General features: G+C 44.6%; 3 protein-coding genes and 1 long non-coding RNA gene across 5 annotated transcripts; 2 read left to right on the top strand and 2 right to left on the bottom strand.

Annotated features, from left to right (window-relative positions):
• Window positions 1-37,231: 37,231 nt before the first annotated feature.
• On the top strand, window positions 37,232-44,299 carry LOC123145382 (uncharacterized). 2 transcript variants are annotated; one of them, XM_044564783.1, is made up of 2 exons: window positions 37,232-37,975; window positions 43,955-44,299. In XM_044564783.1, exons 1-2 carry the CDS (start codon window positions 37,267-37,269, stop codon window positions 44,173-44,175), a joined length of 930 nt encoding a protein of 309 aa, XP_044420718.1. In that variant the 5' UTR covers window positions 37,232-37,266; the 3' UTR covers window positions 44,176-44,299. The 2 variants fall into 2 exon arrangements, with proteins under 2 accessions (XP_044420718.1, XP_044420719.1); XM_044564784.1 differs by having other exon boundaries at window positions 37,232-37,998.
• A 140-nt stretch (window positions 44,300-44,439) lies between these two features.
• LOC123145381 (FBD-associated F-box protein At5g60610) lies at window positions 44,440-46,584 on the bottom strand. Its single transcript, XM_044564782.1, has 3 exons — window positions 45,555-46,584; window positions 45,137-45,280; window positions 44,440-45,004 (listed from the first exon to the last, which is right to left on the bottom strand). The coding sequence occupies exons 1-3, from the start codon at window positions 46,464-46,466 to the stop codon at window positions 44,639-44,641; spliced, it is 1,422 nt and encodes a 473-aa protein (XP_044420717.1). The 5' UTR covers window positions 46,467-46,584; the 3' UTR covers window positions 44,440-44,638.
• Window positions 46,585-49,725: 3,141 nt separating this feature from the next.
• On the top strand, window positions 49,726-53,702 carry LOC123145379 (uncharacterized). The gene is made up of 11 exons (XM_044564781.1): window positions 49,726-49,991; window positions 50,071-50,886; window positions 50,980-51,135; window positions 51,220-51,411; window positions 51,501-51,807; window positions 51,904-52,345; window positions 52,424-52,619; window positions 52,712-52,810; window positions 52,891-53,147; window positions 53,230-53,305; window positions 53,389-53,702. Exons 2-10 carry the CDS (start codon window positions 50,074-50,076, stop codon window positions 53,288-53,290), a joined length of 2,523 nt encoding a protein of 840 aa, XP_044420716.1. The 5' UTR covers window positions 49,726-49,991; window positions 50,071-50,073; the 3' UTR covers window positions 53,291-53,305; window positions 53,389-53,702.
• Window positions 53,703-53,969: 267 nt separating this feature from the next.
• LOC123145380 (uncharacterized) lies at window positions 53,970-54,677 on the bottom strand. Its single transcript, XR_006472259.1, has 2 exons — window positions 54,484-54,677; window positions 53,970-54,347 (listed from the first exon to the last, which is right to left on the bottom strand). It is a non-coding gene; the product is annotated as an uncharacterized lncRNA (long non-coding RNA).
• Between the last annotated feature and the right edge of the window lie 17,412 nt (window positions 54,678-72,089).

Here is a 72,089-nt window from a genome sequence, read left to right as displayed (position 1 = left end):
AACTGTGCACCGTTGCGAAGGTTCGTTGTTTCGAAGCACCACGTGATGATCGGGTGTGATAGATTCTAACGTTCGAATACAACGGGTGTTGACGAGCCTAGCATGTACAGACATGGCCTCGGAACACATGCGAAACACTTAGGTTGACTTGACGAGCCTAGCATGTACAGACATGGCCTCGGAACACAAGAGACCGAAAGGTCGAGCATGAGTCGTATAGAAGATACGATCAACATGGAGATGTTCACCGATGATGACTAGTCCGTCTCACGTGATGATCGGACACGGCCTAGTTTGACTCGGATCATGTATCACTTAGATGACTAGAGGGATGTCTATCTGAGTGGGAGTTCATTAATCAGATGAACTTCATTATCATGAACATAGTCAAAAGGTCTTTGCAAATTATGTCATAGCTTGCTTTAGTTCTACTGTTTAAGATATGTTCCTAGAGAAAATTTAGTTGAAAGTTGGTAGTAGCAATTATGCGGACTGGGTCCGTAAACTGAGGATTGTCCTCATTGCTGCACAGAAGGCTTATGTCCTTAATGCACCGCTCGGTGTGCTGAACCTCAGCGTCGTCTGTAGATGTTGCGAAACATCTGACATACACGTTTTGATGACTACGTGATAGTTCAGTGCGTAATGCTAACGGTTTAGAATTGTGGCACCAAAGACGGTTTTTGAAACGTCGCAGAACATATGAGATGTTCCGAAGACTGAAATTGGGATTTCGGACTAGTGCCCACGTCAAGAGGTATGAGACCTCTGACAAGTTTCTTAAGCCTGCAAACTAAGGGAGAAAAGCTCAATCGTTGAGCATGTGCTCAGATTGTCTGAGTACTACAATCACTTGAATCGAGTGGGAGTTAGTCTTCCAGATGAGATAGTGATGGTTCTCCATAATCACTGCCACCAAGCTATTAGAGCTTCGTGATGAACTATAAATATCAAGGATAGATGATGATCCTTGAGCAACTCGCGATGTTTGACACCGCGAAAGTAGAAATCAAGAAGGAGCATCAATTGTTGATGGTTAGTAAAACCACTAGTTTCTAGAAGGGCAAGGGCAAAAAGGGATACTTCATGAAACAGCAAATCGTTTGCTGCTCTAGTGTAGAATACCAAGGTTGAACCCAAACCCGAGACTAAGTGCTTCTGTAATGAGGGGAACGGTCACTGAAGCAGTACTACCCTAGATACTTGGTAGATGAGAAGGCAGGCAAGGTCGACAGAAGTATATTGGATATACATTATGAATGTGTACTTTACTAGTACTCCTAGCAGCACCAGGGTATTAGATACCGGTTCGGTTGCTAAGTGTTAGTAACTCGAAATAAAAGCTGCGGAATAAACGGAGACTAGCTAAAGGTGAGATGACGATATGTGTTGGAAGTGTTTCCAAGGTTGATGTGATCAAGCATCGCATGCTCCCTCTACCATCGAGATTTGGTGTTTGCGTTGAGCATGATTGGATTATGTTTATCGCAATACGGTTATTCATTTAAGGAGAATAATGGTTACTCTGTTTATTTGAATAATACCTTCAATGGTCTTGCACCTAAAATGAATCTCGATCGTAGTGATACACATGTTCGTGCCAAAAGATATAAAATAGTAATGATAGTTCCACATACTTGTGGCACTGCCATTTGAGTCATATTGGTATAGAACGCATGAAGAAGCTCCATGTAGATGGATCTTTGGACTCACTCGTTTTTGAAAAGATTGAGACATGCGAACCATGTCTATTGGTATATATGCATGAAGAAACTCCATGCAGATGGATCGTTTGGACTCACTTGATTTTGAATCACTTGAGACATGCAAATCATACCACATGGGCAAGATGACTGAAAGGCCTCGTTTTCAGTAAGATGGAACAAGAGAGCAACTTATTGGAAGTAATACATTTTGATGTATGCAGTCCAATGAGTGCTGAGGCATGCAGTGGATATCGTTATGTTCTTACTTCACAGATGATTTGAGTAGATGCTGAGTGTATTTACTTGATGAAACACAAGTCTGAATTATTGAAAGGTTCAAGTAATTTCAGAGTGAAGTTGAAGATCGTCGTGACAAGAGGATAAAATGTCTGTGATATGATCATAGAGATGAGTATCTGAGTTACGAGTTTGGCACACAATTAAGACATTGTGGAAAGTGTTTCACAATTAATACCGCCTGGAACACCATAGTGTGATGGTGTGTCCGAACATCATAACTGCACCCTATTGGATATGGTGCATACCATGATGTCTCTTATCGAATTACCACTATCGTTTATGGGTTAGGCATTAGAGACAACCGCATTCACTTTAAAAGGGGCACCACGCAATTCCGTTGAGACGACACCGTTTAGAGAAACCTAAGTTGTCGTTTCTTAAAAGTTTGGGGCTGCGATGCTTATGTGAAAAAGTTTCAGGCTGATAAGCTCGAACCCAAAGCGGATAAATGCATCTTCATAGAATACCCAAAACAGTTGGGTATACCTCCTATTTCAGATCTGGAAGCAAAAGTAATTGCTTCTAGAAACGAGTCCTTTCTCGAGGAAAAGTTTCTCTCGAAAGAATTGAGTGGGAGGATGGTGGAGACTTGATAAGGTTATTGAACCGTCACTTCAACTAGTGTGTAGCAGGGCACAGGAAGTTGTTCCTGTGGCACCTACACCAATTGAAGTGGAAGCTTATGATAGTGATCATGAAACTTCGGATCAAGTCACCACCAAACCTCGTAGGACGACGAGGATGCGTGCTACTTCAGAGTGGTACGTGATCCTGTCTGAGATATCATGTTGTTGGACAATACTGAACCTACGAGCTATGGAGAAGCGATGGTGGGCCCATATTCCGACAAATGGTTAGAAGCCATGAAATCCGAGATAAATGGATCTTTAAGAAGAAGACGGACGTGGACGGTAATGTTACCGTCTATGAAGCTCGACTTGTGGCAAAGAGTATTTCCACAAGTTCAAGGAGTTGACTACGATGAGATTTTCTCATCCGTAGCGATGCTTAAGTCCGTCGGAATCATGTTAGCATTAGCTGCATTTATGAAATCTGGCAGATGGATGTCAAAACAAGTTTCCTTACCAGTTTTCGTAAGGAAAGGTTGTATGTGATACAATCAGAAAGGTTTTGTCGATCCTAAGGATGCTAAAAGGTATGCTAGCTCCAGCGATCCTTCCATGGACTAGAGCAAGCATCTCGGAGTCAGAATATACGCTTTGATGGAGTGATCAAAGTTTTTGGGTTTATACAAAGTTTGTTAGAAACTTGTATTTACAATAAAGTGAGTGGGAGCGCTACAACATTTCTGATAAGTATATGTGAATGACATATTGTTGATCCGAAATGATGTAAAATTTCTGGAAAGCATAAAGGGTTGTTTGAAAGGAGTTTTTCAAAGGAAGACCTGGATAAAGCTGCTTACATATTGGGCATCAAGATCTATAGAGATAGATCAAGACGCCCGATGATACTTTCAAAGAACGCACACCTTGACATGATTTTGAAAGAGTTCAAAATAGATCAGCAAAGAAGGAGTTCTTGGCTGTGTTACAAGGTGTGAGTATTGAGTAAGACTCAAGACCTGACCACAGCAGAAGAGAGAGAAAGGACGAAGGTCGTCCCCTATGCTTTAGACGTAGGCTCTACAGTATGCTATGCTGTGTACCGCACATGAAGTGTGCCTTGCCATGAGTTGGTCAAGGGGTACAATAGTGATCCGGGAATGGATCACATGACAGCGGTCGAACTTATCCTTAGTATCTAGTGGACTAAGGAATTTTCTCGATTATGGAGGTGAAAAGGAGTTCGTCGTAAAGGGTTACGTCGATGCGAACTTTGACACTAATCCGGATGACTCTGAGTAGTAAACCGGATTCGTATAGTAGAGCAATTATTTGAAATGGCTCCAAGTAGCGCGTGGTAGCATCCACAAGATGACATAGATATTCGTAAAGCACACACGGATCTGAAAGGTTCAGACCCGTTGACTAATAACCTCTCTCACAAGCATAACATGATCAAACCAGAACTCATTGAGTGTTAATCACATAGTGATGTGAACTAGATTGTTGACTCTAGTAAACTCTTTGGATGTTGGTCACATGGTGATGTGACCTATGAGTGTTAATCACATGGTGATGTGGACTAGATTATTGACTCTAGTGCAAGTGGGAGACTGTTGGAAATATGCCCTAGAGGCAATAATAAATAGGTTATTATTATATTTCCTTGTTCATGATAATCGTTTATTATCCATGCTAGAATTGTATTGATAGGAAACTCAGATACATGTGTGGATACATAGACAACACCATGTCCCTAGTAAGCCTCTAGTTGACTAGCTCGTTGATCAATAGATGGTTACGGTTTCCTGACCATGGACATTGGATGTCGTTGATAACGGGATCACATCATTAGGAGAATGATGTGATGGACAAGACCCAATCCTAAGCCTAGCACAAGATCGTGTAGTTCGTTTGCTCAGAGCTTTTCTAATGTCAAGTATCATTTCCTTAGACCATGAGATTGTGCAACTCCCGGATACCGTAGGAATGCTTTGGGTGTACCAAACGTCACAACGTAACTGGGTGGCTATAAAGGTGCACTACAGGTATCTCCGAAAGTGTCTGTTGGGTTGGCACGAATCGAGACTGGGATTTGTCACTCCGTGTAAACGGAGAGGTATCTCTGGGCCCACTCGGTAGGACATCATCATAATGTGCACAATGTGACCAAGGAGTTGATCACGGGATGATGTGAGTTACGGAACGAGTAAAGAGACTTGCCGGTAACGAGATTGAACAAGGTATAGGGATACCGACGATCGAATCTCGGGCAAGTAACATACCGATAGACAAAGGGAATTGAATACGGGATTGATTGAATCCCCGACATCGTGGTTCATCCGATGAGATCATCGTGGAACATGTGGGAGCCAACATGGGTATCCAGATCCCGCTGTTGGTTATTGACCGGAGAACGTCTCGGTCATGTCTGCATGGTTCCCGAACCCGTAGGGTCTACACACTTAAGGTTCGATGACGCTAGGGTTATAGGGAAAGTATGTACGTGGTTACCGAATGTTGTTCGGAGTCCCGGATGAGATCCCGGACGTCACGAGGAGTTCCGGAATGGTCCGGAGGTAAAGATTTATATATGGGAAGTCCTGTTTTGGTCACCGGAAAAGTTTCGGGTGATATCGGTAATGTACCGGGACCACCGGGAGGGTCCCGGGGGTCCACCAAGTGGGGCCACCAGCCCCAGAAGGCTGCGTGGGCCAAGTGTGGGAGGGGACCAGCCCCAGGTGGGCTGGTGCGCCCCCACCAAGGCCCAAGGCGCATGGGAGAGTGGGAGGGGGCAAACCCTAGTCCAGATGGGCCTTAAGGCCCACCCTAGTGGCGCCCCCCCTCTCCTCCCCTTGGCCGCCCCCTTGGATGGGATCTAGGGCTGGCCGCCTCCTCTTGGGGTGGGAACCCTAGAGGGGGCGCAGCCCCCTCCCCCCTATATATAGTTGAGGTTTGGGCTGCCCAAGACACATGAGAACGTCTCTCTTTCGGCGCAGCCCTACCCCTCTCCCTCCTCCTCTCCCGCGGTGCTTGGCGAAGCCCTGCAGGATTGCCACGCTCCTCCATGACCACCACGCCGTCGTGCTGCTGCAGGATGGAGTCTTCCCCAACCTCTCCCTCTCAGCTTGCTAGATCAAGGCGTGGGAGACGTCACCGGGCTGCACGTGTGTTGAACGCGGAGGCACCGTTCTTCGGTGCTTAGATCGGAATCAACCGCGATCTGAATCGCTACGAGTACGACTCCTTCATCCGCGTTCTTGCAATGCTTCCGCATCACGATCTACAATGGTATGTAGATGCACTCCCCTTCCCCTCGTTGCTAGATTACTCCATAGATTGATCTTGGTGATGCGTAGAAAATTTTGAATTTCTGCTACGTTCTCCAACAGTACCCGCAAGTGATGTGGAGACGGGTTGACCTGGAGGGTGCCCGCGAGATAATTATGAGGCGTGGCCGGGCATTCCTAGCCCTTGCCTCAAGTCCTCGAGACGGGGCAACGGGGTCACATCTTTCATGAGTCTCTGCTTCTTACCACGCGTTCCTAATCCACTAAGATTTGGATATTTGATCCAAGGGGCCTCTGGCTGATAGCACTAACCATCATGTGGGCATAGTATGGGCGTTCTGCGTCGTATGCATCAGCCGAAGCTTATTAGACGTCAGCGACTGAGCGGCGCGCGCCAGGTTGGACTGCGTAAGCACCTGCCTTTTTGAAGGAGGTAGCTAGGTCTGCTCACCGGTCGCGTACGCAACGTTCAGGAGTTCCCGAGGCGATGGCCCATGACCCCTGGGGGCATAGGTTTAGTCCGGCGTGCTGACCTCTCTATTAAGCCTAGGTCGGGTTGCGGCGTATTGTTTGGCCGAGGCCGGGCATGACCCAGGAAAGTGTGTCCGGCCGGAGTCAATCGAGCGTGGTGGGTAAGTTGGTGCACCCCTGCAGGGAAGAAAACATCTATCGATAGCCTGTCCTATGGTAACGGACACTTGGAGTTGTATCCCGATCCATACAACTAGAACTGGATACTTGAGATGAGACTTGGATATGAGGTGATAAATGGATAGTATGGCTCTGGGATTGCTTTCTCGCAGGGAGTCGAGAAAGGATCTCTGGCCGAGGTTGATAACACTTCTACTACTTTACTTTATGCTACTCTACTCCCTCCTATTGCTGCAAGATGGTGGTTTCCAGAAGATGCTAGTCTTCGATAGGCTAGGCCTTCCCCTTCTCTTCTGGCATTCTGCAGTTCAGTCCACATATACTACCCGTTTCATTGATACCGAGGCATATGTAGTGTAGATCCTTGCTTGCGAGTACTTTGTATGAGTACTAACGGTTGCTTTGCTCCCCCCTTTTCCCCCTTTTCTATTCTTCTCGGATGTCACAACCAGATGGTGGAGCCCAGGATCCAGACGCCACCTTCGACGACAACTGCTACTACACTGAGGGTGCCCGCCGACGACCAGGAGTAGTTAGGAGGCTCCCAGGCAGGATGTCTTGCCTTTTCGATCGTTGTTGCTTTTGTGCTAGCCTTCTTAAGGCAAACTTGTCTAACTCATGTCTGTACTCAGATATTGTTGCTTCCACTGACTCTTGTGTTTTCGAGCTTATGTATTCGAGCCCTCGAGGTCCATGTCTTGTAATATAAAGCTTGTATTATTTTATTTTGTGTCTAGAGTTGTGTTGTGATATCTTCCGTGAGTCCTTGATCTTGATCGTACACATTTGCGTGTATGATTTGTGTACGATTGAATCGAGGGCGTCACATCCGAAGTCCCGGATATGATCATGGACATGACGAGGAGTCTCGAAATGGCCGAGACGTAAAGATCGATATATTGGACGACTATGTTCGGACACCGGAAGTGTTTCGGGAGGTGTCGGACATATACCGGAGTACCGGGGGGTTACCGGAACCCCCCGGGGAGTTTATTGGGCCTATTGGGCCCTAGTGGGAGAAGAGGAGGGGCGGCCAGGGCAGCCGCGTGCCCCCTCCCCGCTAGTCCGAATTGGACAAGGAGGGGGGCGTGATAACCCACAAGTATAGGGGATCAATTGTAGCCTATTTCGATAAGTAAGAGTGTCGAACCCAACGAGGAGCTAAAGGTAGAACAAATATTCCCTCAAGTTCTATCGACCACCGATACAACTCTACGCATGCTTGACGTTCGCTTTACCTAAAACAAGTATGAAACTAGAAGTACTTTGTAGGTGTTGTTGGATAGGTTTGCAAGAATATAAAGAGTACGTAACTAAAAACTAGGGGCTGTTTAGATAAAGAAGCAATAAAGTTAGTATAGCGAGTGTGGAAAAGTGGTGGTAGGAGTTGCAAAATTGTCCCTAAGCAATTGACTACTTTACTAGACCGATAACAAGTTTTATGTGGGAGAGGCCACTGCTAGCATGTCATCCCTGACTTGGAATTCTATGCACTTATGATTGGAACTATTAGCAAGCATCCGCAACTACTAACGTTCATTAAGGTAAAACCCAACCATAGCATTAAGTTATATTGGTCCCCCTTCAATCCCGTATGCATCAATTTCTATGCTAGGTAGAAGCTTCTGTCACTCTTGCCCTCCAATACATAGTCCTATCAACATACAACTAACCCTATGGTGTGATCCACGCGCACGCTCATATGATGGGCACCAAAGGACAGCAACATAACCACAAGCAAATTAAATCAATCATAGCAATTCATCAACCACCGATAGGACAACAAAAATCTACTCAGACATCATAGGATGGCAACACATCATTGGATAATAATATGAAGCATAAAGCACCATGTTCAAGTAGAGGGTACAGCGGGTTGCGGGAGAGTGGACCGCTGTTGATAGATGGGGGGAAGGTGATGGAGATGTTGGTGAAGATGGTGTAGGTGTTGGTGTAGATCGCGGTTATGATGATGGCCCCCGACGGCGTTCTGGCGCCACCGGAAGCGAGGGGGAGAGAGCCCCACTCCTTCTTCTTCTTCTTCCTTGACCTTCTCCCTAGATGGGAGAAGGGTTTCCCCTCTAATCCATGGTCTCCATGGCGTGGGAGGGGCGAGAGCCCCTCCGAGATTGGATCTGTCTCTCTGTCTCTCTCTGTTTCTGCGTTCTGGTCTTCTGCCCTTTCACCGTTTCGTATATATATGGAGATCCGTAACTCCGATTGGATTGAAACCTTCGCCGAGATTTTTTTTCGAAAATTAGCTTTCTTGCGGCCAAAGAAGAGCAGCAACCGCCTTATGGGGGCCCACGAGGGGGGCAGGGGCGCCCCCTGCCTCGTGCCCCCCTCAGGCACCGTCTCGCGTTGATTCTTCTTCCCATATTCTCTAAATATTCGAAAAATACTCTCCGTCCGTTTTTATCCCGTTTGGATTCCATTTGATATGGGGTTTCTGCGAAACATAAAACATGCAACAAACAGGAACTGGCACTGGGCACTGGATCAATATGTTAGTCCCAAAAATAGTATAAAAAGTTGCCAAAAAGTATATGAAAGTTGTATAATATTGGCATGGAACAATCAAAAATTATAGATACGACGGAGACGTATCAGCATCCCCAAGCTTAATTCCTGCTCGTCCTCGAGTAGGTAAATGATAAAAAAGATAATTTTTGATGTGGAATGCTACCTAGCATAATCTTGGTCACATATCTAATCATGGTATGAATATTAAGACACGAGTGATTCAAAGCAATAGTCTATCATTTGACATAAAACAATAATACTTGAAGCATACCAACCAAGCAATTATGTCTTATTGAAATAACATAGCCAAAGAAAGCTTATCCCTACAAAATCATATAGTCTGGCTATGCTCCATCTTCACCACACAAAGCATTCAAATCATGCACAACCCCGATGACAAGCCGAGCAATTGGTTCATACTTTTTAACGCGCTTCAGCCTTTTCAACCCTCACGCAATACATGAGCGCAAGCCATGGATATAGCACTATAGGTGGAATAGCATATGATGATGGAGGTTTGTGTGGAGAAGACAAAAAGGAGAAAGTCTCACATCGACGCGGCTAATCAACGGGCTATGGAGATGCCCATCAATTGATGTCAATGTGAGGAGTAGGGATTGCCATGCAACGGATGCACTAGAGCTATAGGTGTATGAAAGCTCAAACTGAAACTAAGTGGGTGTGCATCCAACTTGCTTGCTCATGAAGACCTAGGGCATTTGAGGAAGCCCATCATTGGAATATACAAGCCAAGTTCTATAATGAAAATTCCCACTAGTATATGAAAGTGATAACTCAAGAGACTCTCTATATGAAGAACATGGTGCTACTCTGAAGCACAAGTGTGGTAAAAGGATAGTAACATTGCCCCTTCTCTCTTTTTCTCTCATTTTTTTTTGTTTTTTTTGGTGGGCTTCTTTGGCCTCTTTTTTTTATTTGGGCTTCTTTGGCCTCTTTTATTTATTTTAAAGTCCGAGTCTCATCCCGACTTGTGGGGGAATCATAGTCTCCATCATCCTTTCCTCACTGGGGCAATGCTCTAATAATGATGATCATCACACTTTTATTTACTTACAACTCAATATTACAACTCGATACTAGAACAAAGATATGACTCTATATGAATGCCTCCGGCGGTGTACCGGGATGTGCAATGATCTAGCGTAGCAATGACATCAAAAAACGGACAAGCCATGAAAACATCATGCTAGCTATCTTACGATCATGCAAAGCAATATGACAATAAATGCTCAAGTCATGTATATGATGATGATGGAAGTTACATGGCAATATATCTCGGAATGGCTATGGAAATGCCATGATAGGTAGGTATGGTGGCTGTTTTGAGGAAGATATAATGAGGCTTATGTGTGATAGAGCGTATCGTATCACGGGGTTTGGATGCACCGGCGAAGTTTGCACCAACTCTCGAGGTGAGAAAGGGCAATGCACGGTACCGAAGAGGCTAGCAATGATGGAAGGGTGAGAGTGCGTATAATCCATGGACTCACATTAGTCATAAAGAACTCATATACTTATTGCAAAAGTTTATTAGCCCTCGAAGCAAAGTACTACTACGCATGCCCCTAGGGGGATAGATTGGTAGGAAAAGACCATCGCTCGTCCCCGACCGCCACTCATAAGGAAAGCAATGAAAGAACACCTCATGCTCCGACTTCGTTACATAACGGTTCACCATACGTGCATGCTACGGGACTTGCAAACCTCAACACAAGTATTCCTCAATTTCACAATTACTCAACTAGCACGACTCTAATATCACCACCTTTATATCGCAAAACTATTGCAAGGAATCAAACATATCATATTCAGTGATCTACAAGTTTTATGTAGGATTTTATGACTAACCATGTGAATGACCAGTTCCTGTCATCTCTCTAAATAGATATAAGTGAAGCAAGAGAGTTTAATTCTTTCTACAAAAGATATGCCCACGCTCTAACAAATATAAGTGAAGCAAAAGAGCATTCTACAAATGGCGGTTTTCTATGTGAAGAGAAACAGGCAATCCAAACTTCAAATGATATAAGTGAAGCACATGAAGCATTCTATAAAGCCATACTCAAAATATATAAGTGAAGTGCAATGAGCATTCTATAAATCAACCAAGGACTATCTCATACCAGCATGGTGCATAAAAGAAAAGTGAAAACTAAATGCAAAAGACGCTCCAAGATTTGCACATATCGTATGAACGAAACGAATCCGAAAACATACCGATACTTGTTGAAGAAAGAGGGGATGCCTTCCGGGGCATCCCCAAGCTTAGACGCTTGAGTCTCCTTGAATATTTACTTGGGGTGCCTTGGGCATCCCCAAGCTTGAGCTCTTGCCTCTCCTCCTTTTCCTCATATCAAGACCTTCTCGATCATCGAACACTTCATCCATACAAAACTTCAACAGAAAACTCGGTAAGATCCGTTAGTATAATAAAGCAAATCACTACTCTAAGTACTGTTGCAAACCAATTCATATTTTGTTTTTGCATTATGTCTACTGTAGTATAACTTTTTTCATGGCTTAATCCACTGATATAAATCGATAGTTTCATCAAAACAAGCAAACTATGCATCAAAAACAGAATCTGTCTAAAATAGAACAGTCTGTAACAATATGAACATTAACCATACTTATGGTACTTGAACAATTCTTCCAAAATTAGGAAAAATAAAAAAATTGTATATAAAGACAGTGCAAAAAGAATCAGAACCATTTGACATTCCAGTAAAATATTAAAAATCGTGCACTACAGCCAAAGTTTCTGTCCTGCACCGTACAAACCAACAAGCATTGTAAACATCCTAAAGGCAAACCTTGGCAATTATCTTTATAATACAATGGAATTGTACAAGGGGATAATTATTTTTGTTTAAAAGTTTCTGTAATCAAGATTCACAAAGTTTCCGTGAGCATGAACAAAGTTCAAGACTAGCTCCCACTTCAACAATGCTCGTCTTTCTCACTTTCGCTTTTCTTTTTGAAAAGTTTCGGGTTCCCCTCTTTATTTTTTGTTTTTAAACTATATGAAAGCACTCAACAGAAATAAATGACTCTCTAAAACTTCCGGGTTGTCTCCCTGGCAGCGCTTTCTTTAAAGCCATTAAGCTAGGCATATAGTGCTCAAGTAGTGGATCCACCCGGATCCCAAGGTATATCAAAGCCAATTTTAATTAACAATGATTTGTAATTTAGTAGTGAGCACAAAGTAACATATATCATGCAATGACGAAGTCTAACTCTCTTCCTATGCATCGGCATGTCATAAAAGAACAATTCATGCACACAAGTAAAGGCCAATGCATAGTATAAACAGTTTCTTGCAATTTTATCATGTTGGAAACATAGAGAGGTGGAGATATAGTTCCTCTCTCATAATAATTGCAAGTAGGAGCAGCAAGCACATGCATATTATATCTATCAAAATCATCATGTGCAACGGTAAAAGGCAACCCATCAATATAATCCTTAATAAGGGCAAACTTCTCCGATATAGTGTAGTTGGGAGAATTCAAAAAGATAATAGGACTATCATGCGTGGGTGCAATAGCAACAATTTCATGTTTAACATAAGGAACTATAGCAAGTTCATCTCCATAAGCATAATTCATATTGGCATCTTGGCCACAAGCATAGCAAGCATCATCAAAAAGGGATATTTCAAGAGAATCAACGGGATCATAACAATCATCATAGCAATCATCCTTCGGTAAGCACGAAGGGAAATTAAACAATGTATGAGTTGAAGAGTTACTCTCATTAGAAGGTGGGCACGGGTAGCTAATCCGCTCTTCCTCCTTTTGTTCTTCGCTCTCCTCATCATCTTTTTCATCCAATGAGCTCACAGTTTCATCAATTTCTTCTTCCATAGACTCCTGCAAAATATTAGTCTCTTCTTGGACAGCGGAGGAGTTCTCAATATATGGTTTAACATAGGCATTAGAAGCATAATTATCATAACAATATTCAAGTATGGCAAAATTTTCAGATTTGTAAAGAGTAGCATCATACTTTTCAATCAAAGAAGCAATTTCATAAGCACCCTTAAAAGCAACAAATTCTTCAGTTTGTTGAACATCATAGTAATTATAAACACCCTTAGCATACGAAGATACGATTCCATTATCACTAAACTCACATTGGTAGGGAAGGTGTTTCTTAGGGTCTTCAGAACAACAAGTAAAATCATATATTTCACATAAATTCCAAGCATAGCATTGCAAACGATGAATTTGATCCAGTAAAAATTTCCCTTTTTGAGATATGCGGTGTCGCACATAACAAGCATGCTCATCTAAAGATTTGCCCTCAACTAAGCTAGTTGGGGTTTCAGCCCGAGCACAAAGGGATCGAAGATGATCCAAGTAAAAAGCTTCGGGAGTGTGATAGATTTTGAGTGGTTCTTCAACCATTGGTTAGTAGGTACAACTAATTTTTTTGGTATTTTGCGTTTCCTACCCATAACTAAAGATAGAAAACAACTAGAACAGCAAATAAAAATTACTTAGTGATAAAGCAAACAAGCACACACGAGAATATTCACCCCACGCTATGACTCCCCGGCAACGGCGCCAGAAAAAGGTCTTGATAACCCACAAGTATAGGGGATCAATTGTAGCCTCTTTCGATAAGTAAGAGTGTCGAACCCAACGAGGAGCTAAAGGTAGAACAAATATTCCCTCAAGTTCTATCGACCACCGATACAACTCTACGCACGCTTAACGTTCGCTTTACCTAGAACAAGTATGAAACTAGAAGTACTTTGTAGGTGTTGTTGGATAGGTTTGCAAGAATATAAAGAGCACGTAAATAAAAACTAGGGGCTGTTTAGATAAAGAACAATAAAGTTAGTATAGCGAGTGTGGAAAAGTGGTGGTAGGAGTTGCGAAATTGTCCCTAAGCAATTGACTACTTTACTAGACCGATAGCAAGTTTTATGTGGGAGAGGCCACTGCTAGCATGTCATCCCTGACTTGGAATTCTATGCACTTATGATTGGAACTATTAGCAAGCATCCGCAACTACTAACGTTCATTAAGGTAAAACCCAACCATAGCATTAAGATATATTGGTCCCCCTTCAATCCCGTATGCATCAATTTCTATGCTAGGTTGAAGCTTCTGTCACTCTTGCCCTCCAATACATAGTCCTATCAACATACAACTAACCCTATGGTGTGATCCACGCGCGCTCATATGATGGGCACCAAAGGACAGCAACATAACCACAAGCAAATTAAATCAATCATAGCAATTCATCAACCACCGATAGGACAACGAAAATCTACTCAGACATCATAGGATGGCAACACATCATTGGATAATAATATGAAGCATAAAGCACCATGTTCAAGTAGAGGGTACATCGGGTTGCGGGAGAGTGGACCGTTGTAGATAGATGGGGGAAGGTGATGGAGATGTTGGTGAAGATGGTGTAGGTGTTGGTGTAGATCGCGGTGATGATGATGGCCCCGGCGGCGTTCTGGGGCCACCGGAAGCGAGGGGGAGAGAGCCCCCCTCCTTCTTCTTCTTCCTTGACCTTCTCCCTAGATGGGAGAAGGGTTTCCCCTCTGGTCCATGGTCTCCACGGCGTGGGAGGGGCAAGAGCCCCTCCGAGATTGGATCTGTCTCTCTGTCTCTCTCTGTTTCTGCGTTCCGGTCTTCTGCCCTTTCACCATTTCGTATATATATGGAGATCCGTAACTCCGATTGGATTGAAACCTTCGCCGGGATTTTTCCCCTGAAAAATAGCTTTCTTGCGGCCAAAGAAGAGCAGCAACCGCCTTACGAGGGGCCCACAAGGGGGGCAGGCGCGCCCAGGGGGCAGGCGTGCCCCCCTGCCTCGTGCCCCCCTCGGGCACCGTCTCGCGTTGATTCTTCTTCCCATATTCTCCAAATATTCCAAAAATATTCTCCATCCGTTTTATCCCGTTTGGATTCCGTTTGATATGGGGTTTCTGCGAAACATAAAACATGCAACAAACAGGAACTGGCACTGGGCACTGGATCAATATGTTAGTCCCAAAAATAGTATAAAAAGTTGCCAAAAAGTATATGAAAGTTGTATAATATTGGCATGGAACAATCAAAAATTATAGATACGACGGAGACGTATCAGGGCGGCGCCCCCCTTTCCTTCTCTTCCTCTCTCCCTTCCCTCTCCTCTCCTACTCCTACTTGGAAGGGGGGAGTCCTACTCCCGGTGGGAGTAGGACTCCTCATGGGGCGCGCCATAGGGGGCCGGCCCCTCCCCCTCCTCCACTCCTTTATATACGGGGAGGGAGGCACCCCTTGGAGACGCAACAATTGATCATTGATCTTTTAGCCGTGTGCAGTGCCCCCCTCCACCATAATCCACCTCGGTCATATTGTAGCGGTGCTTAGGCGAAGCCCTGCATCTGTAGCTTCATCGACACCGTCACCACGCCGTCATGCTGACGAAGCTCTTCCCGGAAGCTCTACTGGATCATGAGTTCGTGGGACGTCACCGAGCTGAACGTGTGCTGAACGCGGAGGTGCCGTACGTTCGGTGCCGAGGATCGGTCGATCGTGAAGACATACGACTACATCAACCGTGTTGTTATAACTCTTCCACTTATGATCTACGATGGTACGTAGAAGACACTCTCCCCTCTCGTTGCTATGCATCACCATGATCTTGCGTGTGCGTAGGAAATTTTTTGAAATTACTACGTTCCCCAACAGTGGCATCCGAGCCAGGTTTATCCGCAGATGTTATATGCACGAGTATAACACAAGTGAGTTGTGGCCGATACAAGTCATACTGCTTACCAGCATGTCATACTTTGGTTCGGCAGTATTGTTGGATGAAGCGGCCCGGACCGACATTACACGTACGCTACGCTTACGCGAGACTGGTTCTACCGACATGCTTCGCACACAGGTGGCTGGCGGGTGTCAGTTTCTCCAACTTTAGTTGAACCGAGTGTGACTACGCCCGGTCCTTGAGAAGGTTAAAACATCACTAACTTGACGATCTATCGTTGTGGTTTTGATGCGTAGGTAAGAACGGTTCTTGCTCAGCCCGTAGCAGCCACGTAAAACTTGCAACAACAAAGTAGAGGACGTCTAACTTGTTTTTGCAGGGCATGTTGTGATGTGATATGGTCAAGGCATGATGCTATATTTATTATATGCGATGATCATGTTTTGTAACAGAGTTATCGGCAACTGGCAGAAGCCATATGGTTGTCGCTTTATTGTATGCAATGCAATCGCCCTGTAATTGCTTTACTTTATCACTAAGCGGTAGCGATAGTCGTAGAATCAATAGTTGGCGAGACGAAAACGATGCTATGATGGAGATCAAGGTGTCGCGCCGGTGACGGTGGTGACCATGACGGTGCTTTGGAGATGGAGATCAAAGGCACAAGATGATGATGGCCATATCATATCACTTATATTGATTGCATGTGATGTTTATCCTTTATGCATCTTATTCTGCTTTATTTGACGGTAACATTATAAGATGATCTCTCACTAAATTTCAAGGTAAAAGTGTTCTCCCTGAGTATGCACCGTTGCCAAAGTTCGTCGTGCCGAGACACCACGTGATGATCGGGTGTGATAAGCTCAACGTTCATCTACAACGGGTGTAAGACAGTTTTGCACACGCAGAATACTCGGGTTAAACTTGACGAGCCTAGCATATGCATATATGGCCTCGGAACACTGAGACCGAAAGGTCGAGCGTGAATCATATAGTAGATATGATCAACATAGTGATGTTCACCATTGAAAACTACTCCATCTCACGTGATGATCGGTTATGGTTTAGTTGATATGGATCACGTGATCACTTAGATGATTAGAGGGATGTCTATCTAAGTGGGAGTTCTTAAGTAATATGATTAATTGAACTTAAATTTATCATGAACTTAGTACCTGATAGTATTTTGCTTGTCTATGTTGTTGTAGATAGATGGCCCGTGCTGTTGTTCCGTTGAATTTTAATGCGTTCCTTGAGAAAGCAAAGTTGAAAGATGATGGTAGCAATTACACAAACTAGGTCCGTAACTTGAGGATTATCCTCATTGCTGCACAGAAGAATTACGTCCTGGAAGCACCGCTGGGTGCCAGGCCTGCTGCAGATGCAACTGGCGATGTTAAGAACGTCTGGCAGAGCAAAGCTAATGACTACTCGATAGTTCAGTGTGCCATGCTTTACGGCTAAGAACCAGGACTTCAACGATGGTTTGAACGTCATTGAGCATATGAGATGTTCCAGGAGTTGAAGTTAATATTTCAAGCAAATGCCCGGATTGAGAGACATGAAGTCTCCAATAAGTTCTATAGCTGCAAGATGGAGGAGAATAGTTCTGTCAGTGAACATATACTCAAGTTTCTGGGTATAACAATCACTTGATTCAACTGGGAGTTAATCTTCTGGATGATAGTGTCATTGACAGAATTCTTCAATCACTGCCACCAAGCTACAAGAGCTTCGTGATGAACTATAATATGCAAGGGATGGATAAGACAATTCCCGAGCTCTTCGCAATTCTAAAGGCTGCGGAGGTAGAAATCAAAAAGGAGCATCAAGTGTTGATGGTCAACAAGACCACTAGTTTCAAGAAAAAGGGTAAAGGCAAAAAGAAGGGGAACTTCAAGAAGAACAGCAAACAAGTTGCTACTCAAGAGAAGAAACCCAAGTCTGGACCTAAGCCTGAAACTGAGTGCTTCTACTGCAAAGGGACTGATCCTGGAAGCGGAACTGCCCCAAGTACTTGGCGGATAAGAAGGATGGCAAGGTGAACAAAGGTATATGTGATATACATGTTATTGATGTGTACCTTACCAGAGCTCGCAGTAGCACCTGGGTATTTGATACTGGTTCTGTTGCTAATATTTGCAACTCGAAACAGGGACTACGAATTAAGCGAAGACTGGCTAAGGATGAGGTGACGATGCGCGTGGGAAATGGTTCCAAAGTCGATGTGATCGCCGTCGGCACACTACCTCTACATCTACCTTCGGGATTAGTTTTAGACCTGAATAATTGTTATTTGGTGCCAGCGTTAAGCATGAACATTATATCTGGATCTTGTTTGATGTGAGACGGTTATTCATTTAAATCTGAGAATAATGGTTGTTCTATTTATATGAGTAATATCTTTTATGGTCATGCACCCATGAAGAGTGGTCTATTTGTATTGAATCTCGATAGTAGTGATACACATATTCGTAATGTTGAAGCCAAAAGATGCAGAGTTGATAATGATAGTGCAACTTATTTGTGGCACTGCCATTTAGGTCATATTGGTGTAAAGCGCATGAAGAAACTCCATACTGATGGACTTCTGGAATCACTTGATTATGAATCACTTGGTACTTGCGAACCATGCCTCATGGGCAAGATGACTAAAACGCCGTTCTCCGGAACAATGGAGCGGGCAACAAATTTATTGGAAATCATACATACTGATGTATGTGGTCCGATGAATATTGAAGCTCGCAGCGGGTATCGTTATTTTCTCACCTTCACAGACGATTTGAGCAGATATGGGTATATCTACTTAATGAAACATAAGTCTGAAACATTTGAAAAGTTCAAAGAATTTCAGAATGAAGTGGTAAATCATCGTAACAAGAAAATAAAGTTTCTACGATCTGATCGTGGAGGAGAATATTTGAGTTACGAGTTTGGTCTACATTTGAAACAATGCGGAATAGTTTCGCAACTCACGCCACCCGGAACAACACAGCGTAATGGTGTGTCCGAACGTCGTAATCGTACTTTACTAGATATGGTGCGATCTATGATGTCTCTTACTGATTTACTGCTATCGTTTTGGGGTTAAGCTTTAGAGATGGCTGCATTCACGTTAAATAGGGCACCATCGAAATCCGTTGAGACGACGCCTTATGAACTATGGTTTGGCAAGAAACCAAAGTTGTCGTTTCTCAAAGTTTGGGGCTGCGATGCTTATGTGAAAAAAGCTTCAACCTGATAAGCTCGAACCCAAATCGAAGAAATGTATCTTCATAGGATACCCAAAGGAAACTGTTGGGTACACCTTCTATCACAGATCCGAAGGCAAGACATTTGTTGCTAAAAATGGATCCTTTCTAGAGAAGGAGTTTCTCTCGAAAGAAGTGAGTGGAGGAAAGTAGAACTTGATGAGGTAACTGTACCTGCTCCCTTATTGGAAAGTAGTTCATCACAGAAACCGGTTTCTGTGACACCTACACTAATTAGTGAGGAAGCTAATGATGTTGATCATGAAACTTCAGATCAAGTTACTACCGAACCTCGTAGGTCAACCAGAGTAAGATCTGCACCAGAGTGGTACGGTAATCCTATTCTGGAGGTCATGTTACTTGACCAAGGCGAACCTACGAACTATGAAGAAGCGATGGTGAGCCCAGATTCCGCAAAATGGCTTGAGGCCATGAAATCTGAGATGGGATCCATGTATGAGAACAAAGTGTGGACTTTGGTTGACTTGCCCGATGATCGGCAAGCCATAGAGAATAAATGGATCTTCAAGAAGAAGACTGACGCTGACGGTAATGTTACTGTCTACAAAGCTCCACTTGTTGCGAAAGGTTTTCGACAAGTTCAAGGAGTTGACTACGATGAGACTTTCTCACCCGTAGCGATGCTTAAGTCTTTCCGAATCATGTTAGCAATTGCCGTATTTTATGATTATGAAATTTGGCAAATGGATGTCAAAACTGCATTCCTGAATGGATTTCTGGAAGAAGAGTTGTATATGATGCAACCAGAAGGTTTTGCCGATCCAAAGGGAGCTAACAAAGTGTGCAAGCTCCAGCGATCCATTTATGGACTGGTGCAAGCCTCTCATAGTTGGAATAAACGTTTTGATAGTGTGATCAAAGCATATGGTTTTATACAGACTTTTGGAGAAGTCTGTATTTACAAGAAAGTGAGTGGGAGCTCTGTAGCATTTCTAATATTATATGTGGATGACATATTGTTGATTGGAAATGATATAGAATTTCTGGATAGCATAAAAGGATACTTGAATAAGAGTTTTTCAATGAAAGACCTCGGTGAAGCTGCTTACATATTGGGCATCAAGATCTATAGAGATAGATCAAGATGCTTAATTGGACTTTCACAAAGCACATACCTTGACAAAGTTTTGAAAAGGTTCAAAATGGATCAAGCAAAGAAAGGGTTCTTGCCTGTGTTACAAGGTGTGAAGTTGAGTCAGACTCAATGCCCGACCACTGCAGAAGATAGAGAGAAAATGAAAAGTGTTCCCTATGCTTCAGCCATAGGCTCTATCATGTATGCAATGCTATGTACCAGACCTGATGTGTGCCTTGCTATTAGTTTAGCAGGGAGGTACCAAAGTAATCTAGGAATGGATCACTGGACAGCGGTCAAGAACATCCTGAAGTACCTAAAGAGGACTAAGGATATGTTTCTCGTTTATGGAGGTGACAAAGAGCTCGTCGTAAATGGTTACGTCGGTGCAAGCTTTGACACTGATCCGGACGATTCTAAATCGCAAACCGGATACGTGTTTATATTGAACGGTGGAGCTGTCAGTTGGTGCAGTTCTAAACAAAGCGTCGTGGCGGGATCTATGTGTGAAGCGGAGTACATAGCTGCTTCGGAAGCAGCAAATGAAGGAGTCTGGATGAAGGAGTTCATATTCGATCTAGGTGTCATACCTAGTGCATCGGGTCCAATGAAAATCTTTTGTGACAATACTGGTGCAATTGCCTTGGCAAAGGAATCCATATTTCACAAGAGAACCAAGCACATCAAGAGACGCTTAAATTCCATCCAGGATCAAGTCCAGGTGGGAGACATAGACATTTGCAAGATACATACGGATCTGAATGTTGCAGACCCGTTGACTAAGCCTCTTCCACGAGCAAAACATGATCAACACCAAGACTCCATGGGTGTTAGAATCATTACTGTGTACTACCTCTTGAGCACCGCGTTGGTTTTCCCTTGAAGAGGAAAGGGTGATGCAGCAAAGTAGCGTAAGTATTTCCCTCAGTTTTTGAGAACCAAGGTATCAATCCAGTAGGAGGCTACACGCAAGTCCCTCGCACCTACACAAACAAATAAATCCTCGCAACCAACGCGATAAGGGGTTGTCAATCCCTACACGGTCACTTACGAGAGTGAGATCTGATAGATATGATAGGATAATATTTTTGGTATTTTTGTGATAAAGATGCAAAGTAAAATAAAAGCAACGGAAATAACTAAGTGTTGAAAGATTAATATGATGGAAAATAGACCCGGGGGCCATAGGTTTCACTAGTGGCTTCTCACAAGAGCATAAGTATTTTACGGTGGGTGAACAAATTACTGTTGAGTAATTGACAGAATTGAGCATAGTTATGAGAATATCTAGGCATGATCATGTATATAGGCATCACGTCCGAGACAAGTAGACCGACTCCTGCCTGCATCTACTACTATTACTCCACACATCGACCGCAATCCATCATGCATCTAGAGTATTAAATTCATAAGAACAGAGTAACGCTTTAAGCAAGATGACATGATGTAGAGGGATAAATTCATGCAATATGATAAAAAAAACCATCTTGTTATCCTCGATGGCAACAATACTATACGTGCCTTGCTGCCCCTACTGGCAATGGGAAAGGACACCGCAAGATTGAACCCAAAGCTAAGCACTTCTCCCATTGCAAGAAAGATCAATCTAGTAGGCCAAACCAAACTGATAATTCGAAGAGACTTCCAAAGATAACCAATCATACATAAAAGAATTCAGAAGATTCAAATATTGTTCATAGATAAACTTGATCATAAACCCACAATTCATCGGTCTCAACAAACACACCGCAAAAGAAGATTACATCGAATAGATCTCCACAAGAGAGGGGGAGAACATTGTATTGAGATCCAAAAAGAGAGAGGAAGCCATCTAGCTAATAACTATGGACCCAAAGGTCTGAGGTAAACTACTCACACTTCATCGGATAGGCTATGGTGTTGATGTAGAAGCCCTCCGTGACCGATGCCCCCTCCGGCGGAGCTCCAGAACAGGCCCCAAGATGGGATCTCGTGGGTACAAAAGGTTGCGGCGGTGGAATTAGGTTTTTGGCTCCGTATCTGATCGTTTGGGGGTACGTAGGTATATATAGGAGGAAGGAGTATGTCGGTGGAGCAACATGGGGCCCACGAGGGTGGAGGGCGCGCCCCCTACCTCGTGGCTTCCTGCTTGATTTCTAGACGTAGGGTCCAAGTCCTCTGGATCATTTTCGTTCCTAAAATCACGTTCCCGAAGGTTTCATTCCGTTTGGACTCCGTTTGATATTCTTTTTCTGCGAAACTCTGAAATAGGCAAAAAACAGTAATTCTGGGCTCGGCCTCCGGTTAATAGGTTAGTCCCAAAAATAATATAAAAGTGAATAATAAAGCCCAATAATGTCCAAAACAGAAGATAATATAGCATGGAGCAATCAAAAATTATAGATACGTTGGAGATGTATCAAGCATCCCAAGCTTAATTCCTGCTCGTCCTCGAGTAGGTAAATGATAAAAACAGAATTTTTGATGCGGAATGCTACTTGGCATAATTTCAATGTAATTCTTCTTAATTGTGGTATGAATATTCAGATCCGAAAGATTCAAGATAAAAGTTCAATATTGACATAAAAATAATAATACTTCAAGCATACTAACTAAGCAATTATGTCCTCTCAAAATAACATGGCCAAAGAAAGTTCATCCCTACAAAATCATATATTTTAGTCATGCTCCATTTCGTCACACAAGAATGCTCTCATCATGCACAACCCCGATGACAATCCAAGCAATTGTTTCATACTTTAGTAATCTCAAACTTTTTCAACCTTCACGCAATTGTAGCGACCAGACCTCAAACAGTCTGTGCTGCTGTGCACCAGTGTCATCCCTGGATCAGTAAAGCTGACACGCATAGTACAAATGGAGGATTTATAACAGAGTAGCAATCACACACTTATTTCAACGAATATCTCAAAAGAGAATAAGTATGATAAATATGGCTTAAGGCCATCTAATACGATAACAGCGGAAGACTTGGAAGATAAGTGAGTCCATCAACTCCAACGGCATCATTGAGTATAAGACCCCGACCTAAAGGCACCTTACTTGTCGTCTGAAAAGTCTGCAACATGAAACGTTGCAGCCCGAAAATGGGTCAGCACATGGAATATGCTGGCAATGTAACACATAGAGAGTAATGAACATAGTAATACTATACTACATGCATATATGGCTGGTACAAAGCTCTATGGTTAAAGTTTTGCGAAAAGCCAGTTTTTCCCTACTACAAAGGATAAATTTTATTTAACTATCATGGTGGTTGTTAAACATTGAGATGGTTGACAGCATCTCAATCCCAATTAAGTATCATCATTAACCCAACAATATTAATTAAAGTAACATGGTGATGAGATTCACATGATAATCCAACTACTAGATACTCAAGATGTCCATAACCGGGGACACAGCTAACCATGATTAGTTTATACACTCTGCAGAGGTTTGTGCACTTTTCCCACAAGACTCGATCGCCTCCGCTGGATTCTCGCACTACATGATGTTTGAGAAACGGATGACCGAGACATAGTCTTTCAGAAGCGTTTGCACCTTACGATGTGATAGACCGTACCACCTACATCCCCTACATCTGCTAGTCTACCACTATAAGAGTTCACACAACTTAATCAACTATGCTAGAGCCCATAATAGCTTGCGGCTGCACGCGGAAGTTTCTAGCATGAAAAATCTCATGATCCCTTTGAACCTGGGTGGCGGTCCAAAAGAAAAACAGGCAATCCTGGAATACCCAGGTACCTCAATCCATCCAGATGTGAGTTTTAGTTGCCACCTTAAGTAAACCATTAATTAACAATCTCACAACTGTAGTGAATATCTCTCAAACCCAATCCACGTCTACAAGCATAGCATAGCAATATAGGCAAACGTAGAAGTAACTCCCAAGGGTTTGATAATGGAACAGGTGATAGGTACTACCTCATCTACTTCCCAATTCCCACAATTTAATTAGATCCTAGCCATGCAATGTTTGAGGGTTGATCTAATGCAATAAAACTGGGTAGTAAAAGAGGTATGATCAAAGTGTTACTTGCCTTGCTGATGATCCGTGAAACCTAGAGATTCGAAGTAGCAAGCGGCGCACTCCGGGTACTCTATCGCAAACAAACAAGCAAACAATAAGCACTCATCTAATGCACAAGTAAAACTCAAATAAAGATCTAACCAGAAAGTTCAACTTAAGAACTCCGGTTTGCAAAAAGAATCAAATCAAACGAAGCAACAAAAGTCAAACGGCGAAAGAAACAAGCTTCATTTACTAATCTGGATCTAAGTCAAATTTTACAGTAGCAAAAACTTGTTTGAGTAGGTTAAACGGAAAGAGAATTTCGAGACGAAACTCTAGGCGCTTAAATCGCCTGATTCCGATAAACGAGCGAAAAGTTAAACCAGAACGAAAATCTGATCAGAAATCGTGATCTGAAATAATCACAGAAAATCCGACGAAAAAGAAAACTGACGAACAACTGAACGAACGGACGTTCGTTAACAGCGTAAAACCGACGAACACGTTCGCTAAAACGAACGCAACGGTGAACGTTCACTAGATAATTAAACCGAAGGAAAAAAACCGAACTAAAAAAAATAAACCGAACGGTTTTTTTTTAAACCGAACGGCGGCCGCGGCTACCTCGTCGGGGCAACTCCGGCGGGGCTCGGGACGGGCTCCGGCGAGGGCGGCGAGGGGCGGCGGGATGCGGGCGTCGGCGGGGGCGACGAACGGGGCGGCGGGCGGTGGCGTATGGCGGCTCCGGCGGCTCCTCCTTCGGCGGCGGGGCGGGCGGCTCCGGCGGGGCTCCTCGGCGGCGGCGGCTTCGGGGACGGGGTGAGGGAGAGGCGGCGGGGTAGGGGGGTATATAAGGAGGGGGCCTGCCTTGGGGAGGGGGCGACGGGCGGTGGCGGGTCTCGTCCCCGATCGGGACTCGGCGGCGGCGGTCTCCGGGAGGGAGACGGCTCGCGGGCGGGCTGGGCCACGCGGCTGGGCTTCGGCCCAGTCGGCGCTCGGCGTTTTTTTTAAATAGTTTCGCAGAATATAAAAAACGCAGAAAAATAAATAAAAATCCAAAAATGCTAAAACAAATTTTTCCCGTCTAATTAAAATAATTAGAACGAGATGAACATTTTCTTGGCCCAAAAAATACAGTTTTGAAAACGTGCAAAAAAAATTTAATGCCATTAAAATTGCCAATAAAATTCGAATAAAATACAATATTTGATTTTAATATTTTTCCTCCAATATTTAAATTATTTTGGAGAAGTCATATTTTCTCCTCTCATTTATTTTAATACGAAATATTTTTTCGGAGAGAAAAATAATTAAAAACAAAAATAAAAATCCTTGTTTCATTATTTGATAAAAATCAAATATGAAAATCGAGAAAATCCCCAACTCTCTCCGAGAGTCCTCGAGTTGCTTAGGATTTTTCGAGGATTTGCCGAAAATGCAAATAAATATGCTATGCATTGATGATCTAATGTATAACATTCCAAATTGAAAATTTGGGATGTTACAGCAATACATGAGCGTGAGCCATGGACATAGCACTATGGGTGGAATAGAATATGATGATGGGGGTTATGTGGAGAAGACAAAAAAGGAGAAAGTCTCACATCAACGAGGCTAATCAATGAGCTATGGATATGCCCATCGATTGATGTTAATGCAAGGAGTAGGGATTGCCATGCAACGGATGCACTAGAGCTATAAATGTATGAAAGCTCAACAAAAGAAACTAAGTGGGTGTGCATCCAATTTGCTTGCTCAGGAAGACCTAGGGCACTTGAGGAGGCCCATTGTTGGAATATACAAGCCAAGTTCTATAATGAAAAATTCCCACTAGTTATATAAAAGTGACAAAACAAGAGACTCTATATCATGAAGATCATGGTGCTACTTTGAAGCACAAGTGTGGTAAAAGGATAGTAACATTGTCCCTTCTCTCTTTTTCTCTCATTTTTTTGGGCCTTCTCTTTTTTATGGCCTTTCTCTCTTTTTTTTCTCACTTGGGACAATGCTCTAGAAAAATGATGATCATCACACTTCTATTTATTTACAACTCAATGATTACAACTCGATACTAGAACAAAGTATGACTCTATATGAATGCCTCCGGCGGTGTACCGGGATATGCAATGAACCAAGAGTGACATGTATGAAAGAATTATGAATGGTGGCTTTGCCACAAATACTATGTCAACTACATGATCATGCAAAGCAATATGACATGATGAACGTGTCATGATAAACGGAATGGTGGAAAGTTGCATGGCAATATATCTCGGAATGGCTATGGAAATGCCATAATAGATAGGTATGGTGGTTGTTTTGAGGAAGATATAAGGAGGTTTATGTGTGAAAGAGCGTATCATATCACGGGGTTTGGATGCACCGGCGAAGTTTGCACCAACTCTCAATGTGAGAAAGGGCAATGCACGGTACCGAAGAGGCTAGCAATGATAGAATGATGAGAGTGCGTATAATCCATGGACTCAACATTAGTCATAAAGAACTCACATACTTATTGCAAAAATCTACAAGTCATCAAAAACCAAGCACTACGCGCATGCTCCTAGGGGGATAGATTGGTAGGAAAAGACCATCGCTCGTCCCCGACCGCCACTCATAAGGAGGACAATCAAAGAACACCTCATGTTTCAAATTTGTTACATATCATTTACCATATGTGCATGCTACGGGACCTGCAAACTTCAACACAAGTATTTCTCAAATTCACAACTACTCAACTAGCACAACTTTGATATCACTACCTCCATGTCTCAAAACAATCATCAAGCATCAAACTTCTCTTAGTATTCAACACACTCATAAGAAAGTTTTTACTATTCTTGAATACCTAGCATATTAGGATTATTTAAGCAAATTACCATGCTATTTAAGACTCTCAAAATAATCTAAGTGAAGCATGAGAGATCAATATTTTCTATAAAACAAATCCACCACCGTGCTCTAAAAGATAAAAGTGAAGTACTAGAGCAAAAACTATACAACTCAAAAGATATAAGTGAAGCACATAGAGTATTCTAATAATCTCTGAATCATGTGTGTCTCTCTCAAATGGTGTGTACAGCAAGGATGATTGTGGTAAACTAAAAAGCAAAGAATCAAATCATACAAGACGCTCCAAGCAAAACACATATCATGTGGTGAATAAAAATATAGCTCCAAGTAAAGTTACCGATGGAAGTAGACGAAAGAGGGGATGCCTTCCGGGGAATCCCCAAGCTTTGGCTTTTTGGTGTCCTTAGATTATCTAGGGGGTGCCATGGGCATCCCCAAGCTTAGGCTCTTGCCACCCATTGTTCCATAATCCATCAAATCTTTCACCCAAAACTTGAAAACTTCACAACACAAAACTCAGCAGAAAATCTCGTGAGCTCCGTTAGCGAAAGAAAACAAAAGTCCACTTCAAGGTACTGTAATGAACTCATTCTTTATTTATATTGCTGTTAAACCTACTGTATTCCAACTTCTCTATGGTTTATAAACTATTTTACTAGCTATAGATTCATCAAAATAAGCAAACAACACACGAAAAACAGAATCTGTCAAAAGCAGAACAGTCTATAGTAATATGTAACTAACGCAAACTTATGGAACTCCAAAAAATCAGCCAAAATAGGAAGACCTAGAAATTTTTTTTATTGATGAGCAGCAATTGGAATCAATATTTTATCACGTTCTGGTGATTTTTAACAATTATTTGCGTGAACAGAAAGTTTCTGGAATTTTCTGCAAGATCAAATAACTATCATCCAAGAAGATGCTATAGGTTTAACTTGGCACAAACACTAATTAAAACATAAAAACACATCTAACCAGAGGCTAGAACAAGTATTTATTCCTAAACAGAAGCAAAAACTAAAAAAACTAAAAATAAAATTGGGTTGCCTCCCAACAAGCGCTATCGTTTAACGCCCCTAGCTAGGCATAAAGGCAAGGATAGATCTAGGTATTGCCATCTTTAGTAGGCAATCCATAAGTGGCTCTCATAATAGATTCATATGGTAATTTTATTTTCTTCCTAGGGAAGTGTTCCATGCCTTTCTTTAATGGAAATTGGAATCTAATATTCCCTTCCTTCATATCAATGATTGCACCAATCGTTCTAAGGAAAGGTCTACCAAGAATAATAGGACATGAAGGATTGCAATCAATGTCAAGAACGATAAAATCTACGGGCACATAGTTCCTATTTGCAACAATAAGAACATCATTAATTCTTCCCATAGGTTTCTTAATGGTGGAATCCGCAAGGTGCAAGTTTAAAGATCAATCATCAAAATCACGGAAACCTAGCAAATCACACAAAGTTTTTGGAATCGTGGAAACACTAGCACCCAAATCACACAAAGCATAGCATTCATGATCTTTAATCTTAATTTTAATAGTAGGTTCCCACTCATCATAAAGTTTTCTAGGGATAGAGACTTCCAACTCAAGTTTTTCTTCATAAGATTGCATCAAAGCATCAACGATATGTTTGGTAAAAGCTTTATTTTGACTATAAGCATGAGGAGAATTTAGCACGGATTGCAACAAGGAAATACAATCTATCAAAGAGCAATTATCATAATGAAATTCCTTGAAATCCAAAATAGTGGGTTTATTAATATCTAATGTTTTGATCTCTTCAATCCCACTTTTATCAATTTTAGCATCAAGATCTAAAAACTCCGAATTTTTGGAACGCCATCTAGGTAAAGGTGGATCATATTCAGTCCCATCATTATCAAGATTCATATTGCAAAACAAAGATTTAATAGGGGACACATCAATAACTTTTAGATCTTCATCTTTGTTTTCATAAAAATTAGAAGAACACGCTTTTATAAAGCAATCTTTCTTAGCACGCATCCTAGCGGTTCTTTCTTTGCACTCATCAATGGAAATTCTCATGGCTTTTAGAGACTCATTGATATCATGCTTAGGTGGAATAGATATAAGTTTCAAAGAATCAACATCAAGAGAAATTCTATCAACGATCCTAGCCAATTCATCAACTTTAAGCAATTTTTCTTCAAGCAAGGCATTGAAATTCTTTTGCGAATTCATAATATTTAACAAAGTCTCAAATTTAGAGGGCATCTTATTAAAGTTTCCATAAGAATTGTTGTAGGAATTACCATAATTATTAGAGGAATTACTAGGATAAGGCCTAGGATTAAAATTCCCTCTATACGAGTTGTTACCAAAATTATTCCTCCAACAAAATTCACATCCATAGATTCATTATTATTCTCAATCAAAGTAGACAAAGTCATATCATTAGGATCAGAAGAAACATTCTTAGTAGCAAATAATTTCATAAGTTCATCCATCTTTCCACTCAAAACATTAATTTCTTCTACCGCATGCACTTTTTTATTAGTATATCTTTCAGTGTGCCATTGAGAATAATTAACCATAATATTATCTAGGAGTTTAGTAGCTTCTCCTAAAGTGATTTCCATAAAAGTGCCTCCCGCGGCCGAATCTAAAAGATTTCTAGAAGCAAAATTCAATCCGGCATAAAATTTTTGTATAATCATCCACAAATTCAAACCATGTGTATGGCAATTACGTATCATTAATTTCATCCTCTCCCAAGCTTGTGCAACATGTTCATGATCAAGTTGCTTAAAATTCATAATATCGTTTCTAAGAGACATGATCTTAGCGGGAGGAAAATATTTAGAGATAAAAGCATCTTTGCACTTATTCCAAGAATCAATACTATTTTTAGGCAAAGACGAAAACCAAGCTTTAGCACGATCTCTAAGCGAAAAAGGAAATATCTTCAATTTAACAATATCATCGTCTACATCTTTCTTCTTTTGCATATCACACAAATCAACAAAGCTATTTAGATGAGTAGCGGCATCTTCACTAGGAAGGCCGGCGAATTGATCTTTCATAACAAGATTCAACAAAGCAGCATTGATTTCACAAGATTCAGTATCGGTAAGAGGAGCAATCGGAGTGCTAAAGAAATCATTATTGTTGGCATTGGTAAAGTCACATAATTTGGTATTATCTTGAGCCATCGTGACAAACAAGCAATCCAACACATGAGCAAACAAGAAGCAAGCGAAAAAGAGGCGAACGAAAAAGAGAGGGCGAATAAAACGGCAAGGGTGAAGTGGGGGAGAGGAAAACGAGAGGCAAATGGCAAATAATGTAATCCGGGAGATAAGGGTTTGTGATGGGTACTTGGTATGTTGACTTTTGCGTAGACGTCCCCGGCAACGGCGCTAGAAATACTTCTTGCTACCTCTTGAGCACTGCGTTGGTTTTCCCTTGAAGAGGAAAGGGTGATGCAGCAAAGTAGCGTAAGTATTTCCCTTAGTTTTTGAGAACCAAGGTATCAATCCAGTATGAGGCTACACGCAAGTCCCTCGCACCTACACAAACAAATAAATCCTCGCAACCAACGCGATAAGGGGTTGTCAATCCCTACACGGTCACTTACGAGAGTGAGATCTGATAGATATGATAGGATAATATTTTTGGTATTTTTGTGATAAAGATGCAAAGTAAAATAAAAGCAACGGAAATAACTAAGTGTTGAAAGATTAATATGATGGAAAATAGACCCGGGGGCCATAGGTTTCACTAGTGGCTTCTCTCAAGAGCATAATTATTTTACGGTGGGTGAACAAATTACTGTTGAGAAATTGACAGAATTGAGCATAGTTATGAGAATATCTAGGCATGATCATGTATATAGGCATCACGTCCGAGACAAGTAGACCGACTCCTGCCTGCATCTACTACTATTACTCCACACATCGACCGCTATCCAGCATGCATCTAGAGTATTAAGTTCATAAGAACAGAGTAACGCTTTAAGCAAGATGACATGATGTAGAGGGATAAATTCATGCAATATGATAAAAACCCCATCTTGTTATCCTCGATGGCAACAATACTATACGTGCCTTGCTGCCCCTACTGTCACTGGGAAAGGACACCGCAAGATTGAACCCAATGCTAAGCACTTCTCCCATTGCAAGAAAGATCAATCTAGTAGGCCAACCCAAACTGATAATTCGAAGAGACTTGCAAAGATAACCAATCATACATAAAAGAATTCAGAAGATTCAAATATTGTTCATAGATAAACTCGATCATAAACCCACAATTCATCGGTCTCAACAAACACACCACAAAAGAAGATTACATCGAATAGATCTCCACAAGAGAGGGGGAGAACATTGTATTGAGATCCAAAAAGATAGAGGAAGCCATCTAGCTAATAACTATGGACCCGAAGGTCTGAGGTAAACTACTCACACTTCATCGGAGAGGCTATGGTGTTGATGTAGAAGCCCTCCATGATTGATGCCCCCTCCGGAGGAGCTCCGAAACAGGCCCCAAGATGGGATCTCGTGGGTACAGAAGGTTGCGGCGCTGGAATTAGGTTTTTGGCTCCGTATCTGTTCGTTTGGGGGTACGTAGGTATATATAGGAGGAAGGAGTACGTCGGTGGAGCAACGTGGGGCCCACGAGGGTGGAAGGCGCGCCCAGGGGGTAGGCGCGCCCCCTACCTCGTGGCTTCCTGCTTGATTTCTTGACGTAGGGTCCAAGTCCTCTGGATCATGTTCGTTCCAAAAATGACGTTCCCGAAGGTTTCATTCCGTTTGGACTCCGTTTGATATTCTTTTTCTGCGAAACTCTGAAATAGGCAAAAAAAGAGCAATTCTGGGCTGGGCCTCCGGTTAATAGGTTAGTCCCAAAAATAATATAAAAGTGAATAATAAAGCCCAATAATGTCCAAACAGAAGATAATATAGCATGGAGCAATCAAAAATTATAGATACATTGGAGACGTATCACTGTGTAATCTAGATTATTGACTCTAGTTCAAGTGGGAGACTGAAGGAAATATGCCCTAGAGGCAATAATAAAGTTATTATTTATTTCCTCATATCATGATAAATGTTTATTATTCATGCTAGAATTGTATTAACCGGAAACATAATACATGTGTGAATACATAGACAAACATAGTGCTAGTATGCCTCTACTTGACTAGCTCGTTAATCAAATATGGTTAAGTTTCCTAGCCATGGACATGAGTTGTCATTTGATTAACGGGATCACATCATTAGTAAAATGATGTGATTGACTTGACCCATTCCATTAGCTTAGCACTTGATCGTTTAGTTTACTGCTATTGCTTTCTCCATGACTTATACATGTTCCTGTGACTATGAGATTATGCAACTCCCGAATACCGGAAGAACATTTTGTGTGCTACCAAACATCACAACGTAACTGGGTGATTATAAAGGTGCTCTACAGGTGTCTCCGATGGTGTTTGTTGAGTTGGCATAGATCGAGATTAGGATTTGTCACTCCGATTGTCGGAGAGGTATCTCTGGGCCCTCTCGGTAATGCACATCACAATAAGCCTGGCAAGAAATGTGACTAATGAGTTAGTTGCGGGATGATGCATTATGGAACGAGTAAAGAGACTTGCCGGTAATGAGATTGAGCTAGGTATTGAGATACCGACGATCGAATCTCGGGCAAGTAACATACCGATGACAAAGGGAACAACGTATGTTGTTATGCGGTTTGACCAATAAATATCTTCGTAGAATATGTAGGAACCAATATGAGCATCCAGGTTCCACTATTGGTTATTGACCGGAGACATGTCTCGGTCATGTCTACATAGTTCTCGAACCCATAGGGTCCGCAAGCTTGAAGTTCTGTGACGATCGGTATTATGAGTTTTTGTGTTTTGATGTACCGAAGGTAGTTCGGAGTCCCAGATATGATCACGGACATGGCAAGGAGTCTCGAAATGTTCGAGACGTAAAGATCGATGTATTGGATGACTATGTTCGGACACCGGAAGTGTTTCGGGAGGTGTCGGACATATACCGGAGTACCGGGGGGTTACCGGAACCCCCCGGGGAGTTTATTGGGCCTATTGGGCCCTAGTGGGAGAAGAGGAGGGACGGCCAGGGCAGCCGCGCACCCCCTCCCCCTCTAGTCCGAATTGGACAAGGAGGGGGGGCGGCGCCCGCCTTTCCTTCTCTTCCTCTCTCCCTTCCCTCTCCTCTCCTACTCCTACTTGGAAGGGGGGAGTCCTACTCCCGGTGGGAGTAGGACTCCTCATGGGGCACGCCATAGGGGGCCAGGCCCTCCCCCTCCACCACTCCTTTATATACGGGGAGGGAGGCACCCCTTGCAGACACAACAATTGATCATTGATCTTTTAGCCATGTGCGGTGCCCCCCTCCACCATAATCCACCTCGGTCATATCGTAGCGGTGCTTAGGCGAAGCCCTGCGTCGGTAGCTTCATCAACACCGTCACCACGCCGTCGTGCTGAGGAAGCTCTTCCCGGAAGCTCTACTGGATCGTGAGTTCGCGGGACGTCACCGAGCTGAACGTGTGCTGAACGCGGAGGTGCCGTATGTTCGGTGCTAAGGATCAATCGATCGTGAAGACGTACGACTACATCAACCACGTTGTTATAACGCTTCCGCTTACGGTCTACGAGGGTACATAGACGACACTCTCCCCTCTCGTTGCTATGCATCACCATGATCTTGCGTGTGCGTAGGAATTTTTTTAAAAATTACTATGTTCCCCAACAGTGACTAGGTCTCACGGGTAAAGTACATGTATCTCTACAGAGTGTTAAAAACTAATCATGATTTGTCGCATCCTTGGTTATCCACAAATTGGGAAACTTGGCGAGGGACTGTCAACTTGATCTCCTCATCTATTCTAAATTAAAATTTGTTGGGTTGAACAAAGGGAACACGCCACTACTTGACGACACTGATGGTGGAATGCAATCGATTAACCGGTGGGGATGGTCTAGGGTTGCTCTGCGATGCACTTGGCCCAAGTGATGTTGTTGATTGCTGTGGGATGAATATGTCCTATGTATAGAGCAGGCCACTTATATGTAATTGATGTGGGATGAGTATGTCCTATGTATACAGCAGACCACTTATATATAAAAGACGGGATAAAACTACTATTGCTTTGGCAAATGAACCAACCCCCACTTACCCCAAAAGCATGATTTCATCTGTTATACTTTCCCGATGGAACTTGTCAATCCATTCTATGTATTGACCCATGTGGCTGTAACATATCATGTTACATGATTCCCGTATAAAATGAGAGATACAGAGGAGGGATACGGTGCTATACTGCCACAAGATAAAATTGTATATCCGCTACATGATATTATGAGTTAGCCTTGAGCTAAGCAGGTATGTAATGTAAAAGAGACTGGATTTGCGATGTAGTAATATGATATGTGACGTATCTTGGTTTTATAGTAAATTACGTGTGTCAGCTATTAATCTAAGGACCGTCACAAATGTCTCGGGAGGGGGGGCTTCCCAAGAGGAAATAAGCTAACGACAGTTTCCATCATAGAAAATGATCTTGGGAGACGATTTTTCTTCCACCACGAGGATTTTTGTCACAAACAATCACAATTTTTGTAGTGATTGATGTGTGGTCTTTTTATTGGAAGTACCTCTCAAACAAAGACCATTTCGTCCAACACAGAGGAGTGGAGATGGGGAAAACATGACCTAAAATGCTGAGAAGTACACAATGTGTGACCAGACTAAAACAACACAAAATCACCAACCATAATTGTGGCCACTGCTAATCTCCGATACTCCTCATCTCTTATCTTACTACTAAAGAAGATGTAAGGTCCTATGCTACGTCAATTTTCTTCCGCACATCTTCCGTCCGCTCTCCCTCTATATGTTACTCCACCCTTCCATCGGTTTTCCATCCCTCTAGATTTTCTTTCGTAATGATTTTTATCTGGTCAATCAATCAGACCAATATTTGATAACACAATAAATTCATAGACAATAATCAATCTCTTCTTTGGCAATAAATATTTGATAAGACAATAGATTCAGGGGAAGGAATCAATCATGATTGGTAATTATTTGCTAATACAATAAAATTCATGGGAATGAATAAATCACAGTCGGTCATCATTCCCTTCCTATCTCTATCTTTACCGTCGTCTCTACTTTAAGAGTTAAGTAAAGTTTCATTTAATTTTTTGTGTTGTCCAGTATGGCAACTCATAAAAAATGATTGGTACGGCTTAGCCCTTTTTGATAGAAAGTAGTATTGTTAAGGGAGAGAAAGGGTGGGATGTGAGTGAGGATCCTAAAGGTATAGTTGAGACATGATTGGTATCGAACTTCGATATATGTGTGTCCTGTTACAATGCACGGCCAATCACCTAGTTTAATTTAAAAATATGTCGCCACCAAAGGGGCCCACACAAGGTAGGTTAAGGAGAAACCATGCCATCATAACATGATCCCAAATTACCCAGGGAATATCACACTTATTATGCATATGCTTCATAAGTATTGCCTCATTTCGAATGTCTCCCAAGTCCACCCTTATCCTTAGGTCGACAAACTTTATTCCATGCTGCCAAAGATTTCCTTGGAGTCTCTGAACTACCACACCATAAGCATTGCCTTTGAACTCTTTCCAATTGTTTCATAATTCCATGAGAAATATGTAGACAACAAAGATAGTAAAAAAATCGAAATGGCAACAAAGATAGTAAATGGGCATAGAAGATAAAGTGGATTCAATAACTGTAGCCTCACACCATGTGATAAATGAAGAAATGGTAGAAAGTCTTCTCTCCATTCTAGGAAAGATGCATAAGATCTTGGATTGATGTCCTAGTGGTTCCGATAGGTAAACCCAATAAGTGAATGCCAAAGACCCAAGCTGACTCTCGAAACACTTGTAAGCCTCAATGCCTCACCAACAGTAACATTAACGGGGATCATGCAAGACTTATGATAGCTAACCAACTGGCTCGTGGAAGTGGCATAAACCTGTAGCATATCCTTAAGTTCAAATAACTGACTCTCGGATGAGAAAACAGAGTCAACACTATATAGGAGTTACTCCCTCCGTCTAAAATAAGTGTTGTGGTTTTAGTTACAGGACATTTATTTTGGAACGAAGGGAGTACTATTCACTCTTTTTGGAAAATTGTTTTTTAGCCCTGAAGTTGGCGGAATTTTTTCATTCACAGAACATTTTATACGAGCACACCAGTAGGTCAAGTTTGGTCCAAAAGAACTTTAGAATTTTTGTCTTTTTCCTCATTTTCTAATTTATTCGGACCGTATCAGGTTCATCTACACCCATGTTTCGAAGTGTATTTTGCCCTAAAGTTGCTCTTATTCTCCCCCAGCCTTTTCTCTTTGGGGTTCTTAGATCAGGTCATCGAACTGTAGCACTCCTCTTGTTAGAAACAGTGTGGTACATGAAAGAAGAAAATGGAAATAAAAACTGACGTTTACCAATGAAAAGTTGTATTAAAAACGTAGGAGTAGTTCATTCTCTCAAAGAAGAAAAAAGAAGTGTTGCGTTCTGGACAAAAAGAGGTCATATGCAGGTTAACTCAAGGTTGGCGAGCAATAAGGCGGATCGTTTTTTCCCACATCGGCATGTTTTGAAGTTTCTACTCCCTCCATTCTATAATGTAGTGCATATAGATTTCTTGAGAAGTCAAATCTCATAAACTTTGACAAAGTTTGTAGAGAAATACATTTACATCTATAATGCCAACATATATCATCAAATTCATCATAAGATGTAGTTTCATATTCTATATATTTGGTATTATAAGTATAAATAGTTTTCTCTATAAACTTGGTCAGAGTTTACAAAGTTTAACTTTTCAAAAAATCTATGTGCATTCCATTATGGAACGGAGGGAGTATAACACAACTGGCCTAGGCTGGTGACTGAAACGCTAGAGTAAAGAATGTACAGTATATGATAGATGCAAACTCATGTATCAAAAATATGTAGCAACAGAATCTGAATGAAGAAACCACAAGCAGACCTAAGTAGCCTTCTTCATCCTTATCCTGATCACCATGATGCGCAGGATAAGGTGTACCTAGCTACCCCTAAAAAAAGGTGTACCTAGCTCTGTATACTCTGATGATGGTCAAATTGACATATGCAGAGAAAATGAACATAACACATGCTAGAAAGCAGCCACACTATGTTTGGAAAGCAGTAGCATACTGGTCTTTTACATTAGAAACAAATATAGATAGGGGTGACGGATGCCTCTCCCTCTCCCTCTCCCTCTCCCTCTCGCGACGCCGCACCTCCCTCTCGCCATAGCCGCCACCACCACAGATCTGCCCCAGCGACATGCCTCCACGCCGGCGAGGGGTGCTCGCGCTAGCAGCACCCACGCCTCCCCCACCTCAGCAGCATGCGCCGGCCATTCGCGAGGAAATCCCAGAGATCCTGCGGTTGATTTCTCCGATCCCACAGGCGGTGCTCATGGCATCCAGAGCCGTGGGGTGGGCGGAGCGCGCGACCAGGATCCGAGACTCTACCTTCGAGTGGATCCGGTGCGTGCAGGAGTGGAAAATGGCGGATCGGGCGGTTGCGGAGGCGACCACACCGGAGATGAGATCTGCGGCCATGAGGGTCCCCGAGATCCAACGAAGAAGGGCGGATGTGGAGCAAAGGAGGCTAGCACGGAGAATCTTCGAGGAGGCCACGCTGGAGGAGAGGGCAAGGATGCCCCCGTTTCCGTCTTCCCCGCCGGCCGAATTCGTGGTTTGGGCGAGGGCGGAAGCAAAGTCAACAGAGCCGCGGCGAGCCCCCCGATGGGAGTGCATCCTCGGCGTGATTCCACCGAGCGCCTGAGGATCGTTACAGGTGGGGTGGATCTACTGCCTCGTCGTAGCGCGCTGGAGCCGCCGTGGTTTGGAGACCGCGGCGAGGTTCCGCCAGGAGACCATTCGAGAGCTAACAAAGGTATTTGTATCCCAAAGGGACAGGTTAGTCAGCTGTTTTCACAATCGATGATATTGTTAGAACCAGTAGAGGTTGAGCGGAGCTTGTGCTCAGAGAATCAAAAATCACCATTGGCGGTGAGGTCCAAATTGCCGGAGTTTGGGGATTTTTCCCCTGAGTTGCGAGAGGATACATTTGGGCGGGATAATGCGGGGCCCGTTGCCACATCTCTCCCACCAATCCGATGCGAGAAAGTGAAAACGCCTTTGGCTAATACGCTTCCTCCTCAAGACAACGCAGATGAAAGTATTTCTAGGGTTTTTGGACAGCTCTGGTCCATTCCCTCCCCCCGCCGTCGCCAGCCTCACCCCCTTCCACCTAGCAAAACCACCGCCACTTTAGGATGGCTCAGGAAAGATCTAGCTCGTTCGGGATGTTTTTCTCCCTCTGATTTATTCCCAGTCAAGCATCTCCGCCCGTTTGATCCTCCTCTGACGCTGCTCAAGATCATCAGGGAGGGGATTGGGGCGGGATCCAAGTCCTTTGCATAGACTATCATGGCGGACAAGAATATGCCGCCCGGGGGGCTGAAGCAACGCGGCCCGGCTCTGCCGAAGATCCCGGGGCGTCACCAAGCCACGGGGGGTGCGCGTCCTGCTGCTGCGCCTAGTAAAGGTGCTGCCCCTCCTACACAAACTGCCATCGCTGTGCCACCGCCACCGATCCCTCCTACCCCACCGGTGCAAGTCTTCGACGAGCGTTACAAGGATATGGTTTGCTTTACCTGTGGAGGCCCTGGCCACTACGTTGGTAATTGCATCCAGAAGAAAGCTTGCTTCATCTATGGATTGGAGGGTCACAATGTCAATAATTGCACAGCCTGGGCGCAACCTCATCGAGTTGCCACTTTCTTTGGGAGTTCTGCTCTGGGACTGGGGTTCTATCACATCGACACTCCTGTGGGTAAAGAAGCAAGTTGGCTGGACTTCAGGAACTGCGGAGAAGTTTGGATCATGAAAGGCGAAATCAACAAGTCAGATCTAGTTAAGAATCTCTCTGGTATATTTTGCAAAAACAAACAATGGACGTGGCAGATCAGGCCACTGTCAGAGAAGAAGTTCCTGGTCAGATTCCCACCCTGGAAAGATGTCGAAGAACTGATTGAATTCCCTGCCTTTGATCTGCCCATCGATGGAGTGTCTGTGTCTGTGGAAAAGTGGACCGGTTCAGTTGACCCATTCAGCGAACTTACTGAAGCATGGGTAGTTGTTGAGGGTCTGTCATCCAAATGGTGCACATGGAAAGTCTTATCTCAAATTGCTTCCTGCTTTGGAATCCTTGTGGATGTAGATTGGAATGGTCTGATGAATAGCTTCTATGAGAAAGTGAGGGTCAAAATTGCTTGTAGGGACCCAGCTAAGATCCCTTTCAAAAGGATTATGGAGATGAGGAAAAAACTCTATATCTTATCTTTTACTGTGGAAGGTTTTGACCAGATAGGGGCTGATGATCCTAATGATGATGATGGACCTACTAACATAGCTGTGGATGATGACAACAAGGTATTTGAAGAGGAGGAACTGAATAAAGACATCCTGGATGATGGAGAGGAACCCATAGATGACCTAGACCTTGCCAACAGAGCCCCCACAAAAACTCCAGCTGGGAAGAAAGCGACTGATGATGGTGCTACATTCCATCCCCTGCTCTATTGGAGGCATGCATCTCTCCTGTGAGGGCTGATAAGAAGACTGAAGAAATAACTGTGGCCCAGAGCATGTGCTCTTCGATACCCTTCTCTGAGGCAATCAAAATCCTTAGCACTTCCCACAACAAAGCAAATGAGGTCAGTATGCTTGCTGCATCGTCAAGTGGTGAAGCTGCTATCACTTTCCCAGTGTCTGCTCAAAAAATATACTGTTCTGGTATGCTAGAAGAACTGGAAGACTCTGCTTCTAATACTGACAGTGAATCCGCTGAACCTGATGAGGAAATGGTTACTGTTGAAGCTCCAATAGCTAGTGGCTTGAAGATAATGGAATTTATGGAGAAAACCAAGGAAAGGGCTACACCCAAGAACAAGTGGGGCCCGGTGGTTGCTCCAAGACTGAGCTCCAGGGTCCACAACAGGCAAAATATCATGGAGAAAGCTGCATCTTACAAGATGAAACAAAACCTGGAAATCCCCCCTACATTTAAAAGTAAGTCCTTTACTACTGAATCTACATCTAGTTTAGAGGCTTATGCTTCTGCAGTTAACATCAAGATTGGTGATGGTGAGATAGATAAAAACCAGATCATTAATGACATTATTAGAGATGAAACTGAAAAATGCCTTATTTTTTCCTCTCAGAATCCTGAAATATCTCTGCCTGATAGTCTAGAGACTGGATCTAGTACTGATAATGGAGTTTGTACTCCAAAAAGAGACATTCCCAACACCAACTCACCAGGGGGCACTGCTGGTGCTGAGGGTGGTTCTGGGAATGCTGTGAGAGATGGACTTTTTAGTCTGACACATCCATTCAAAATCCCATGATTGGTATCTTTTGGAATATTAGAGGTTTGGGCCAAAAAGGGAAACTACAGTGCCTGTCTGACTTAGTTAACAAGTATAAGCCTGATTTTTAGGATTTCAAGAAATTAAGAGAGAGACCTTATCTGACTCTTTTCTCAATGCCCTAGCTGGCTCTACTGCTTATGATTGGCATATGCTACCTGTTGTAGGCTCTGCTGGGGGTATCCTTGTGGGTACTAAATCTAATCTTTTTGAGGTGCTTAGTGTTAGTAATAAGAATTATTGTATTATCATAACCTTAAAAAACAAAAATGATGGTTTCTGCTGGCATTTGATTGTGGTTTATGGCACAGCTTATGCTGTAGACAAACTTGACTTTATTGCTGAACTACATGAAAGTATGGATGACTTGTGCTATCCTGTCCTGTTTGGGGTGACTTCAATCTGATTAGAGAGGCTAAAGATAAATCCTCAGGCAATATAAACACTTCTTGGACATTCTTGTTCAATGACTGGATAAATAAATGGGGCCTTATGGAGTATAAGCTGTCTAACATGGTTTATACCTGGAGTAATAATCAGGAAAATCCCATCTTTGCCACTATTGACAGAGTTTTCTCTGCTACTAGCTGGGATGGTCACTTCCCTCTCACCACTTTGTGTGCACTACCTAGGGTGGGAAGTGACCATGCCCCAATTCTCCTTGACTCTGGGGTGGGTACTTGTAACCCATCCAGACCCTTTAAATTTGAGAAGTGGTGGCTGGAACAACCAGATTTTCGAGCCTTGGTAGAGAAAATTTGGGCCACACCTTCACCATGCACAACTGCTATTGGGACCTGGCAGTTTAAAACCAAGCTGTTTAGGAAAAATGTTAAAGGCTGGAGTATAAACCTTGAAGCAGCCATGAAGAAAAGGAAAAAAGACCTACTTCAGGAATTTGATATCCTTGATGTCTTTGCTGAACAAAATAGAACCAATGCTGGGGATGTCCTCAGAATGAAACAAATCAGGGGAGAGCTTGAAGAGATCTGGAGAAAAGAGGAAACTGCCATGTGGCAGAGATCTAGAGACGGAAAGATCAAAGAGGGGGATAGAAACACAGCATATTTTCATGATGTTGCTAATCAACGAAGAAGAAAAAATCAGTTGTCTATCCTGGAAGGACCAAATGGGCCTGTATACTCCACTAAAGACATGTTGGATGTTGCTACTGACTTTTATAAAAACCTTTTTGGTTATGAACCCATGCCTAATATCCATCTAGATGACCAGTTTTGGTCTGAGGAAGAAATGGTGACAGAAGTAGCGAATGCTTCCCTGGAAAGGCCCTTTTCAGAAGAGGAAATTAAAGAAGCCATCATGGGCTCATATGCTAGTGGGGCCCCCGGCCCTGATGGCCTCTCATTTCTTTTTTATCAACACTTTTGGGAGGTTATCAAACATGATTTTATGGCACTTGTGAGAGATTTTGAGAATGGGACCCTGGATATCCAGAGATTAAATTATTCTATTGTTACCCTAATCCCTAAAGAGCCAGATGCCAAAAATATGAGGAAATTTAGGCCAATTTGTTTGAGTAACTGCTCTGTTAAGATCTTTAGTAAAGCTATGACAAACAGGGTTGGCCCTGTAGGTCATAGGCTTCTATCTCCATGCCAATCTGCTTTTGTAAGAGGCAGATTTATTTTAGAAAGTGTGGTTACTGCCCATGAGGCCATTCATGAAGTTCATAAATCAAATGAGTCTGGGATTGTTCTCAAAATAGATTATGAAAAAGCTTATGATCGGGTGAACTGAGATTTCCTAGTAGAGATGCTAACTTCTAGGGGTTTTGGAGCTAAGTGGATTAGATGGAACCTCTCCAATTTGCAACAAAGCTCTTTTTGTGTTAAAATTAATGATGTCCTAGGACATTACTTTGTAGGGGGGAAAGGTCTCAAGCAAGGAGATCCAAGCTCCCCCATGCTTTTCAATTTGGTGCCTGACGTGTTCTCTCGTATGCTGGCCAAAGCTTTTAACAGCAATTTTATCTCTGGGATTGTTCCCCATATCATCCCACAAGGACTGATATGTCTGCAGTATGCTGATGATACAATCCTCTTTCTTAACCCTAAACCTGAATATGTTAGGAATTTAAAATGGCTCCTGGCATGTTTTGAAAACCTTTCTAGGTTGAAGATTAACTATGACAAATGTGAGGTAGTGCCAATTAATATGAATGAAGATGATGCTAAGATACTTTCCCAAATATTCTGCTGTAAGTTGGGGGATTTCCCTCTGAAATACCTAGGAGTTCCATTGCATTACCTCAAGCTGAGGAGAGAAGACATTCAGTATATCATAGACAAAATTATTAAGAGAATCTGTGGCTGGAAAGGGAGACTACTTAGCTATGAAGCAAAGTTAGTCCTCCTCAAAGCATGCATTGCCAGTATCCCTATGTATCTAATGTCTGCCATCAAATTCCCCAAATGGGCGATCAAGGCCATCACTTCACAGATGGCTCACTTTTTTTGGGGGAACCTGGGAGATGAGCATAAGTATCATCTTGCTAACTGGGGGCTAATCTCTCAGAAAAAGGATTTTGGTGGTCTGGGGGTACCCAACTTAAGGGAATTTAACATGGCCCTGCTAGCCTCCTGGGCAAAAAGGTACTTTATGGACAATGATAAAAACTGGGTGAGGCTGGTTGATCACAAATATAGAACTGACAAACCCAATGTACTGTGGGCCAAACAGGGTGTGGGCTCTCCCTTCTGGAAAGGGGTTACCTGGGCTTTTGAAGGGATTAGACCTTTCTACAAATGGAAGTTGGGAAATGGTGAAAAGATCAGCTTTTGGAACGACGTTTGGGTGGGGGATTCTTCCCTAAAAACCCAATTTTGGGATGTCTATGAAATCTGCCAACAACAGCATTGTACAGTTTCTGAGGTGTGGGATGGTTCTACTCTAAAACTTACCTTCAACAGATGTGTGGAGTCTAAGTTTATGGAAAGATGGCATGATTTGATCCGAATCATATCTAACGTGACCATTACTAATGAGGTGGACCAACCTATTTGGGTGTTGGAATCATCAGGGATTTACTCAGTCAAGTCCTTCTATAACATGATTAACTGGGGTGGGGTTTCTACCCCTATTTGGAAAAAATTCTGGAAAATTGCTGTGCCCCACAGATATTTAGTTTTTCTGTGGTTAGCTTTCCATAATAAGATTCTTACCAAAGATAATCTGAATAAAAGGAGGGTGGTGGAAAACTTAAAGTGTTTGTTTGTGATGAGGATGAAATAGTTTGTCACCTATTCTTTGAATGTGTGGTTGCCAAAAAAATCTGGAATGATGTGTCTGACTCCTTTGAGTTTAATAGTCCTAATAATATGACTGAATTATCTTCCTTCTGGAACCTGAATAACAAGAAATCTGTTGTTAATATTGCCTGTGTTGCTACCATTTGAATGCGTAATGACATGTACTTTCAGGGCGTGCCGTGGACAAGCACCCGTGCAATCTTGGCAAGGATCAGCTCATCGCTACATCAATGGAAGATTCTCTGTGTGGGCGACCAATCGGTGCTGCTGAGAAGATGCATTCAACTCCTGGATCGGCGAAGAGGCGAGCTGCTCAGGATTGCGTGGGCATTGGGCTGAGAGCTTGCGTGAAGAGGACCCGAGACGAGGCGCTGAAGGCTCATTCAGAGTGAAGGAATGTGCTGTCTTGGCCCGGGCGAGGGCTGTAGTCTGTCTGTTCTGTTAAGTAGGCACTTTCCATTTCGGCAGTTTTTGCTGTAGCTATGTCGCGCGAATTTGAACCTTTTAGGCCGTAGTTTTCTCCTACTTTCAATTTACTCCGGTCTGCCACTCTCAGGTAGGCCCGATCGCTTGGCTCCGTTCTAATAAAATGGGGCGGGGGGAAACCCCTTTTGATCGAAAAAAATTTAGATAAGATGGTAGATAACAGTACATTCTGAATGAAGCGTTGTACACCTAGCTTCAGCACTTTCAGATACTGAAATCTTCATGTTCTTTGTCAAGAACAGACATACTTCAGAGTCAAAACAAGAACAGACATACTTGCCTACAAACTAAACAGTGCCCTTGCATGTAGAACAGTAAGCAATTCCCCCCAAAAAGCTTTGGATCATGCAATATATGCCAATCTCCAGTTCACCAGTGAAACGGGTCGTCGACAGTAAGATCGGATGCTTTCTGGAAGCTCCAATCATTCTGAAGTTCAGGGCCTAGCACCATTATCTGACAGTCATCGCTCCATGCTAGACGCGAGAGAGCCACCAATCTGCGTGTCATCTTTCTCACCTTGGCCACCGAAGTAAGACTCTCTCTGTTTAGCAGAACATACAAAGTTTGTAGCACTTCCGCTCTCCTGGAAATGAACTTAAGGAATCGAAGTTCACTTTGATCCCCTCTATATTCATGGATAACCATCTTCTTGACGTGGGACTCGATGCATTCAACAGTGGAGAGCTCCCGCCAGAACTTGGCATGTTTTCTTCCGGTGGGTTCAGTTAAAGACTGAAACATGATATCAGTAAATGGTTCATTAGAGATGGATTGCGCAAGAAGCAATCATCTTCCATTTCTAATAAATAGCAGTATGAGTGCCAACGGACTGACTGAATAATTGCATGGATACTAGGACTTCACCTCAATGTGCAGCGTGTCAACGTTGGGAAAGCATCTGAGGAAGGCCACCAGCATCTTGGCCTCCTTTGAGACACCAAAATTAACCTTAACGGCCAATTTCTTAACGCCCGGAAGCATTGTGCTTGGGGTCGGCAGTATGCCAGGCTGCAGTGGCCAAACGATGCACCAAAAGAGGCAGATATGTCATCTCTATACATCATTGGCAATCTCATTGTACTACTCCCTCCGTTCTAAATATAACTCTTTTTAGAGATTTCAATAAGGGCTACATACGGATGTATATAGACATATTTTAGAGTGTAGATTCACTCATTTTGCTCCGTATGTAGTCCACATTATAATCTTTAAAAGGATTTACATTTAGAAACGGAGTACTAGAGAGTGATGGAATCATGGGTACTTGGAAATGTTATTATACCTTGATGGCATTGTCGCCGATATGCAGCCGGTGAGTTCTTGTCTCCAAGAAGCCTAGCGCCCGCAGGCTGGGCGCACAAGCAATCTTGATCATCGTAGTACTGTCGTCACGGGGCTGCTGAGGAGAGCCCGCGAGATCCACCAAGAAGAGCCGCTTCAGGAGCGGGGCGTCCACCACGGCGACCTCCTCCGCCGTGAAAAACCAGAGGAGCACACACTGGAGGCTTTTGCTGCGGAGGTGGATGAGATCGGGCGAATTGCTGAGTACGAACGCGAGCTTCTCCAGGACCGGGCAGCAAGCGAGCATGTAGTCGAGGTCCCAGTTGTTGATGACTGTCGTGAACATGCTGAGCTCCCGAAGATGGGGCAGGATGTCGGGTCCGCGCGAGAGACCAGCGGTGTCCGGAAACCTGAAGAAGCCCAGGAAGAGGCGCTGGAGTGAGGCGCAGCGGAAAATGTCCGCTGGGAGGAGCACGGTGTCGGTGATGAACTGGGTGCCGATGACGTCGTTGACGAGGACGAGGTCCTGGATGCCCTTGGCGGCGAGGAGGCGCGGCCACTCTGCGAGCTCACGCTCGTGGGACGCGAACCTACAACGGGCGATGTGGATGGCCTGGAAGGGGCCCGGGTGGTCTGCGAGGACGCGGGCGACCACAGAGGGAAGTAGGCCGACGTCGCTGAGGACGAGCGGGGTGGAGCGCCAGAGGTGGCGCCACTGAGAGGCGATGGCGGCGGTTCGGGCGGCGTCCTTGACGGGGAGGCGAGAGACGATGTTGCGGAGGAGGTCGTCGGGGAGGGCGCTGATGCGGTCCTCGCCCTCGTAGTCAACGGCGGCGGAGAGGGAGGCGGCGATTGCCACGGCATTTCCACCGGTGGGGAGCCAGTCCATGAAATTCTCGACGATGGCGCCCATGGCCGGAATTGAGTGGAGTCGGGACGCGGCGGCGAGTGGAGTGAACAGTGAAGTGGAGGCGCGGCGGCTGTAAGAAGGGAAATTAGGGTAGGGTTTCTACTGGGCCAGCTAAATGTTGGAAGCGGCGTCCTCACGGGCCCATTCGGCAGATGGCAGCTGAATGTTCATCCGGTTATTTACTCCCCTCTATTTCTAAAAAAAGGTCATTTTTCTAGCCCCACCGCTCAAAAAAAACTCCCTCCGTTTCTAACCCCTCGAAAAAAAGACTCCCTCCGTTTCTTAGCCCCACGCTTAAAAAACCCTCTGTTTCTTTTTACTCAAAGTTTGACTAAATTTACTCTGCGCCGTGGAGGAAGGGGGTTGAGGCAGTGCAAGTCGGTTGTTTCATGTGATCTATTCGTGAGGCATTCAAAACGGTTGGAGGTTGAAGACGATGATGCAGCCGTCCATTCTACATCTAGCGGCTGAGATATTCGAGTGGCGCCAAAATTTGTTAGGCACCTCATATATAGGTGGTCCCAAATAATTGTCTCATTGCTAAGAATAGTAAGTAAAATGAATAAATTTAGAGTTATGTATGTCAGATTCAGCTATTCCACTCATTTATTGTGGATTGAATTAATGCTATATTGAGAGAAGTTGAATGGTTTGATTGAATTATACTCCATCACTCAAGACTAATTAATTACAAACGGACGCATGAACCCCTATACTTACAGGTTTGGCGCTCGTCAGTAACCTACTAGCAGTGGTGTGTTTGCTTATGAGTGTCCAAGGTAACACCGACAGATGACGACAACCTGTCAATATTGAACCTTCTAGCCTATGCCCGGAAGCCAAATGTAAGGTCACCATGATGAGCGGATAGTCATACATGGTGTACTATATATATACCTACCCTAAATCGGCTAAGCCATCGATTATCCCCCATTATTTCTCCCTTTTGGGGCGCTTTTGACGTGATATCATGTGTAGCTAGATAGATTTGAGGATGTGTCGGGGCAGATTTGGGAACTGTGTCTTGGCAGCAGGGCTAAAGAAAATATCTTAAGCTTGGGCCAACCACCCACAGCTAACAGCTCGCTCCCTTCTTCTTCCTCCTTTGAGAGAGGGTAGCAGTGCGCCCGCACCTTTACCCCTTGCCTAGCAGACACTAGATGCAAGCTTATCTTCTTGGTAATTTTTGTGTACAATATAGTGTGTGACACCTGATTTTCAGATGGAAAATACTTGTGATTTTACACTAGGACACTAGGTCATTTTCTCTCTGGGTCTTGCACTGTACCTGACAAAACTCCTCTGGTCTCCCTCTAATCTCCTCTCCCACCCATGTCTCATCCCCTTTCCTCACTAGATCTCCCTACGCCTTTACTGACCCTCATCGGATGCATCCAGACTAGGGTTTGTAGACCATTGGTCCTCCTGGTCGTTGGCCGCCAGTGTCGGTTGGAGGAAACGACTCCCTGGACCTCCTCCGACTATGCTTCCAATTCCATCTCCAACGCGAACCTGCTTTCGTCACCACTAGTCAATTTGCCTACGACGGTCGCCGATATGCCCATCGACCTCATTTACTTTATTTTTGCTTTCCCTTTCTACTCCTTAAAAAGCAAGGTTGACCATTCATATCAAATGGTTGAGAATTTCAACTTTGGTTGTTCCTAGTGCATACCCCACCAATATTAAAGCTTTAAATGATTTTTGTCAATTTTCAGGACCAAGATACATCACACTTGTAGTTCAAATTTGATCAAGTTTTGATAAATCACTAGAAATTCGCCAAATGGATGAAATATAGAAATAAAACTAGAAAATTTATGAAACTTGGACAGTGAGCATCCAATATGGTCTACGTTGGATGAAAAATGCAAAGGCCCAATTTTGTAACTTATTTGATGTATTTCTCTCACAAAATAACTCATTTCTGACACTTGGGAAATGGAAAAATGTTTTCATTGCAAAGTAATCGAAAATTCCTATGAAAAAATTGTTAACAATGGCAACCCCCATGCTTGTGCTAAATTAGTCCAAGTTATCATTGACTATGCTATGGATGTGACCATGGCCATGGGCATATATATGGCTTAAAATTCATGCATGGTCATACTAGATAGGCCATTTTACGAAGCTTTTTTTCAAACTTGTGTATTGCAATCAAAATTTGGGGCATTTTTCATTTTCTTTGTTTTTTTTAAATGGGGTCAAACTAGCAAGGTTGATCATTCATACCAAATGGTTGGGAATTTCAATTTTGATTGTGCCTAGTGCATATACCACCAATATTAAAACTTTAAATGATTTCTAACAAACTTTAGGACCAATATACATCACAGCTGTAGTTCAAACTTGAGCAAGTTATGATAAATCGCTAGAAATTCACTAAATGAATGATATATATACAAACAAAAGTAGTAATTCATGAAACTTGGGCACAGGGCATCGAATGTGATCTAATTTGGATGCAAAATGCAAAGGGCAATTTTCGAACTTATTTAATGTACTTCTCTAAAAAACATTTCTCACACTTGGCAAATGAAAAAAAAATGTTTTTCGTTACAAAATAATTACAAGATCATATGGCAACATTGTTCACAATGTCAATTCCCATGCTTGTGCCAAATTAGGCCATGTTAATATCGAAAATGCCGAACGACTTTATCCAATCCGTCTGTTTTACACATTGGCCAGCTTCATCACAGTATTTGCGGGAGCTGTCCCCCCCCCCCCCCCATAGACCATTCCCGCCCACGTATTCTGGTTGTCAGTGAGGGCGTTGTAGCGACAGAATCTAGCTTTGTGTTGATGTACCAGGTACACTCGAGCATGCGCATGCAGCAAGAAGAGAGTCGCCCATGTGGACAGTATTTCGCCCTTGCACGTGACCCCCTGTCACTGTCATGGTTCAGTTTTGTACAGATAATCCTTCATTAACAGCATATTAGTGTGAGATGGACCAAATTCAATCAAAGAGCACCGGCTGTGGATTGTCAACGACTCTATGTTGTAGTAAACCAAAGGAGTTCGCGGTTGGAAAATGACAATATCCCGCGAACTATCGTACTTAATCACAATTATGGCACCGTTTTGGACATATTTTCCCACCATGTTTTTGTGCCTCGGTAATTAAACACGTAATTTGTTTTTAGCAGCTAGACCGTGTAGTTTATTGGTTAGGTCCGTGGATGTCCAGATTCACGATGGGCCGGATGGAACAGCTACCATCTCACTATTTTCGTCACGTCTCGACGTGCAAAAAGTTGCGTGAGGGCCCACCACACATCAATTCTATCCAGGGGGACTAGTCATCTCACGCAATTACTGCCTCTGTCGCCGAGTTCATCTTCTCCAACCATCCTCCTCCCACCCACCCACGCACCAGAGAGGCAGGAAGAACAAGGCCGCGAGCTAGGAGGTAGAACTCCATGGTCGAGCACAGGAGCTGACACCCCCCGCCGGAAGCACTCAACTTATGCTTTGCCCTCTCACCGACCTGCTCCTCTCCAATCCAAGGCAGCCGATCCAAAGGTATGAACAGCATCTGTCTGACGCCATTAGTAGTGATTTAGCTGTTCTTCATCAATCTGAACAGTGTTCATGCAAATAGGTAATGGCTTTTGTGGGGATGGATCCCGTTTTCGCCGCCGCTGAATCCGCTAGAGTGGCGAACCAAGATCCAGCGAGCGAGGTTTCGCCAGATGAGTTGGACAGCGATGGCGATTGTTCTGGTGGTGATGGTGGATCCAGCGGTCCACCAGGAACACCAGCAATTACGTCTAGATTATCTTTACTCAAGCTAGGTTCTGTTATTAGCAAATTTTCAGATTTCAAGAAACAACTAGTCAGAGAAATAGGATTCGACGGGTTGCTTCATATTAAGTCATGGCAAAAGATAAATCTTAAGTACAGCGCTTACCTCATGGATAGAGTACATGTTGACAACAGCGTGATCAACCTGGAAGGCCAGGGCATGCTTGAGCTTACAGATGAGTCAGTTCACTCTGTTTTTGCAATACCACGCGGTGAGCTAGCAATTGGTCCAGAAGGTGTCGAACCGTCTGAAGCTTGCATTGAGTATACACGTTTCGCAGCTAGCATCAATGACAAAGGCACACACAGCTTGAAGGCAGCAGAGGCATACCTGATGCGGGACATCGCCGCCAACTCTAGAAAAATTGACATGGATTGTTTCAAAATTGCATTCGTCATCTTCGTAATTGGCCATGTTCTTGCTCCATCAGCCAAACATGATTACGTAACAATAGATTTCTGGGCTGCCTTGAGTGATGTTGACAAAATCCGAACATGGAACTGGTGTAGCTACATTTTGAAACATCTGTTCAATGCTGTAAGGAAATTCAAGTCAGATGTCATTAAACGAAATCCAACAATCCACATTGTCGGCTGCCATCTGTTCCTACAGGTACAAATGTTACGCACAACGAAGCCTCTGTCATTAAGTTAGTTTTAATATTTTTTTGCCCAAGCTAACAGTTGTAGATGCATATGTTTTCAGGTGTTTGTGCTTGACAGCCTCGAGCTTGGCCAACTGAACAAACCACGCGGAATGTACCCAAGGATAGCGCTTTTTGAGCACGAGTCGATGAAGAAGATGATTGATATCACATCAGTAAACATGGGTGGAGGAGAAATATCATTTCACGGGGCATCGGTTAGTCCACGAAAAATCCATTATCGGAAGACATACTCATTTTTAGTGAGCAAGCCGTAATTGTTTTTTATTTATGTTGACCAGGTCAAGGCTGAACAAAACATCAGCAAAGGTATTGTCTGCGCATCAACCGAGCTTGCAAATGAAAACATTCCGAGGCATTCTAATACGACGAAACGAGTCCAGATGCCATCTGCGCCTATTTTAAGAGCTACTTACAATAAAATTGGTCCACAAGATTTTTCAAACCACATACGTACAAACTATCCATCAATAGTAAGTACACACATCGATCTTGATTTTTGCCAAGCATGTTGAATCATTTACCGTATACACTAATCACGACAATGCATTTTTGTGAACAGTCCGATGAGAAGCTCGGGATACTTCTCCGTGAGCACAATGCTCGAGGTCTGGCAAACATTTCAGAGATGAGGCGGTCTTTCCAGTCATCAATGTTCACATTTGCGGACAAGCTCATCAACTGCATCGCTGAGAATTGTTCTTGTTGCAAGGCCAACGGACGTAAACAATGCATCCTGAAGAGTGAAAATCAAAACAGTTGCACCAACTTGGCCAACACTCCTATGCAAGAAAAAATAGACAATTCGTTTGTTACCCCTGTTTGCAACAAGGTTTCTCCCAGGCTGGCTGGACAACTCCCAAACGACGGTTTGTTCCGAAAAAAATCCAATTAGTTTACATACAATGCCTAGTTCAACCTACACCCTTTAAAAGTAACAGTTTTGAGAATCATTTCCGACGCAGGTAGCTCGTCGGCCAATAGCTCCATTGCAAGGAAGAGGGGAGTTGTGTTCAGCCCGGCCATCCAGACGGAATCATCAAAAAAGGTGTGTCTTCGGCTGGACGACCCACTCCAAGCAGTTTCCCATTCAGCAGTAGATACTGTCAACAACTCATCTCTGTCTGGGAAGCAAGACACTCGCCGAGAGGTTGCCAATACGATTTATTCATTCTTTGATGACCTGACTGCTAGCATAGTCATGTACTATGTCGAGCAACGACCGAGCTCTGGATATGTTACATTCGGAACTACAAACGACACCGCGCCAGCCAAAATTCAGATAACAAAGTGCAACATCGCCCGCGACCCATGGGCAATCGGTTCAGTTCCGATGCCACCGGCAGTCCCAGTCCTTAGAGCCATAAAAGATTGGTTGGCTGTGTCATCCACGTTCGTCCTTGAAAGGTATTTTCATGTAGATCCACTCAACATTTTCAATTTAGTATTTTGCACAGCTTTTTCTCACACCATATATGCGTTCAGGAAATGGATTATGCATCCAAAACCAAGACTCATACTGCTCGACGGCATTGAAATCCAACAACAACTATCAGGAAAAGAACAGCTTAGTCATGAGATGTGTGCTGTTATTTTTAGGAGGCTTTCACAAATGGACAAGACCTATTCGAAGGACACTTTGACTATGTTTTGGAGGAAGTTTCTTGAGCCTGATTTCGGCGTGAGCTCCTACCAATAAATCAGTCATAATACATAGTTTCTTTCGGTATTATATCTTTTTTGTTTGTTAAGTCTGTTTCTTGTGTTTTGCAGACTGCAGTTTTATCCAATGCCGATCCATTGACCATTCAGTCGATCCGTGCAACATTTACAGAAGAAAACGAGTTTTTTAGCCCAGCCTCTAGTCGGATGGTGAACCCAAAAAATTAAACATCTAAACTAAACTATATTTTAACATAACTTGTCTCCTTACTATCTGTTTTTTGTGGCAGTGGCATATACCTGCACTCCTACCGGACGGATGGGCCGTCTACGCATTCGACATGGCCAAGCGAAGGATTTTAGTACTAGACCCGGCCGTCGGCCCATTTGGTTTTAGCAATAGAAGGATCAACATGCACACATATGTGTCTGACCTGCTTCACGCTGCACTCTTCAGATGCATCCAATCTTTATATGATTCCTGGCACTGCAGTTCCGGAGAATGGACCCGTGCATTTCCTGTGATCATGTTAGAGAACATTGAAAAGTAAGTTTTGAAGACCACTCTCCATCATTGTTAGCTGCTCCCCAAAATCAAATTATGTGATGGCAAACAAACTTCCCCACAGGGAAGACTATGGCGTGTGTGCTTCGTTTTTTGCCAGGAATTATGATGGTGACAAACTCTAGATCCCACTAACTAAAGTAAGCTATCTTTAATGCTTTAGCAACAAAACTCTTTGCATCTTATCCACGTCGTACTAATTGTTATTACGGATGCATAACAGGCGAACCTGGAGATTCACAGGGACCTGATGCTCTATGAGGTTATGCGCCTGCAAGGCAATGAATCTCCAGTCCCTTCCGATGCACTTGAAGCTATTAAGGCGTCATTCGTAGCGCTGTAGCGCTTTGATTTTGGTATGTTGATGCTATTTGGCTTAGACGCTAGATGAATGAACCCTCATATATGAATGTTTCCATCCAAGAGTAAATGTTTTTAAGGACACTGTTTTCTTATGCAAACATTAGTAGTTGATGTTTTGCTAGGTGCACTGTTGTAACACACTTGTTATCAATTTCGTCCTACCCAATTATTTTCCGTGCTAGTCCATTTTCACTATGATGTGCCCACGGTCATCGGTTCTTTCGATGATCCGAACAAGCCTTTTTGTTATCCTTTCCCGCGGCAACACTTTTCAAATCTGTTTTTTGAGAACAACAACTATCTTTCATGATCTGAAGCATCAGTACTCATAGTGATAACCGAGAATAATGTGGTGACTAATACAATTGGATACAGTACACAACTCCTACAGATGCATATGAGCACAAACTAACAATAACTCGTGCATTACTAAAGGATACATTTAGGATAGTCCAGACTATTTTACCAAACAATTATCAGCATGTAGATTGCAAGAGCTATAGCAAACACCCACATAGAATTCTTAAGGTAGTTCTTGCCCAAAACGCGAGCATTGTCACCAGACTGTCTAGCAACATCACCACGAGCCACACCAGCCACCATCATTTTGGCACAGCTGTCCATGGCCGACTCCATAGCTTCTGAAAGTTGCCGAGATAGATTTGCCGCTTCAGTTTCTGCTGTCCTCGTAGCATCTTGCACAGCAGCGTTCCTCCTCTCAAGTAACCACACTTGGTCCCTAAGATCGATAACCAGCTGATTGAGGAAAGGATCTGCGATCGGATTGTCGTGCCACTCGTAGAATTCACAACCTCCCCTCTAACCAAGTGAAAGATCACAGAGGCAGAGTTAGAACACTGATTATTTCAGAACCAACTAACAAGAGACAGGAAGCAAGAACATCATCCTTCAAATTGCACTTCCCTCGAGCGGTAACATGTCTTGTATCTTCTACCTGGATTCTCGTCGCTCCATGAGATCCACATGGCTGCTTTTGGCTTCTCACGACAATCACATGGTGTGAATGGCTTGTAGTCCAGCAGCCCCTCTCTGTATCTAATGGGAGACCTCACTGGTGCAGAAAAACATCTACGAGCCCTGGAGGAAGAGGAAGCAGAGGAGGTCGACATTGCTTGTATGTCTAGAGATTGCTGGTTGCCAACACCACCCACCCTTCTCCCCTTCTCCCCCCTTCTTATACACTTTTCAACCCAGGGCACATCAATGAGGGAGTGTACCGTTGCACCAACAGTTACTTTCAAGTTCAAAAAGCAAAGAGACGTTGGACAGAAGGAGCCATCACATCGAACACACGATGGATGGCACTACATTAATAGCATACACCAGTTTCACCAATTGTCTTTCTTCGAACTAACCATGGTCCATTAATAGTAGGTTCCCACTCATCATAAAGTTTTCTAGGGATAGAAACTTCTAGTTCAAGCTTTTCTTCATAGGATTGCATTAAAGCATCAACGATATGTTTAGTAAAAGCTTTATTTTGATAAACATGAGGAGAATTTAACACGGATTGCAACAAGGAAATACAATCTATCGAAAAGCAATTATCATAATTAAATTCCTTGAAATCCAAAATAGTGGGTTCATTGCTATGTAAAGTTTTGACCTCTTTAATCCCACTTTTATAAATTTTTGCATCAAGATCTAAAAACTCCGAATCAGTGGGACGCCTTTTAACTAAAGTTGACTCATCTCCAATCCCATCTTTATCAAGATTCATATTGAAAAACAAAGATTTAATAGGAGTCACATCAATCATTTTTAGATCTTCATCATTATTATCATGAAAATCTTCCGGTTTAGCGGCCATCTTATTAACTAAGGTGGCTTGCTTATCCGAAATTTGGCCCACTAAATTTTCAAGATGAGCAAACTGAGATTTCAGACCATAAAATTCCTTAGACATATCATCGAGCTCTTTATTCATGTATTCCATAAAACTCTTTTGTTCTTTAAACTCGTTTCTGAAAAAATTATTATGCTCAAATTGCAAAGACATGAAACTTCTAACATTCTTTTCAATTCCTTCCAACCTTCTAAGGTGAGGATCAATTCCTTTTTGCAGAGCCATCAAAGCAAACAGGCACAACAGAAGCAAGCAGAAAGAGACGAATGGAAAAGGGGCGAAGAAAAGGCAAAGGTTTTCGAAAATCGTTTTAGAAGTGGGGGAGAGGAAAACGAGAGGCGAATGGCAAATAATGTAATGCGAGGGAGAAGAGTTTATGATGGTACTTGGTATGTCTTTACTTGGCGTAGATCTCCCCGGCAACGGCGCCAGAAATCCTTCTTGCTACCTCTTGAGCATGCGTTGGTTTTCCCTTGAAGAGGAGAGGGTGATGCAGCAAAGTAGCGTAAGTATTTCCCTCAGTTTTTGAGAACCAAGGTATCAATCCAGTAGGAGACAACATGTAACGCCCGGATAATTAGGCTATAGTAAACCCATGCTAATGATGCCATGTCATCACTCTTACTGTTGCTAATCCTCACTGGCTTTCAAACATCTTTCAAATTTCAAATCCAAATTAAAGTCAGGATTCAAATTTATTAAACATGCAAACTAAAATGTTCAAGTTGTTGCAAATAATCATTTGGTAATATTAGTGGAGAAATCATCTTTTTAAAAAATGATTAAATGCTCTAAGGTTAAATAAAACAGTAAACTTTTTGAAAGAAAAGAAAACAAAAAAAGGGAAAAGAACCCCCCTCACCCTTGGCCGCTTGGCCACCCGACCCACCAGGTCGGCCCAGCAGCCAGCCCAGCTCCCCCGCACCAGACCCCCTGTTCCTCGGGCGCACCCGACAGCGCCCGCGGTCGCCACCGCACCCTCTCGCTGGCAGCGCCGGGAGGGGACAAGGGCGACAGCCCCGCGTCTCCTCGGGCTCCCCTCCCACTCCCCTCGTCCACTTCCCCCCTCCACCTCACTCTCTTGCGCGCTCCCCCTCTCCTTCCTCCTCTGCTCGCAACCGAGCTCACGCCCGTCGCCGCGCCCCACCGTTGACGCGGCCATCGCCCTCCCCTCTCTACGCTGATGGGCCCAGGAGGACCGCCGCCGTCCGCTCCGTCGTCCACGCCCATGCGCAGGAGCTGGGAGCCCCTTCATCGCGGGGCAACCCTTCTTCCTCCGGTCTGGCCACCGCGAGCTCGCCAACGACTCCGGCCACCTCGACTCTCCCTCGGGCCTTCCCAGCAACGGCGGTGAGCACCACGTGCTCCCCCTCGTCCTACCCCTCGTTTTCTGCGCCCGTAGCTCGCCGCTTCTGCCATGGCCAAACACAACGCCTCCGTCGAGCTCCTAGTCGTGGCCACGCTCGCCGATGAGCTCGTCCGAACTCACAGTCGTGCTCAGCACGCGCGTAGGGCCCCGTAGCGCTAGCTAGCTCGCTCCGCCGTGCCGTGTATCGCCGGATCCGCCCATGCCCGAACTCTGGCGCCGCCTCCGCCGCTCGTCGTCGCCGTCTCCGGCCATTCCCGCTCAAGCCGCCGCCGCAGCTCACATCGCCGGCGCGCGTGCCCCGCCCTGCTCCCCCCACACGCCTGCCACATCCCGCATCGGCCCGGCGTGACTCGCTGCATCGCCGCGCGCGCCGCCCCACCCCGCGCCTACCCACCTCCTCCTGCTAGCGCCGCTCGCGCTCGTCGCGCCTCGCTCGCCTGCCGCGGTTCTCGTGGCCGGTCGCATCCCCTGGCCGCGCGCCAGGCCCTAGGCTGCGCCGCACCAGCGCCCCCGCTGGCCTCGTCGAGGCCATGGCCTCGCCCGGGCATAGCGCCCCTCGGGCACGGGCGCCCGCCCGTTAACCCGCCCCGGCCCGCTGGCCTTGTGCCACTGGCCTATGGGCCCCAGCGCCCTGGCCTAAAAAATTAAAATGAGTTAAATAGATTAATTAATTAATCAACGAATTAATTAACTTAATTAATTTAGATTAATTAACATAACTTAATTAACCTGTCTAATTAAGCTAGCTAACATTCTATGACAATGGGACCCCTGTCAGTTTGACTGGTCAACAGGTCAAAGTTGACTGCTGACATCACTCTGACCTCATGCTGACAGAATTATTCATTTTCTTTTGAATTTAATAATTGATAATAATTTCAGAAAATGGCTAAAACAATAATAAATCGTCGAAAATAATCCGTAGCTCGGATGAAAAAGTTTTATACATGAAAGTTGCTTAGAACGACGAGACGAATCCGAATACGCTCACCGTTCATCTTTCACATGCCCCTAGCATAGCGAACATCGAACTTTTCCCCTCCGGTTCGTCTGTCCAAAAATGCCTAACTCCGGGAAAACTTTCCGGACGTTACCCCCCTTCGCCGGTATCGTGTAACACTTCGTTAGAACACCCCTAGCCCTGCGTATGTGATGTTATACACTTGTTTGCTCTGTATTTACTATTTCTTCCCCCTCTTCTCTTTGGTAGACCCCGTGACGGCTGCCGATGCCGCTGTGATCGACTACGTCACCAACGACCCCTCCTTCTTGTCTGAGCAACCAGGCAAACCCCCCTTTGATCATCCCGATATCGCCCATTCCATTCTCTCATGCTTGCATTAGATTTTGCTACTGTTATTGTTTGCTCCTATTCTGATGCATAGCCTGCTTTTGTAACCTGCTCATTGTACCTTACCTGCTTATCCTAAACTGCTTAGTATAGGTTGGTTAGTGATCCATCAGTAACCCCCACCTTGTCCTTGTTACCCCTGCTTCATCATCGACGACTCGATCAACGTGATCGATGACCAGAGCCCGACACCTCACATCACATCACGCCCCTTTTTGTTGCTCGACTCTGCAGAGCTACTATCGAGTGCCGAGGGTGATCCCTCATAACGCACTCCTGATGATAATTCTGTAGTGTAGCTATTCGGTCGTGGTCATCGAGGGTGATTTCCTCTTTTACCATTCCCGATACGGCTCTGTCGTGCAACACCTCAAGTGTGAACCTCGAGGGTGGGCCCTCTTACGTTCACCTTGATGATTACATCGAGTGGAATCCTCCGTGGGTGATTCCTCGGGTTTCCCCTTGATGTTTGGACACACGATTACCTTGACTTTACTTGAGACCTTTGTTGAAGTCGGGTCGGCCCTGAGGGGTACCCGCGAGTTGATGTGAAAGTCGGGCGGGCCCGTTGAGCACCCGCGAGTTTTCTACATGGCACGGCCGGGCAGTCTGGGCCCTTGCCGTAAGTCCATGAGATGGGGCGACGGGGTCACATTATCGTGAGTCTCTGCTCGTCTCTGCGAGACCCCAATGCACTAACAGGTTTGGGTATTTGTTCTGAGTTGGCCTTTGGCCTTTGCGCACTAACCACCACGCGAGAATAGATATGGGCCTCGACATCGCAGTATCAGTCGAAGCTTTGTCAGACGTCCAGTTCAGCACTGCGGCACGGTCGGATTGTGCTGGCCATCCGAGGCGGTGCTGGTATCCACCCTGCTCGCAACGACCCGGAGTGCAACGGGCGATGGGCCCAAGACCCCGGGGTACTTAGGATGTAGACCGGCGGGGACCTCTCTGCTGAGCCTAGGTAGGGCTGCGACGTGTTGATCTTCCGAGGCCGGGCATTGACCCCAGAAAGGTGTGTCCGGCCAGAGTGATCGAGCGTGTTGGGTAACGTGGTGCACCCCTGCAGGGAAGATATATATTCGAATACCGTGTCCACGGTAATGGACGTTCAGACTTGTATCCCGATCTATTACAACTAGAACTGGTTACTTGAGACATGTGATGGATATGTGGCTCCGGGATTGCTTTCTCGTAGGGAGTCGAGGAAGGATCTTTGGGCGTTGATACTACAACATGTTTGTTAATTATAAACTGTTATTCTTTACTCTTCTACATGCTGCAAGATGCTTGGAGCTGCTTGAAGATGCTAGTCTTCAATAGGCTAGGCCTTCCCCTCTATTCTGGCATTCTGCAGTTCAGTCCACAGATACAGCCCTTCCATTTGATACCAATGCATACTTAGCATAGATCTGATGCTTGCGAGTACTTTGGATGAGTACTCACGGTTGCTTTCCTACCCCTTTCCCCCTTCTTTCTTCTTTCCGGTTGATGCAACCAGATGGTGGATCCTTGGAGCCAGATGCCACCGCCGACGGATACTACTACATGGAGACCGCCGACGACTAGGAGTAGTTAGGAGGTCCCAGGCAGGAGGCCTTGCCTCTTCGATCGTTCTTGCTTTTGTGTTTGCCTTCTTAAGGCAACCTTGTTTAACTTGATGTCTATACTCAGATATTGTTGCTTCCGCTGACGCTTGTGTTTCGAGCTTCTGTATTCGAGCCCTCGAGGCCCCTGGCTTGTAATATGAAGCTTGTATTGTTTTATTTGTGTTTAGAGTTGTGTTGTGATATCTTCCCGTGAGTCCCTGATCTTGATCGTACACATTTGCGTGTATGATTAGTGTACGGTCGAATCAGGGGAGTCACAAGTTGGTATCAGAGCCGACTGCCTGTAGGAATCCCCCTTTCCAACTCCTTGGCCTAAGTTGAGTCTAGTCTTTGAAAAACTGATTTACTAACATGGTTGTGTGGCTTACGGGCCCACGTCGCCATTGGGTGGTATTAGGATCTTTTATTCCTCGTCTATACTCTGGGATTCTGATCTCTCTCCTATTCGGGTTAAATGATTTTGCAAAATCTAACATTAGGTTCTCGTGATCACATCCATCCGGAGATTCGTCTTACGCCTTTTTTGAATTGAGGGCCGGGATCTGCTTCACATTGTTCATGGGCCGTAGGATCCTTTTATCGAGGGCACCCTGCGTCGTCCCCTGCAGATTCCTTGCTCTAATGGTTTTCTCCGACGTTGATCTAGCCTTTGCTATGTCTCGTTGTTGTATCCCTCCATCGCGTGCAAGCATGCCGCCTAGTATGTCTAGGATGATTCTCTTGTCCGAACTCATACTAACAACGTGTAATTGGCTCTGTATATGCATCTGTATGTCTTTAATGACTACTGCTTTGTACATACTGCGCATTTGCTCTTTGTTCAAGTTACATCATGAATGAGTCCATACACCTGCTCCAACCTCTTGTTAATACTGCTCCCTGATGTTTTTAGCAGGATGGCTGACGATCCTCCACCTCCACCCTATATTGCCGCAATGATGCATCAGTTTGAGCTGAATCGTCAGTTTATGACTGGAGTAATGGCTCCGTTTCCAAACCAGAATGCTCATCAACAGCCTGCCCCAATAACACTGCCAGAATTTGTGCGCCTCAACCCGTCCATTTTCCGCAACTCCACCAATCCTATGGATGCTGATGATTGGCTTCGTGACATCTTGTTTGAGATGGAGTCAGCTAATGTTGCTCCTGCCAGTTACGTCACCTTTGCGACATTCCACTTGAAGGGTCCAGCTGCTCAATGGTGGGAAAGCCACAGGGGTATGTTGCCTGCAGAGATTACTTGGCAGGAATTTTAGTTAGCCTTCCGTGCATGGCACATTCCTCAAGGTCTGATGGACCAGAAGAAGAAGGAGTTTCGCAAACTATCACAGGGCACAATGACTGTGGATGAATATCAGAGGAAGTTCCTTGAATTATCTCGCTATGCTGCGGATGACGTCTGCACTGACGCTCGCAAGCAAGAGAAATTCCGTGAAGGACTGCGTCCCGATATAAAGCTCGCACTTGTTGCTCATGATTGCGCAGACTTTGCGACGCTTGTCAGCCAAGTTTTCCGAGCTAAAACTGGTCTGACTGAGTACCAGGAATCGCTCAAGTGTACTCGAGATGTTGGCTCATCCTCGAGTCAGCCTGCTCAGAAACGTCGAGTCTGGATCCCACACAATGTTCATCATCGACCTGCTCCAACACCAAGACCGTCTTATGTTGCACCTCGTCTGCCTCCGCCACCGAGACAACTAATGATTCAGGGTGGACACCTTACCCTCGATTGTCACTAGGGCCAGTCTCAGGATGCACCACACCCTCCTGTTAGTCGTAAAAAGAGTTGTCGAAACCGCCGATTCAGAAACCGTAATATCATACCAGCTGCTATTGTACTTGGCCATGCCAATCATGGCGATGCTGAAAAGGCTCAGGAGGAACCGACTATCGTGCTGGGAACTCTCTCTCTGTTAATTCAGTACCAGCCTCAGTTCTCTTTGATTCAGGGGCTTCGCATGCCTTTGTGTCCCAACAATTTGCTCAAATGCACGGGCTAGGCATGGAAGAATTACTCACTCCTCTAACAGTTCAATCCCCGGGATCCAAGTGGCAAACCACAATGGTAAGCCCTCACAACCAAATCGAGATTGGAGGTCTACTTTTTCCGGCTTCTCTCATTGTACTCGGACCTTCCAACATAGACATCATTCTTGGTATGGATTGGTTGACCGCCCATAATGCTAAGATCGACTGTGCCGCCAAGACAGTACAACTCACTCATCCTTCTGGCCAGTTAATCAACTACTCAACTCAGATGGTCCAGGATGCCGAGAATCAGATATATGTTCTAAATGCATTGAATGCTTCACCTCTCGAGGGAATAGAGAACATTCCAGTCGTTCGTGATTTTGAAGATGTCTTTCCAGAAGAACTTCCAGGAATACCCCCTGCTAGAGCTGTTGAATTCATCATAGACTTGAAGCCGGGTACTACTCCTATTGCCAAGCGGCCATACAAGATGCCGCCACATGAACTCCTTGAACTTAAGGAGGAAATCGACAAATCTCTTCACAAGGGATTCATTCGTCCTAGTTCCTCTGCTTGGGGAGCACCTTCTCTCTTTGTCAAGAAGAAGGATGGAACTAATCGTTTGGTCCAAGATTACCGACCTATCAACCAGGCAACAATTCAGAACAAGTATCCGCTTCCCAGAATCAATGATATGTATGATCAACTTGCTGGCTCCTCAGTATTCTCTAAACTTGATTTGAGGTTGGGTTACCACCAGATTCGGGTTCGTGAAGAGGATATTCCCAACACCGCCTTCGTTACTCGCTATGGTTCATACGAGTACACCGTCATGTCCTTTGGTTTGACAAATGCTCCAGCGACATTCTCTCGTCTGATGAACTATATATTCATGGAATACCTCGACAAGTTCGTCATGGTTTATCTAGATGATATCCTTGTATATTCCAAGAATAAAGAAGAACATGCTGAACACCTTCGACTTGTTCTGGAAAAGCTTCGAGAACATCAACTATATGCTAGGTATTCCAAGTGTGAATTCTGGCTACCCGAAGTGACCTACCTTGGACATGTCATCTCCAAGGATGGTATTGCCATCAACCCAGAGCGAGTTCAGGCTATTCTCGATTGGACTCCTCCGAAGAATGTCAAGCAAGTCAGAAGTTTTCTCGGACTCGCCAGCTATTGCCGTCGATTTGTCGAGAACTTCTCCAAGATCGCCAAGCCCCTGACTGGTCTGCTTCACAAGGGCGTCAAGTTCGAATGGACAGAAAAGTGTCAGGAAAGTTTCCAGGCACTCAAAGACAAGCTGACTTCTGCCCCAGTGCTTGCTCCGCCTGATACTAAGAAGGACTTCGTCATTTATTGCGACGCTTCACGTCTAGGGTTAGGCTGTGTCCTAATGCAGGAGCGCAGAGTGATTGCTTATGCCTCTCGTCAGTTGCGCCCTCACGAAGAGAACTACCTAGTTCATGACCTCGAGCTTGCTGTTGTCATACATGCACTGAAACAGTGGCGACATTACCTCCTCGGTAACCGTTGCGAGATCTTCACCGATCATCAAAGTGTGAAGTACCTGTTTACTCAGCCAGATTTGAACCTCCGTCAACAGAGATGGATGGAGACCATAGCAGACTTCGGTTTCGGTATTTCCTATACCCCTGGCAAGGCTAATGTAATGGCCGATGCTTTGAGCCGCAAGTCATATTGCAACCATCTCGACGTTCGCAAAGTTTAGCCCTCGCTTGTTGAAGAATTCAGAAAGATGAACCTCCATATTGTTCCTCCGGGTGCACTCGCTCCCCCTCCTAAGGAGTTCCGCAAGATGAACCTCTGTGTTGTTCCCCAGGGTTCCCTCAGTACCCTAGTTGTCGAACCAGATCTCGTGGAGAGCATCAAGAGACTGCAGAAGTATGACTCTCAAGTTGAGAAGATTAAGTGCTACCTCGCAGAAGGAAGGCCCTCGTTCTTCACTGTTGAAGATGATGGCACCTTGTTCTTTAAAGGTCGCCTAGTGTTTCCTTCAAAAGACAACCTGGATATGACTCGGGAAGTTATGAAAGAAGCTCATGACACTTTGTTGTCTATACATCCCTGTAGTACCAAGATGTACCAAGACATTCGTTAGAGATTCTGGTGGTCAAATATGAAGCAAGACATTGCTCGTTATGTTGCTGAATGTGACGTTTGCCGTCGTATCAAAACAGAAAATCAAAGGCCCGCTGGAACTCTGCAACCTATCTCTATTCCTGAATGGAAATGGGACCATGTTGAAATGGACTTCATCACGGGATTTCCCAAATCGCAGAAAGGTAATGATGCTATACTTGTTGTCATTGACCGGCTTTCCAAAGTTGCACATTTTTTGGCCGTCAAAGAAACCATAACTGCTAGTTAGCTGGCAACCCTCTACATGTCCAGAATTGTTTCACTCCATGGTATTCCATTGGTTATCAGCTCAGACCATGGCAGCTTATTCACTTCAAGATTCTGGTCAAGTTTCCAAGAAGCTATGGGAACTCATCTGTCTTTCAGCACTGCTTTTCACCCTCAGTCGCAGGGACAAGTTGAACGTGTCAATCAAGTTCTCGAAGACATGCTTCGATCTTGTGTCATTTCCTTTGGCAAGAAATGGGAGGAATCTCTCCCGTATGCTGAGTTCTCTTACAACACTAGCTATCAAGCTAGTCTGAAGATGGCTCCCTTCGAAGTGTTATATGGACGAAAGTGTTGAACCCCTCTGAACTGGTCAGAAACTGGGGAACGTCCACTCTTCGGTCCGGATATTATCCAACACGCCGAAGAACAAGTCCGCGTCATTCGCGAGAATCTCAAGACTGCTCAGTCACGTCAAAAGAGTAATTATGACCGTCATCATAAAGACATGGTCTATCAACCTGGCGAAAAGGCTTATCTTCGAGTCACACCAATGAAGGGTGCACACCGCTTTGGGATCAAGGGCAAGCTAGCTCCTCACTATATTGGTCCATTCACTATTCTCGAGAGGCGTGGAAAAGTGGCATATCAGTTGGAACTACCTTCGAACCTTTCTCAGGTTCACGATGTGTTCCACGTGCACAACTCCGCCGCTGCTTCAAAGACCCAATCCGAGCAGTGGATCATGAAGTGCTCGAGTTGCAACAAGACCTCTCCTATAAAGAGCATCCAGTCCGCATTCTCGACCAAGCCGAACACCGCACACGTCAGAAGGCGATCAAGTTCCTCAAGGTCCAGTGGTCACATCATTCTGAAGACGAAGCCACTTGGGAATGGGAGGATCGCCTGCGTGTGAATACCCCACTTTGTTTCCTTCTACCTCCTAAATCTCGGGACGAGATTTCTTGTAGTGGAGGAGAGTTGTAACGCCCGGATAATTAGGCTACGGTAAACCCATGGTAATGATGCCATGTCATCACTCTTACTGTTGCTAATCCTCACTAGCTTTCAAACATCTTTCAAATTTCAAATCCAAATTAAAGTCAAGATTCAAATTTATCAAACATGCAAACTAAAATGTTCAAGTTGTTGCAAATAATCATTTGGTAATATTAGTGGAGAAATCATCTTTTTACAAAATGATTAAATGCTCTAAGGTTAAATAAAACAGTAAACTTTTTGAAAGAAAAAAAAACAAAAAAACGGGAAAAGAACCCCCCTCACCCTTGGCCGCTGGCCACCCGACCCACCAGGTCGGCCCCGTAGCCAGCCTAGCTCCCCCGCACCAGACCCCCTGTTCCTCGGGCGCACCCGACAGCGCCCGCGGTCGCCGCCGCACCCTCTCGCCGACAGCGCCGGGAGGGGATAAGGGCGACAGCCCCGCGCCTCCTCGGGCTCCCCTCCCACTCCCCTCGTCCACTTCCCCCCTCCACCTCACTCGCTTGCGTGCTCCCCCTCTCCTTCCTCCTCTGCTCGCAGCCGAGCTCATGCCCGTCGCCGCGCCCCCACCATCGACGCGGCCACCGGCCTCCCCTCTCCACGCTGACGAGCCCAGGAGGACCGCCCCGTCTGCTCCGTCGTCCACGCCCACGCGCAGGAGCTGGGGGCCCCTTCATCGCCGGGCCAACCCTTCTTCCTCCGATCCGGCCACCGCGAGCTCGCCAACGACTCCGGCTACCTCGACTCTCCCTCGGGCCTTCCCAGCAACGGCGATGAGCACCACGTGCTCCCCCTCGTCCTACCCCTCGTTTTCTGCGCCCATAGCTCACCGCTTCTGCCATGGCCAAATACAGCGCCTCCGTCGAGCTCCTCGTCGTGGCCACGCTCGCCGATGAGCTCGTCCGAACTCGCAGTTGTGCTCAACACGCGCGTAGGGCCCCGTAGCGCTAGCTAGCTCGCTCCGCCGTGCCGTGTATCGCCGGATCCGCCCATGCCCGAACTCCGGCGCCGCCTCCGCCGCTCGCCGTCGCCGTCTCCGGCCGTTCCCGGTCAAGCCGCCGCCGCAGCTCACATCGCCGGCGCGCGTGCCCCGCCCTGCTCCCCCCACACGCCTGCCACATCCCGCATCGGCCCGGCGTGCCTCGCTGCATCACCGCGCGCGCAGCCCCACCCCACGCCTACCCACCTCCTCCTGCTAGCACCGCTCGCGCTCGTCGCCCCTCGCTCGCCTGCTGCAGTTCTCGCGGCCGGTCGCGTCCCCTGGCCGCGCGCCAGGCCCTAGGCCGCGCCGCGCCGGCGCCCCCGCTGGCCTCGTCGAGGCCATGGCCTCGCCCGGGCGTAGCGCCCCTCGGGCACGGGCGCCCGCCCGTTAACTCGCCCCGGCCCGCTGGCCTTGTGCCACTGGCCTATGGGCCCCAGCGCCCAGGCCTAAAAAAATTAAAATTAGTTAAATAGATTAATTAATTAATCAACGAATTAATTAAATTAATTAATTTAGATTAATTAACATAACTTAATTAACCTGTCTAATTAAGCTAGCTAACATTCTATGACAATGGGACCCTGTCAGTTTGACTGGTCAGCAGGTCAAAGTTGACTGCTGACATCACTCTGACCTCATGCTGACATAATTATTCATTTTCTGTCGAATTTAATAATTGATAATAATTTCAGAAAATGGCTAAAACAATAATAAATAATAGAAAATAATCAGTAGCTCGGATAAAAAAGTTTTATACATGAAAGTTGCTCAGAACGACAAGATGAATCTGAATACGCTCCCCGTTCATCTGTCACATGCCCCTAGCATAGCGAACATAGGACTTTTCCCCTCCGGTTCGTCTGTCCGAAAATGCCTAATTCCGGGAAAACTTTCCGGACGTTATCCCCCTTCGCCGATATCATGTAACACTTTGTTAGAACACCCCTAGCTCTGCGCATTGTCATGTTATACACTTGTTTGCTCTGTATTTACTGTTTCTTCCCCCTCTTCTCTTCGGTAGACCCAGTGACGGCTGCCGATGCCGCTGTGATCGACTACGTCACCGACGACCCCTCCTTCTTGTCTGAGCAACCAGGCAAGCCCCCCCTTTGATCATCCCGATATCGCCCATTCCATTCTCTCATGCTTGCATTAGATTTTGCTACTGTTATTGGTTGCTCCTATTTTGATACATAGCCTGCTTTTGTAACCTGCTCATTGTACCTTACCTGCTTATCCTAAACTGCTTAGTATAGGTTGGTTAGTGATCCATCAGTGACCCCCACCTTGTCCTTGTTGCCCCTGCTTCATCATCGATGACTCGATCAACGTGATCGACGACCAGAGCCCGACACCTCACATCACATCACACCCCTTTTTGTTGCTCGACTCTGCAGAGCTACTATCGAGTGCCGAGGGTGATCCCTCATAACGCACTCCTGATGATAATTCTATAGTGTAGCTATTCGGTCGTGGTCATCGAGGGTGATTTCCTCTTTCACCATTCCCGATACGGCTCTGTCGTGCAACACGTCAAGTGTGAACCTCGAGGGTGGTCCCTCTTACGTTCACCTTGATGATTACATCGAGTGGAATCCTCCGTGGGTGATTCCTCGGGTTTTCCCCTTGATGTTTGGACACACGGTTACCTTGACTTTACTTGAGACCTTTGTTGAAGTCGGGTCGGCCCTGAGGGGTACCCGCGAGTTTATGTGAAAGTCGTGCGGGCCCGTTGAGCACCCGCGATTTTTCTACATGGCACGGCCGGGCAGTCTGGGCCCTTGCCGTAAGTCCATGAGACGGGGCGACGGGGTCACATTATCGTGAGTCTCTGCTCGTCTCCGCGAGCCCCCAATGCACTACCAGGTTTGGGTATTTGTTCTGAGTTGGCCTTTGGCCTTTGCGCACTAACCACCACGCGAGAATAGATATGGGCCTCGACGTCGCAGTATCAGTCGAAGCTTTGTTAGACGTCCAGTTCAGCATTGCGGCACGGTCGAATCGTGCTGGCGGTCCGAGGCGGTGCTGGTATCCACCTTGCTCGCAATGACCCGGAGTGCAACGGGCGATGGGCCCAAGACCCCGGGGCACATAGGATGTAGACCGGCGGGGACCTCTCTGCTGAGCCTAGGTAGGGCTGCGACGTGTTGATCTTCCGAGGCCGGGCATTGACCCCAGAAAGGTGTGTCCGGCCAGAGTGATCGAGCGTGTTGGGTAACGTGGTGCACCCCTGCAGGGAAGATATATATTTGAATACCATGTCCACGGTAATGGACGTTCATACTTGTATCCCGACCTATTACAACTAGAACTGGTTACTTGACACATGTGATGGATATGTGGTTCCGGGATTGCTTTCTCATAGGGAGTCGAGGAAGGATCTCTGGGCATTGATACTACAACATGTTTATTAATTATAAATTGCTATTCTTTACTCTTCTACATGATGCAAGATGCTTGGAGCTACTTGAAGATGCTAGTCTTCGATAGGCTAGGACTTCCCCTCTATTCTAGCATTCTGCAGTTCAGTCCACAGATACAGCCCTTCCATTTGATACCAATGCATACTTAGCATAGATCTGATGCTTGCAAGTACTTTCGATGAGTACTCACGGTTGCTTTCCTACCCCTTTCCCCCTTCTTTCTTCTTTCTGGTTGATGCAACCAGATGGTGGATCCTTGGAGCCAGATGCCACCGCCGACGGATACTACTACATGGAGACTGTCGACGACTAGGAGTAGTTAGGAGGTCCCAGGCAGGAGGCCTTGCCTCTTCGATCGTTCTTGCTTTTGTGTTTGCCTTCTTAAGGCAGCCTTGTTTAACTTGATGTCTGTACTTAGATATTGTTGCTTTCGCTGACGCTTGTGTTTCGAGCTTCTGTATTCGAGCCCTCGAGGCCCCTGGCTTGTAATATGAAGCTTGTATTGTTTTATTTGTGCCTAGAGTTGTGTAGTGATATCTTCCCGTGAGTCCCTGATCTTGATCGTACACATTTGCGTGTATGATTAGTGTATGGTCGAATCGAGGGAGTCACACAACACACAAGTCTACTAGTACTTGCACAAACAATCAAGAACCTTGCAACCAACGCGATAAAGGGGTTGTCAATCCCTTCACGATCACTCGCAAAAGTGAGATCTGATAAAGATAGTAAAGTAAATATTTTTGGTATTTTTGTTGTATAGATAGGGACGTAAAGATTGCAAGACAGTAAACAAGATGCGATGTAAATAAAAGAGATGCAATATAATAAGAAAGAGACCCGGGGGCCATAGGTTTCATTAGTGGCTTCTCTCAAGATAGCATGTATTATGGTGGGTGAACAAATTACTGCCGAGCAATTGATAGAAAAGTGCATAGTTATGAGAATATCTAGGCAATGATTATGAATATAGGCATCACGTCCGTGTCAAGTAGATCGAAACGATTCTGCATCTACTACTATTACTCCACACATCGACCACTTTCCAGCATGCATCTAGAGTTTTAAGTTCATAAGAACAGAGTAACGCTTTAAGCAAGATGACATGATGTAGAGGGATAAACTCAAGCAATATGATATAAACCCCATCTTTTCATCCTCGATGGCAACAATACAATTGATGTCTACTACGAAACCTTCTTCTTGTAGATGTTGTTGGACCTCCAAGTGCAGAGGTTTGTAGGACAGTAGCAAATTTCCCTCAAGTGGATGACCTAAGGTTTATCAATCTGTGGGAGGCGTAGGATGAAGATGGTCTCTCTCAAGCAACCCTGCAACCAAATAACAAAGAGTCTCTTGTGTCCCCAACACACCCAATACAATGGTAAATTGTATAGGTGCAACAGTTCGGCGAAGAGATGGTGATACAAGTGCAATATGGATGGTAGATATAGGTTTTTGTAATATGAAATTATAAAAACAGCAAGGTAACAAGCGATAAAAGTGAGCACAAATGGTATTGCAATGCTAGGAAACAAGGCCTAGGGTTCATACTTTCACTAGTGCAAGTTTTCTCAACAATAATAACATAACTGGATCATATAACTATCCCCCAACGTGCAACAAAGAGTCACTCCAAAGTCACTAATAGCGGAGAACAAACGAAGAGATTATTGTAGGGTACGAAACCACCTCAAAGTTATTCTTTCTGATCAATCTATTCAAGAGTCCGTAGTAAAATAACACGAAGCTATTCTTTCCGTTCGATCTATCCTAGAGTTCATACTAGAATAACACCTTAAGACACAAATCAACCAAAACCCTAATGTCACCTAGATACTCCAATGTCACCACAAGTATCCGCGGGTATGATTCTACGATATGCATCACACAATCTCAGATTCATCTTTCAACCAACACAAAGAACTTCAAAGAGTGCCCCAAAGTTTCTACAGGAGAGTCAAGACGAAAATGTGTGCCAACCCCTATGTATAAGTTCACAAGGTCACTGAACCCGCAAGTTGATCACCAAAACATACATCAAGTAGATCACGTGAATATCCCATTGTCACCACAGATAAGCACATGCAAGACATACATCAAGTGTTCTCAAATCCTTAAAGACTCAATCCGATAAGATAACTTCAAAGGGAAAACTCAATCCATTACAAGAGAGTAGAGGGGGAGAAACATCATAAGATCCAACTATAGTAGCAAAGCTCGCGATACATTAAGATCGTGCCAAATCAAGAACACGTGAGAGAGAGAGAGACCAAACACATATCTACTGGTACATACCCTCAGCCCTGAGGGTGAACTACTCCCTCCTCATCATGGAGAGCGACGGGATGATGAACATGGCCACTGGTGATGGATCCCCCCTCCGGCAGGGTGCCGGAACAGGGTCCGGTTGGTTTTCGGTGGCTACAGAGGGTTGCGGCGGCGGAACTCCCGATCTAGGTTTCTTTTTGGGGGTTTCTGTATTTATAGGAGTTTTTGGCGTAGGTCTCACGTCAGGGGGGTCTCCGAGTTGTCCACGAGATAGGGGGCGCGCCCAGGGGGTAGGGCGCGCCCTCCACCCTTGTGGACGGCTCGGGATCTTCTGGCCCAACTCTTTTACTCCGGGGGCTTCTTTTGGTCCATAAAAAATCGTCAAAAATTGGCACGTCAATTGGAATCCGTTTGGTATTCCTTTTCTGTAAAACTCAAAAACAAGGAAAAACAGAAACTGGCACTGGGCTCTAGGTTAATAGGTTCGTCCCAAAAATCATATAAAATAGCATATAAATGCATATAAAACATCTAAGATGGATAATATAATAGCATGAATACTTCATAAATTATAGATACGTTGGAGACGTATCAACAATACGTGCCTTGCTGCACCTACTGTCACTGGGAAAGGACACCGCAAGATTGAACCCAAAGCTAAGCACTTCTCCCAATGCAAGAAAGACCAATCTAGTAGGCCAAACTAAACCGATAATTCGAAGAGACTTGCAAAGATATCAAATCATGCATATAAGAATTCAGAGAAGAACCAAATAATATTTATAGATAATCTTGTTCATAAAACTCACAATTCATCGGATCTCGGCAAACACACCCCAAAAGAATATTACATCAAATAGATCTCCAAGAACATCGAGGAGAACTTTGTATTGAGAATCAAAGAGAGAGAAGAAGCCATCTAGCTAATAACTATGGACCCGAAGGTCTGTGGTAAACTACTCACGCTTCATCAGAGAGGCTATGGTGTTGATGTAGAAGCCCACCGTGATCGATTCCCCCTCCGGCAGATCGTCGGAAAAGGCCCCAAGATGGGATCTCATGGGTATAGAAGGTTGCGGCGGTGGAAAAGTGGTTTCATGGCTCTCTGCGATCGATCTAGGGTATAAGAGTATATATAGGCGGAATAAGTACGTCGGTGGAGCTACGTGGGGCCCACGAGGGTGGGGGCGTGCCTACCCCCCCTTGGGCGCGCCCTCCTGCCTCGTGGCCGCCTCACGGAGTTCCAGACTTCAACTCCAAGTCTTCTGGTTTGGTTTCTATCCAAGAAAGATCATCACGAAGATTTCATTCCGTTTGGATTCCGTTTGGTATTTCTTTT

Source organism: Triticum aestivum, chromosome 6D (assembly GCF_018294505.1).
Source record: "Triticum aestivum cultivar Chinese Spring chromosome 6D, IWGSC CS RefSeq v2.1, whole genome shotgun sequence".
NCBI classification, from domain to species: Eukaryota; Viridiplantae; Streptophyta; class Magnoliopsida; order Poales; family Poaceae; genus Triticum; species Triticum aestivum.
Note: the sequence above shows the minus strand (reverse complement) of the source record. Positions and strands in the feature narration are given on the sequence as shown.

Coding starts and splice junctions, on each gene's coding strand:
- LOC123145379 (XM_044564781.1), top strand. CDS start 50,074: ATGGCTTTTGTGGGGATGGATCCCGTTTTCGCCGCCGCTGAATCCGCT. Junction 51,136..51,219: donor TATCATTTCACGGGGCATCG/GTTAGTCCACGA, acceptor TATGTTGACCAG/GTCAAGGCTGAACAAAACAT. Junction 52,811..52,890: donor GCCCAGCCTCTAGTCGGATG/GTGAACCCAAAA, acceptor TTTTTGTGGCAG/TGGCATATACCTGCACTCCT.
- LOC123145382 (XM_044564783.1), top strand. CDS start 37,267: ATGCCTCTCCCTCTCCCTCTCCCTCTCCCTCTCGCGACGCCGCACCTC. Junction 37,976..43,954: donor CCATTCGAGAGCTAACAAAG/GTATTTGTATCC, acceptor ATGTACTTTCAG/GGCGTGCCGTGGACAAGCAC.
- LOC123145381 (XM_044564782.1), bottom strand. CDS start 46,466: ATGGGCGCCATCGTCGAGAATTTCATGGACTGGCTCCCCACCGGTGGA. Junction 45,281..45,554: donor TCGGCGACAATGCCATCAAG/GTATAATAACAT, acceptor TGGCCACTGCAG/CCTGGCATACTGCCGACCCC. Junction 45,005..45,136: donor TTGACACGCTGCACATTGAG/GTGAAGTCCTAG, acceptor ATCATGTTTCAG/TCTTTAACTGAACCCACCGG.